Source organism: Simochromis diagramma, unplaced genomic scaffold (genome assembly GCF_900408965.1).
Source record: "Simochromis diagramma unplaced genomic scaffold, fSimDia1.1 OVJJ01000816.1, whole genome shotgun sequence".
NCBI lineage: Eukaryota > Metazoa > Chordata > Actinopteri > Cichliformes > Cichlidae > Simochromis > Simochromis diagramma.
Window position 1 is genome coordinate 18,412,732 of NW_024386908.1, and position 71,254 is coordinate 18,483,985.

Sequence of the window (71,254 nt, forward strand, 5' to 3'; positions counted from 1 at the left end):
CTAATCTCATAAAAAAAGTCAGTTATGAAACGAAATTTTGATTTCATGTAAAGTATGTCAAATTAGTAGACCTGCAGCTTGCAGTGTGTCGTAAAGAGCTTTGAAATAAGATCCAACCACAGGGCGTTTTTTTTTTTCAGCCCTAATGTCAGTTTTGGGGAATTTTTCAGGATTGTTCTCGTTACTCGTCACTGGTTGTTTTGGATTTTTTTCTGTGGTTTAATTTTTTTTGTGGCATTTTTATTCTCTGCAGTTTTTAGCACTGTGCATTGTTTTTTGTGTAGTTCTTTGGCACTATTACCTGTTGTGTAGCAGTTTAGCACTGTTTATTTGTTTTTTGGGGTAAGATTTATGTCATTTCTATTGGTTGTAGAGTAAAGGTCGTTGGTTTTCAGCGCTTTCTTATTCTTTCACTTCATCTTTTTTGTTTGTTTGTTTGTTTGTTCTTTTACATTTTGGGTGTATAATTAGCTCTGTGTATTAGTTTTGTCCCTCTTTTTTGGTCATTTAGGTGGTTTGTTTTTTGTGTGTTTCAGCATTGTTGTTTATTCATCGTCCACAGCTCTTTAGCTCTTTGTTTGGTGTTTAGCAGTAAATACTTACATTGTTACTGCTGGGCTTTGTTTATCAGTTGGTTGCTGTTTTTCTGGAATTGTTCTTTGGTAGTTTTGTGATGTAGGCTTTTTTTTTTCTGGTCATGTGTTTGTTTGTTTTTAGGATTTTATTAAGAAATCGTCAATTTTCACCCATTTTAAGGCCCAAATCTTTTTGCCAGAAGGCCTGAGTCTGCTCAGGTGTTGCTGCTTTACCAGTGGTGGAGAAAGTACATGAATATCTAAATGTATTTCACCAGACAACCCACCAGTCTTTGATTTAATGTCAACATTTTGATGTTAAAGGGCTTTGTACATTGACACAGCGTATGAGTCAAGTCACAAACACCCACTCTTATTGTTCGCTTAGGTCGCGGTGTTGCATGTTGGCAGCGCTTCGATGCACCAGAACACGTCAGAATTCTCCACTGTCCTATTTTCCAAGCACCAATGCTACAACAAGCTTTAACCACTGCTCACCCTGCCTATGACTGTTACCCGTAACCTCTCAACACTTAAGAGGCCAAATACGTGCCAAGAGAGTTGCGTAATTCTGTTCAAAATGGCGTTGATTCAGTCTGGGTCAGATTTGATTGGCTGTCGCAAAGATTCAGATCAGTGTGACGCATTTTAATATGCCTATACCATGAAAGCTAATAGACACACAGAGATGATGTAGGTTTTAACATTTTATTAGCTTTTATTTTGTTTAATTTCATTTTCATTTCAGTGACTGTCAACATCTGAGGTGACCCATAAACTCAATAAACCAATGTGTTGTGTGTTGTTTTAGCATTTGTTGGTTCTGCATATTTTTAAAATAAATGGGTGTGGCACTGCGTGACAGCGATGTTGTCCACGCTACGGACAACATTGGAAAGTCCCTCGCGGCGCCTCCGTGATGTGCTGGATCTTCAAAAGAGTGCGACAAGCAGCAGACTCATTCCAACACTGGACATTTTTCCTACCTGCAGCTCTCAAACTTTAGACCTGCTCTCCGTGACACCTGGACAGTTTGTATCACTGCTGTTAACCTTTGGAATATTTACCTGAAGCTTGAATAGAGCACCTAACAAAACAATTAAGTATTCTGATTCTGACTGTCGGTTTCTCAACTTTGCTTTCCTGTTATTTTCCATTTACATTTGGTACTCTCATTGGCATATTTTTGGGCAGGTTGGAAGCTTACAAGGAGACCAGGTTTTTTTTTCTTATTTTCTGTCAAATATGTTTTTGGTTTTTCCCCAAAGCGTGTAAAACTCATGTAAAAGTGAACAGAAATCATGTAGCCATTGCATTATATGATTAAAAAATGAAATAAGGGGATAAAATCTTAAAAATGTTTATTTCAAAATCTTATACAGTTCATTACAGCCAACAGCAACAACATCAGCATTTAAATACTGTAACAATCAGCCATAACATGGCAACGTGAGAGTCCAACGCCAGAGTCCTTTCACAGCCGGCATTAAAAAATTGTCAATAAATGTTATGATCATCAATAAATAAATCAACTCAGACCATTGACTAATCATACTTCAATCAATATAAATACTTTAACTGTATATTTATAAAATGTTAAATATGTCCTCAAATTAAATAAATGAATAAATAGAAGTATAAAAGCTGCTGGTATAAAACTTGGTGATAAATATGGCGGTGTTAGGCATCAGTGCTGTTCCTCGGCTCCACGCAGTAGTCCTGCAGGTAGCTGAACAGGATGTCAAGCTCGCTGATCGCTTTGGTGATGCCTTTCATTTTCTCCATCTGAAACAAACAGAAGCAAACACAGGGTGAGTTATAGGACATCCAAAAATGCAACAGAGCACCAAATCTGTATCAGTCCGCTGTTACAAATAGTCCCAAAAAGAAGCCAAAGGGAAGCCCTGCAGTTTTCAGGTATTTAGATCTGCATGTGGGCTCTTTGTCAGATTCATCAGGTTGAAGCTGACAGTTAAATTCCTGTTCTATGATCATGCGGATTATCTTCTATCTTTAATCCACTTGCCATCTGGTGAATACCAAGTTGTACAAATCATCACATTACTCACTGTGTCCAACTAACAGTTTGGAATTAACTTGTGAAAATGTAAATCCTCAAAGCTGATCATAAAATATTGTCCCTTAAAACATGAATTCTGACAAATTTCTGTCATTTACGGATTAAAAAACACTGAAAACAACCTGAGAGATTGATAAAGTGTCAAAATCGTTGTCAGTTTAGTCTCTTTTGTAGTTCTGCATGATTTATTGGATTCAAATAACCCTGATTTATTTTACAGCGGCCCTTTGTTTCTGAAACAAGCTGTTTTATCTCCCTCCCCACATCTCTTTTACCCAGCTTTCTTCTGATTGGCTGCCCCTCTTGCGTCTGAGATGACCATGATAGTGTTTGGAGCAGTTTGAAACCACCCAGGGACTTCTTGAGCTCGTTACAGAAAGCAGGTCAAAGCATGACGAGTCCACTCTAATTACTGAGCCCTCCTCCGAAGTTAATCGCCTCCTGATTTCATGATTTTTTTTTTTATTCCTTCTGTGCTTCTTCTTTATAAAAACAAACCTTCAGAATAAAGTTGCATTTTAAAAGAAAGTTCAATCTTACCTTCTCAAGCTTGGTGCGAAAATCCACTGCATTTTTGTGGTCGTGGTACTGAGTGACATTCTGCAGAGGTACATCGAGAAAGTTAGCAACTGTTATCAGTCCCATCTCTTCTATTTATGTGTGCACGAAACCACAGAAAGTCGTTATCGATTTTAGGATCAACCACAGCGCTGCCACACATGGCTGCAAAAAGTTTGTAGTAGCTCCATCCTCCAAATGAAGGAGGAGAACTTTAAAAGCATGCAGTGATGTGGGATTTTGTCCTTTTTACAGTGGAGTTTGTGCACGTCTCGTTTAACATTTCCAATAAATACCACCCCGGTTAAAACACCTACTTATAACTTGCTAATTTGTTACACATAGAAGGCGTTTGCTTCCTGCACTGTCTGCTAAAGTAATCCATCAAGTGAAACACTTACGCAGCCGTGGGCTTGCAGGTCGGTGCTGATGCGGTGGAGGTTGGTCTTTAGCCGGTGCATGTGGGCGTGGTCGTTGTTGGTGTGGTGCAGGATGTTGGTCAGGTAATAGTCCAGGATGTTGGCGTGCAGGCAGCAGATCTCCAAGTGGTGCTAAAGACAATTAAGGGAGATGAGAGGTCAGGCTGTTTCATCGTCTTGAGTGGACATATTCAGAGTACTCTGTTACAAGTACTGCTTTCAAGTCAAAGTACTGATACAAAGAAGCTGCTTAAAGTTTAGATTACTCACATCCTTAGTATTAACTCTGGGTATCACTCTCATACTGGTGTCGTCCTCGTCGTCTTTTGGCTGGATCCTCTGATACTGCAGAGACACAGAGACGTTTATTTGGATTTTCTTCATTTCATGCATTCAAGCTGAGTCAAAACAGGATCCTAAACGCTGATGGTGATGGATAATCAGGCCAGTTTGTTTTTCTCAAATATTGAACTGAATCAACTTGATTTTTAATTGTGGTTCACTCAAATTTTTTTCCTCTGGTTTATAAAATCCCTTTTAAAATGTGAATCAATGCTTAAAACCCTACGGAGCAAGATTAGTGCCAAATTAGTAAAACATTTATATGTATCAGAGATGTATGAAATAGGCTTCCATTTATATATTTTGTTTTAAAAGTGGTTAAGTTTGTGCAGCATGTGGGTTAAAGTGAACACATTTACAGATTTTAGCTCCTGATTGCAAACTGTGGAGTACAAATAGTGCCAAAACTATAACCCTTTTTTTATTTTATATTTTTTAAATTATTATTATTACTTTAAAGTTCAGTGTGAGACTTAAAGCCAAAATTTCTGGATTAAAGTTGATGCGTCCCTTTATATTTTTTACCGCGGTCATTCATAAGGCAGCAGTAAATTTGAAGAATATCACCACAATTTTTTTTTTAAATGCAGAATTTCTCTAATGTAAAACTACATTCAAATGTAATTCAGAATTATGTTTCTGTAACATGTCTCTAATTTACAATCAAATTGACTACTCACATGTTCTGACACTTGTTGGACGTCCTGATAGGTCTGCGGATGTCTGAGCACCGGGCTGAATGGACGGTCCACAGGGTGTGCCCGAGCCTGCTCGTCCCAGCCGAAGAAAAGCAGGAGGAGAACTGCAGCTGCAGCGGGACGGAAGAAGGAGGCGACAGTGGCAGTGTTGCGCTTCATAGTACAGGTGGATAGGTGTATCTCAGTCGTTTTAGATTGCAGAGAGAGTCTGAGAGTTTCAACCTGCAACAGAGAAACATATGAAATTAGAACAAAGTCCTGAAGAAGCTTCACCTTAAAGCAATAATTTTGCTTCTCAGAGAGAGCCCTGACCTGTTAGCAGGTGCTGCTGTGGAGAGAAGGCAACTCCGAGACGTCTTTTATACGCCTCAAACCTCCGCCCCCTCGTCAGAATGTAGGCCATCAAAAAAACCTCATCAAACACACACGCGCACACACGCAGGTCAGTGTGTTTACTGTCACACAGAAAGGAAATTAACTCTCACTCAAGGTGTGCTTGCGCAGGATCAGCAAAGAGACATTAATTATAGTTATCCAGTGACATCATTTCCTTCTTTCAGTATTGGTGTGTGTGTGTGTTGTCGTCGTCCCTGGTGGATTAAGAACTGGAATTTACACAATTGCTTGGAAGAAAAAGAAGAAGAAAAAAAACACGTCTAACCGGTCTGTGACACCTGTTTAGATGTTGCTTTATTATCTTAGTATTATGCAACACTTACCAAAAAGCACTGACATGCAGGCTGGGTAGTAAAATGTTTTAATAAAGCAATTTAAATAAAGCTGTGGAGAGGCTTTGTTTTCTAATGTATGCATTAAGATGCAACAGGCATAAGAACTCCAGGACAGAGCAAACGCAGCATCTCACACTCTGTGACAGCATCATCCTAGCTTTTCATTAGCAACATGGACATTTTTCTAAGTTTATGCTTTAAACTTGCAGCATCTTCTTCAGCCGGATGGGCCGCCATAAACAAAAACTCGTTTATAGAATTCGTCATTCACCATTCACTTCAAATAGACCAGCTTCTACAGATATTACACACATTTAAAGCATGACTTTTCATCATAAATGGTAACATGGTTTCAGTCCTTGATAAAAAGAAAAAAAATATTTGCACCTAAAATTACATTTAAGGAAAATGTGTATTGTATAGAAAATCTTCGACTTCAGCTCACATAACTCTTAATATTGTAGGAGTATCAGTATATGTTTAAGACATGGTTAAACACTCCCAGGCTGCACTGTCAGATATTAGACCTGTGATACATGGTGAAAAATTGTGTATATTTTAATTAACAAATTAAGAAAAAAATACAAATTAATGCATCTTTCCATCCACTAGAATAGAATAGCCTTTTATTGCAACAAAATTGTGAGCGCTCAAACTGCTGGAATAAAATATATTACACTAATAAATTCAAATGAGTTTATTAATATATATAACACAAACTGCATATAAAAATAGCCATTTTGTAAGGAAGAAGACTCCCTACTACTATTTACATTATAATCTGTATAGCACTTTAGGAGCACCTTTAACATGATTAAAAAGCACCTTATCTAGCACTTTGTTTAGCATCGCACTTTAAGCATGGATTTGCACAAGAGAACATTTCCACACAAGAAGTTTAACTATTTATTGAATATTTTTTGGGTATTTTAAAATCAGTTGGTAGCCTTTGTTTCAAGTCCTGTACAGCTGCTCCTCATTAAGGACTGTGGTGGTGGTCTGTGAAAAGGTTGTGATTTAGAGAAAATAAGGTTTACCAGTAAGGAGAACTAATGGAGATGTGTGTGTGGAGGTCTAGAATTAAAGGGGGCGCAAAGAAGTGATTGTCAGATGTGATTACTCACCTGTGTTTCCTGTGTTCTCTCCAAGGTGTTTGGGCAAATGTTTCCCTGGGGGTCCAGACACCATTTAAAGGTTCTGGGAGAGACCGTGGGTTAAGTGAGTGTGGGGAATCTTTTGAGCTCATCCTCTGGAACATATGAGATACATTTTAGTCTGGATTAAAACAGACTGATAACAGCTAGCCAAATAGCAAAGCAGCGGCTAAAACTTGATAAACTAGCTGAAATATATTAATCTTTTGAAGAATATTAGCATATTTTAGTCATAGCTGACAAAGCCAAAGCTAAAATATGCTCCTTTTTACACAAAACAAAAATGGATTTCGAGTTTTGAGCAAAAATCTAACTTTTGTTATCTATTGCTATGAATATTTGCTTTTTTTTTAAAATAATAGCTGTTTATCAATGCCCTATAATCTAAATGTAACTATTTATTTGTTTGTTTTTAACAAAATCTGCATTTGTAGCTATTTTTTTAGTATTAGCTAATTTATTTTTTAACAAGATTTTGTAGCTGTTTTAGCTTTTATATATGTTTTAGCAGCAGCAAACCTTTTTCTTCTGCCTGTTTTGCACAAATTGAAAATTTATATAAAAGGTCAGAATGGAGACAATTTAAAAAAATAAAGAAACTCTGGGGAAAAAAACACTAGTTTAAAAACTTGACTTTATTTGTCCTGCAATAGTATTTAGCCTTCTTCTAATTAATATACTTTGGCAACTGTCTAAAAGTATCCGACTGGAAATTGCACCACCAGCTTAAGTAGGCAATAAACATTTTTTTTATTTTAAACATTTCCTTTGAAAAGTAGGTCACGTTTTGTGCTACATTTGGTGGAAATTTGATGACAGCATGCTTTAGACCATTATTATGCAACAGATTAACAACATCCTTTCTCAGGGTGTGCAAGAGAATATTACCTGCACATCCATGTTTGCAAACGATATCCCCAAGGGAAGCTTATAAATAAACAAGTAAATCAGAGAGAATAAAAAGGGCCCCCGAGTCTATCCCTGGGGGACTCCATGACACACTGGACCATTAACATTGGCTGTGTCTCTGTATCAGTGAGACACTGCTCCACAATCTAGCTCCAGATCAAGGATATTGTAATCATGCCTTCTTCCAGTGGTTGAATAATGACCTTGGGTCATCTGATAGATGCCAACACCCAGTTCCCCTCAGGGCTTACTGAATTCTGGGATCTTATATTTTCCGTCTTTGACATGAGGGATCAAGTGGCCTGCTCCTTTATCTGGTTTCTTTTATTTTGTTGGCCGTGGGTGTGAGAATGCCTCCAAAACCGATGATGGTATTAAGACTTGCAGCTAACACAAAGGTGCTGAGTGTATCAGTCATCTGTTGACAATTTAAGACTTTTATAACAGTAACAAAAGTAATTTTTTTCTGTTTTTACCTTCAGCATTTTCCTCTGATAGCTGCTGAGTTTGTTGTGAAATAGAGGAGCTGTGCATCAGATGAGGCACTGCATCAGCCTTGCATAACAATTTTGACCTGTTGCAACATGTTTTTGTTTTTTGCAAAACTGCAAACACAATCGCGTTCGAAGTGAATGACATCTCAGCAGAACTGCTGGGAGTTTTGATACAAATCCAAGGATCCAAACAGGATTTTTCTATGCATTTAAAAATAACCAAGGAAGCTGCTCCAGAAGCTGCATTTATTCTAAAAATCTGCATTTGCTGTTTGTCATCATTTTAAAAAAAAGCTTTCCTAACTACTCATATCAATTCATATCGTATCAAGCAATTTATAGCACAGAAAAGATGTATTTTGTTCTTAAAGGAATGGACCTACAGGGAGTGCAGAATTATTAGGCAAGTTGTATTTTTGAGGAATAATTTTATTATTGAACAACAACCACGTTCTCAATGAACCCAAAAAACTCATTAATATCAAAGCTGAATGTTTTTGGAAGTAGTTTTTAGTTTTAGCTGTTTTAGGGGGATATCTGTGTGTGCAGGTGACTATTACTGTGCATAATTATTAGGCAACTTAACAAAAAACAAATATATACCCATTTCAATTATTTATTTTTACCAGTGAAACCAATATAACATCTCCACATTCACAAATATACATTTCTGACATTCAAAAACAAAACAAAAACAAATCAGTGACCAATATAGCCACCTTTCTTTGCAAGGACACTCAAAAGCCTGCCATCCATGGATTCTGTCAGTGTTTTGATCTGTTCACCATCAACATTGCGTGCAGCAGCAACCACAGCCTCCCAGACACTGTTCAGAGAGGTGTACTGTTTTCCCTCCTTGTAAATCTCACATTTGATGATGGACCACAGGTTCTCAATGGGGTTCAGATCAGGTGAACGAGGTGGCCATGTCATTAGTTTTTCTTCTTTTATACCCTTTCTTGCCAGCCACGCTGTGGAGTACTTGGACGCGTGTGATGGAGCATTGTCCTGCATGAAAATCATGTTTTTCTTGAAGGATGCAGACTTCTTCCTGTACCACTGCTTGAAGAAGGTGTCTTCCAGAAACTGGCAGTAGGACTGGGAGTTGAGCTTGACTCCATCCTCAACCTGAAAAGGCCCCACAAGCTCATCTTTGATGATACCATGCCCAAACCAGTACTCCACCTCCACCTTGCTGGCGTCTGAGTCGGACTGGAGCTCTCTGCCCTTTACCAATCCAGCCACGGGCCCATCCATCTGGCCCATCAAGACTCACTCTCATTTCATCAGTCCATAAAACCTTAGAAAAACCAGTCTTGAGATATTTCTTGGCCCAGTCTTGACGTTTCAGCTTGTGTGTCTTGTTCAGTGGTGGTCGTCTTTCAGCCTTTCTTACCTTGGCCATGTCTCTGAGTATTGCACACCTTGTGCTTTTGGGCACTCCAGTGATGTTGCAGCTCTGAAATATGGCCAAACTGGTGGCAAGTGGCATCTTGGCAGCTGCACGCTTGACTTTTCTCAGTTCATGGGCAGTTATTTGGCGCCTTGGTTTTTCCACACGCTTCTAGCGACCCTGTTGACTATTTTGAATGAAACGCTTGATTGTTCGATGATCACGCTTCAGAAGCTTTGCAATTTTGAGACTGCTGCATCCCTCTGCAAGATATCTCACTATTTTTGACTTTTCTGAGCCTGTCAAGTCCTTCTTTTTGACCCATTTTGCCAAAGGAAAGGACGTTGCCTAATAATTATGCACACCTGATATAGGGTGTTGATGTCATTAGACCACACCCCTTCTCATTACAGAGATGCACATCACCTAATATGCTTAATTGGTAGTAGGCTTTCGAGCCTATACAGCTTGGAGTAAGACAACATGCATGAAGAGGATGATGTGGACAAAATACTCATTTGCCTAATAATTCTGCACTCCCTGTATATACAGCAGGATGTATCCACCCTTTCATGCTGTTCATGCCACACGTCTCAGTGTCGCAGCGTAACTTTTCACACACTGATGGATGTAGACGCCATGACATCAAATCTAATTTCAAGTTCCATGTTTGGAACTTCACAAATTAGAGGTTAAGCAACCAAAAGCCATGAGAGACGGCATGCTCCTACGGTAATGATTTGTCAGTGACAAGGGAGCCCTGCAGGGTGATCTTCGCCAACGGATGTGGTCTTCTGCTGCTGCTTCTCTAATGACCTCTGACATCAGCAAGGCATTTTCTCCCAGGGAACTGCTGCTGATATTTTTCCCTTTTTCAGGCCTTACTCTGTAAGCACTACAGATGGTCATGTAGGAAAATCCCAGCAGATCACTGAGACCTGTGCGTATGACACCACCAACCAAGCCACTTTCTTCCTCATGCCAATGCTCAGTTTGAACTCATCTCTACATGCCTAAATGAGACAATTAAGCTTTTTTAGGTTCACCTAATAAAGTGGCTGGAAAATATATATTGTGTTTTTGTTTTTTTATTGGATCACTTTTTATTTAAATCTTACCCAGTGACCCAATGAGTAAAAAGGGAAAAATGCTCTAATCTGATCTAGAGGAAAAATTACCCACCATCCAGGTTATTTTTCCTCTGTGCAGGACTTTCACAAAGTATGATGACATCGCAGGAGAGCTAACACCCACACGCTCCTTCAGCTTTACATTGTTTGCTCTGTGCTGTACATTGTTATGAGGGGAATTCAGTAGCTGCTATTCGCTTGTTTGATGTTTTGGTATATCCATTGTGTTTGTACAAAGCAAGCTGCTCGGTATTGTATCCTCTCTGACTGAAGGAAGTGATTTAAATATTTGCTTTTCCTCCCAGGGTGACATCACCTCAATGCTTACAGAGGAACAGACCATTAAAGAAGAGACACTAGGTGTGGGGGAAAAAAAGGTTTTCAGGAATTTTTCTGTTCTTTCCTGGTTTAATGAAAGTGACTAATATAAAAATCAGACATTTGACCTGTAGGAAACAAAGCAACATGATTGATTCATAGGAACCTTTTTCATGCCAACCTCAAAAGAAACTTCATGTTTTTAGCTTTATTATTAGTAACAAAACATGAAACAAAAAAATAAAATTCTCTGTGTTATTGTAGGTTTTTACCTTAAAATAAAAAGCACAACTTTTGTTTGTGATTTGGCGCTATGTAAATAAAATTGAACTTAATTATATTGAATCTATGTACAGTTGTGTTCATAAGGAACTAAAATAAGCTGTCGCTGTGTGTCCCTTCAAAGTGTGTCACTGTCACGACTTTGGTGGAAACTTTTGTCCGACTGACCGGTCTGACCTCATTCCCTCAAAACCTGAGGAAGAATTCATGCCTGTTTCACACCAACACGTCTACATTTTTTCAAAGATTTTAAAGTCCTGGAGTTTTAAGGAAAGTCGAGTAAAAGGAAACAAAATTGAGTCAGTGTATTATCATTTTCATTTGTATTTCTCTCAAAGGTCAAAGGATTACAGTAAAATCAGTAAAACACACGATTATCTCTCTTATTTAAATTAATCTATAAAAACCTCATCCTGACTACATTAAAAAACACGCTGGGTCATCTCTTCCCCCAGAAGTCCTCCCGTCTCTTCTGAGCGCGCTCCAGAACGGCGGACGCCATGGAGCAGGAGGCTCCAGAGCGCCATGACAGCACAGAGACCCTGTCGTCTGGGTAACAGATGCAAAAAGAAAAAAAAAAAGTCAAATAATTGTCATTTTAATTAGAAGGAGTTTATCTTAAAAGACATTTGGTTCACCTTCGTCTGAGCCACAGCCTCCGCCCGGACACGGACGCTCCCTGAACCTCAACCCCAGCTCACCTAAGAACATGCACAACAACCAGATTCATTGATCAGTCGCTGGCAAAGACGTGCAGACATACACACACACACACACACACACACACACACACACACACACACACACACACACACACACACATATACACACACACATATACACACACACAATCACACACGCACAGATTGCCTCCTGTAGTACACTATCTTTCCCTGTGTTCAGGTCTCAATATGAAATCCGAGCTGTTGAGAAAAATGAAATCTGAAAAGAAAATGAGAAGGAAGTGAGGAGCCGAGGGGAAGGTCAGGCCATCCGTCTGTCTGCAGCAGGAGGAGCTGCTTGTATAATCAGGACTGAGGAGTAATTCATAAAAGTGCTCCAGTGTTACACCTGCAGCTGTGCAGAGGAGTATGTCTCTGCCACGCTCTCCACATTAAATGTAACACTTTTCATGTTTACTCAAAAACTGCCAAAGCATGTAGTTCCTCCAGCTCCTCTTGAGGCTCCAGCAGTCAGTCAGTCAACACAGGCTCACATGATAAAAATCTGTTTACAGCAGAAATAAACATGTTCACAGCCTGATACAAACACTGTTTTATCTCTGTAACTATTGTCTTCTTTCATAACAGATCTACAGGAGCTGAACCTTTATTTAGCTTAGCCCGGTTGAATTGAAGGCCTACAGTCTGTATTATTATATTTTTTAAATTATATTATTATTATTATTATTATTATTAGTATTATTAGTAGTAGTAGTAGTAGTAGTAGTAGTAGTATTATATTGGCCTCTTTGACTGGCATGTATTTTATTGATTGAAAGGTGCTAGCTGTCTGCTAGACTTCACCTCATCTAACTGGAGTCACTGAACTCTACCTCTAGACCATGTTTGTGCTGTTGATGTTTTTTGTATTATTTTTAATACAATTATCTGACCAATAATATGACTGCTGTATTGTAACTGTGCCAAAAGATCGTCCAAGAACTCGGAGCTCCAGTTTTGATGAGTAAGTCTATGCTAACTAGCCAGCATTAATTAATAGCTTAGCACTCCAACCTGTTGCTCAAACACAGTCACTTGCAGCTACAGAGAACAACAACGTGGTAGCCAGAATGCTACATTTAAATCTCCAAAGTGGAGACTCCATCTTTAATTTACAGTCTCTAATGATTAACCTTATGTGTAATTTCATGAAGGAAGACCTGTAATCCCTCACCTCCCTGCTCACTTGGCTATTCAGCTGCTAGTCTATTCTTCTTTTTCCCATACTGCCAAACTTAATGGTGACATCATTGGTCTAGTCTAATCATTGTCTCCCTCACATTCTGTGAGCCAATGAGCCTTCATGCTTTCAATCTCAGCACTCTTCTATCAGTCTGCCTGTCAGACTGAGACCTCCCTCCCCATCTCTTCTTCACCCTGGTCTAACCACTGGAGAGTTTATTACTAAATTCTGTTGTGCAATAAATCAAGTTGAACTCTTCCAAATGATCACTTCTCACTGAACTATGAACAGTTTATGAATCGTATGTATGAAGGTCTGAGGTCTCATCCGCTTGCTGAGGGGATAAGAACATGGCAAGAGGTCTGAAGAAGACGATGATCTCTAATCCTAACACGGTTTTGGAGGCCACTTCCAACCCTTTAACACAACTTGATCCTGATAGGCTGCAGGAATACTAATAGACTGAGTGACCAATCAAAACTTAGAGGCAGTTTATATAAAATGACACCTGCTTATTTCGAGCAATCCTGCCTGCTGATGAGCTTGTACTTTAAATCTGTTCTAACTGCTCAGTAACAGAACTGGTGGCTTTCTCCAGGTCTTTCCACACCACTGCACAGCCCAATCAAGTGCCTTAATTCCAGTTCTGATGCTCACCGTTGTGCTGAAAGTCCGGGTGTCTCAGGGTGCCCTGGAAACCATGCAGCGGGGCCGGGACAAGAGGCAGTGGCGCTGCAGCAGGTGAAAGTGTTTGCTTCATCCTGGTTGGTTTAAACGAAGGGCTGGAGGCTGATTTGTGGTCATGGGCTGGGCTATAGGAGACAGCGATATTGTCTGACCACGCTTCCTTACGTTTGGCTGGTGTTTCTGACCCTGCTGCCATGGAAACAGCCGACCCACATCTCTGAACACAGAAAGAATCACATCAGTGTCACAAGCCGATATCATTTAAGTTCAGATGATCTATACTTTCATCACTACCTGATGTTTGAGTGGAGAAGAGCCATCAGTGCTCCTCAGTTTCCCAACCAATATAGCGCCTCCTGCAGGACAATCACAGGCATTAATGTATTTATGTGCTGGCAGTAACATCTGCTCATTTATACCAATTTATTTTTGACTCTACCAGCGTGGCTTTGCATGATTCACAGATCACAATAATCCTTCTTTATCTTACACAGGGCCTTAGTGCGGACCCTCAGTTCATTCTCTGTCTGACAAATTCTGTTTTAGCTCCTCTCCCTTTAACACACTCTTCTGATTGGTAAGCCCTTCGTATATAGGCTCTTTGACATCACACAGCCCTAAAAGCAAAAAAAAAAAAACTGTGATAAACTGAGCTTCTGGCTCACACTGACTACTTGACTTCATTACCTGAAACATTGGTCATGTTTAATAATAAAATCCATCAGTAGAACAAAAGATAAATGTCAAAGTAAGTAATGGGAATATGCATAAGTCTTTGGGATAAATGAATGAGAATTACAGCTGACAGATATCCGAGTTTTTTTTACATGTTGGTCTTTCCTCGTGGATTCCGATGAACTTCAATCCATTCAGAATGTGTAATTTCAGTTTAGTTAATATTCTTCTCCCAGGTCTTGGCAATCGGGAGACAAAACATGACCACTCTGCTTTTCTACAACTGGTAGGGTTGGTGTTGGATTCCTGACGACTTGGACCTCAAACACTTAAAAAGCAAATAAAAAGCTCAGATGGGAGCCAGTGGGTTTAAGATCTGGTAAAAAACCTTTTTAACCTGCATGCAGTTGATGCCGGATTAAATGTGATTAGGTCACAGAACTCGAACTCGACTCGAACCAGCTTATTGTTACAGGTTACACTGCATCTATTTACTTATTAAATATGAAATTTATCTATCTAATGTGAAGGAAAGATGTCTGCATACCAGCAGCAGGGGTGGTCAGGTCGTGATGAGTCCTCTGAACCGGCTTCATTTTTATCTCGGGAGTTGGCAGCCTTCCTTCCTCTCTACGCACGCACACACACACACACACACACACACACACACACGCACGCACACACACACAGTTCCTGAGAATGAGCGAGGCTGCTTTGATCTGAGTGTCAAACTTTTGAGTCACTGTTTTCTTCAGCAGAAATGGAGCTGAATCGAGGCCCTTCTGTCTCCTCTCAGACGTCACGTCGGTTTCATGTGAGCTAACCAGCTAATGCTAGCAGACGACTGAACCTTTAAACCAGCTGCAGCAGACCTCATCTAACCTGTGGGTCTGTCCTGGTCTTTATGATTGATGATGTCATTCCTTGGTGCTGCATTTGATTGGCTGTAGTGTGTTCTCATCTACAGAGAGGTGACAGATTGAAGGGAAAAAAACCAGACGAGTATCCAGGATCTCTGACAGTTTGTCCTGGTTTTTCCTTTCATTTGTCACCAGCCTCATCAGGCTTATTTCCTTTATTTTTCTGGATAACTCAAACTTCAATCTGACCTTTTAAAATAATTTCTTCTTCTATTTTTTTCTCATTTTTTCTCAATAAACTCCTGAGATTATCTGTCAAATCCAGTAGAGACAGTCCCTCCATTACTCCACTATCCTTTCACAGAGAACAGTGAGAGAAAAGAGAGATTGTAAAGAGGAAACTCACTCATCTGTAGTTTCTTCTTCTTCCTGTTTTTCCTCTTCTTCTTCATCTTCTTTTTCTTCTTCCCCCCAGGCTGTACGGCGTTCAGCAGGAGGTCCCGGTACGGCTTGTTTTTTTATTCGTGTGTCCTTGCTCATTTGCTGTGTTTCTGAGCCTGCGATGGAGGATCTCTTACTGGAGTGACTGAACAGACGACAGAAATCAGCACAGAGCAGCGTTCAGTTCTTTCTTTTACTTCTAACCAGTTGCATCTCTCACCTAGCCAGGTCCAGGGGCTCCACACAGGAAGTGCTGTAGCTGTTGCGGTCAGGTGAGGAGTCGGGGGGAAAGCGAGGGGAGGCGGGGTCATTAGCTGAGACCGTGGTGTCCGTCGGCTCCCACAGAGCATTGTGTTCGGATACCAGCTGGCTCAGATGGTCTCTGGAAAAGTTGGTCCCCCAGGCGCGATGACGATACAACAACGCCTTCTGCCTCAACTCCTTCACCTGGAAACAAATAAATGGATCATCCCACCTTCTAAGGAGGAAGTCTTTATTTCCAGACATTTTTTGCTGGCTGTAATAAGCAGCTCATGGAGGTTAAGACTGTAACTGAATTACCGTAAGAACTTAGTTGGATAGCTGTTTTAAAGCATTATCTAAATGAACTTCAGATAACTGGCCACAGACGCCAGTCGGTCAGAAACTGTATGAGTATCAGAACTGTAAACACTGTGTGCGCGGTGAGTCTGACACCAGCATTATGAAGTTTGCGGATGACAATACAGTCATTGTGCAGAGATGAGGCAAGACTGGAGGCCAGGTGGAAAATAACCTTTCCCTAAGTGCAGATAAGATCAAGGCATGTACATGTGTGATCTCACCTGGTCTTGCAGCATCCAGCAGCTTCTAAAGAAATCATAGCACAGACTTAACTTTGCTGAAGAAATTTGGAATATCGGCCAAAGTCCTTAGCAACGTTTACAGATGTGCAGTCGCTACCTCAGTCACAGTGCAGCTTCAGAACAGGAAGACTTATCTCCTGCAGCTTAGTACATCTCAGGAGCAGCCTTGATGTCACTACAGGACATTTACACCTACAGGATTGTACAGAGTGTCCATAACATCGCCTACCCAAACTTCTGCCCTTCAGTATATGCTACAGTGGTCTGAAATCAAGGGCGGACTCCTGAATAAGACAATCAGTACTGCCCCTCTCCTACCCTATCACTGCTGTAACTATTATTATCTGCTATTGCACTTTCTCATTTGTACCGTGTAAACTGCTGTGTTTATTTCCTCTGTGCTTATGACAATAAAACCTCTACTTCAATCTAGAAGTTTTCAGTAGAAAAATTTACATTATCTAATACTGAAAGCAGAAGATCAGGTGAGGAGCGAGACCAGGAAAATGGTTGTGATTGTTTCACTGGGATTCATCCTCCAGGTTGAGGCTGTCGGTGTGGAACTCTTCTGTAACGTCCTGAGAGGTCAGACACTCAGAGGAAACGACCAAACTGTGGTGCACTTTTCTTCCCGTGACTTCATCCACTTTCAAAAATCAAAATAAAGATGATATAATCCAGACATGAATGGTAAATGGGCTGGTACTTACATAGTCCACCAGTGTGTGAATGTGAGAGTGAATGAATAGTGGAATTGTAAAGCGTTTTAAGGGTCTCGAAAAGCGCTATATAAATGCAATCCATTATTAATATTATTATTATAGTGCCTTTCAACTCAATGCTCCGTACTCAAAGCACTTTCTACCACAGATTATTTTTAGAGCCTAACTCCTGCGATAAACGAGGGACCACTGTATTAATATAGAGATCCTCCAGCTTTAAACTGTATTACCCTTCCAGGACCTGAAGCTCAGGAAAGCACTCCACCAACAGCCAAATCCATCTGTTCTCTGATTGGATTGTTAAGTTTGTGATTGACATGACATTGACCAATCAGCTGAAAGGAAGAAAAATTGGGTCAAAATTTGTACTTGCAAGTTGAAAGTCACACACAGCCAGGGAACTTGAGCGCAGAGTTTTACACATAGTATTTTGCTTTGTATCTGTAAGCAGACCTTAACAAAAAAAAAAAAATTGCAACTTGTGTAAATATTTTTTACAAACAAGTACAAAATATTTATGACCACAATTTGAGCCCATATTTCTATGCCACTGAAAAGTAAAAAACACCAGAGTGGAGTGGTTTCAACTTAACTTCCACACACATAGGTCACCGCCAACCTATCTAGGGTTAGGGTTCACTTCCAGCCATTTCTGCAAGGCTTTGAACACGCATATGGAAACGCTTTAAGCAGAAAATGTTAAAGTTGAAATAAATGTTAATATCTAGTTTTTAAAAATGTGCTAATTTAGCATGCAGCTAAAACAAAACTTAACTGTAACACTTGACAGGTTCCTGGTGACCTCGAGGATGTTAACTGGGTAAGAGAGGAAAACGTAATTAAGACCATGGTTTTCTCTCTCGAAAGACAGACGTAAACTTCAAATTTTAGGGATAAAACAGTCAAATAATATATAAAGTAATTTTCACAATGATAAAAATGTCAAACCTTTACTTGTAACAGCTTCTAAAGTGTCAAAGATTTTCTCTGTTTTACCATCATGAGTTGAATATTTCAGGTTACTGATCTGACTTTTTTATGGGCCAATTAAGATTAATTTGATGAACTTTTAACATTGCTGCCATTGTGCATTGTCTTCTTTACTCTGAAGTTTGCATAGGAATGCTATGAAACCCCCTTATGGTCACAGAGGGGGATTTCTTTTTTCTGGATAATTTCTCTGTTTACTTGAAGTAAAGTTTCCATTGTCTGTGACCACATAAAAAGGCTGAGATACAGCATTGTGTGTTTAGCAGAAAACTGCAGCTGTTTGTGACCACAGTGTGTAGTTACTGTCTCAGCTGTGACTGTCAGGTAGTCAGGTAGTCTTCACTGACTGTAACGGTGTTTGGTGTTAATATCCTAACTGGAACACATCAGTTAAAGTCTTAGTGGAAGCTTCTGTATCCCTGAACTCCTGTGGTGTAGTGCTGACACACCACAGCTATCAAACAAGAACCACAACTTTAAACAGCACGGACAGATACTTCCGTGACAGCATACAATCGACCACAAATGATCTTTAAGTCTGAGCAGTAACCGTAAGCAGCCAAAGCCTCGGCAGCTTTATCCTGCCTTCTAAAAAAGGTAATAAGCAAGAAATGCATCATGTTACATCATCAGTCCTTTCTATAGCATCTGCACAGTGGGATAAAGGCAGGGATAAAGCAAAAGGTTTTGAAGACGGATGCAAAAATTATGTCAAAAATATTCCCTGTTAGGAAAGAACTTTCTAATTGTCACTCTAAAGGAGCTCCAACAAAAGCAGCAGCTACAACAATATTTCTTAATACACTTTATACATTTACATTAAGACTGGCTGAAGATAGTTTCAGTCCAGCAGTTACTCACCAGACTGCCTTTAGAGCGTCAGGGTTGCCTGAGGCAGCTTCCTAATGATTTAGCACCTCCTGACTTTTCTTGTTGATGTCAAATACACTGTTATCAAGGTGTTTCTACACAGGACGAGGTTAAAGCAACAAGACTGACCAGGAACCACTGGATCCCAAACAAATTCAACAACGTATAGAAATAACCATTAGTTACTTTGGTACCTCTCAAAGAGTCTTGAACTATTATACCTAAAGCTTGACAGTGTTACATTCTGAAGAGTTTTTTTCATGTAAAGGATCCTAAGACCATCCCCCTCTGCTGTCTTTGACTACCAACAACATTAGACCCTCAAAAAATTCTACAGTTTGCAATCTGAGTACAAAGAGGAGCTCAAACTACATAGGGTCATGCCATGCCTGAGTCCCTTTCATTCACTGCTAAACTTTACAGAGGCACATGTTCAGTGTGGTGTCCTCTTTTGTTGGCTCATACTGCATCCACTGATCCTGAGACCCTCCACATCTTTTGAGCCTTTTTAGAGACATGAAATCTGATAAATCTGCACTTCAGCTTCAGCTGATTGTTTCATATGTGCTCTGAGAGGTATAATAAAAACTCAGAAAACTCTGTCAGCAGTCCAAACATTTCCAGATCTGTATGTGCTCCAATGAACCCTTCTGTCCTAAAAGTTATACAAAGATGACAAATCTAAATACTTGCACGTTGACTATATTGTGCAGCCTGACAGATTCGACAGTGAATGCTGCAGTCCAATCATGCCCAAGTTACTTGGAACGCAGCAACATGATGAGGCAACAAGAGCATAATTGGAATAGAGTGGATCAAAAGACAACACAAATTCGTAGAAAGTGTGTTGGTTGGTGCACGTGATTGGCACATTAGCAAATTAATGAGTGAGCAGGAGGAAAGTGCTGAACGACGAGTTTCCTGCAGATTTAGGGGAAATGATTTAAAGGTTTGCGCAACCAAATGTGCATTTGCTCAAAAGTTCTTCCGCCTTTCTCAGATCATGCTGGGATCAAAAGTTAACAATGAAGCTGCTAATAAAGATGCTGATCTGCTCTGATTGTGTAATGTGTCACAGTAGATTCTTGTAAAAAGTCACCCAACCCTGACCCCAGCCCAACCCTGGATAACCCTGACCCTATTCTGAAACCTCAGAATGTTTCCAGTCTGAACCTAACCGAGCAACCCAGCAGCAGTAAGCCTGACGCTGCACCTCTCTCTGACAACTGTCGCCCTGATGAATTCACAGCTTGTGACGCCAGCCGACAACTTCCCTGCACACACTGGAAGTTTTTGAAGGCCACCGCAGGCTTGGAAAGCTTAACCAGATGGTTACACCTCCCACAGATTCACTGATCTTATTTTCACTGAGCAGCTGTTTCTGTGTGAAAGAATCTGCAGCACAGGTAGCTTTAATCTTCTACTGACTTTATGAGACAAAACCCTCAAAAATATACTCCTGAATGCTACTTCACAAAGTTTCCTGTGAAGAATGGAGGTCTGGTTTTAGGAGGGCGGAAATTCACAATCAAACCACATTAAAAGACTTTTGTAAATGCTTGCTGTTTACAGCCAGTTATGCAATACATACGTTAAAGAAAGGGACAGAAATATGTGCCCGACGCTGTAAGATCAGTGTACATTTTGACCTTGAAGCACCTCTGTAGTCGTGCGTGGGTTATTTCCATTTATAAATGGAACTGGTCTGACCCACTTTAGATCAAACTAGGCTGCATGCTGCCGACGAGCAAAGATCAGTCTGATGCCCCTGGAATCAAATATAAAGTCAATTTTGGTTGTTTTGGTCTTTTTAAGTGTCAGACAAACTTCTGACTGACAACTAGTTAGCCAGCAAGTGTGCAGAAAAGATGGTGATGGTGAAAACGTTTTATCACTGGACTCCACACCCATCCTTCAAACAGTTAGGCCTTTGTGCAGCGTGTTTTTGTAGATCCTTGCCTGCAGAAAGGCCTTTCTTCCAGAAACCCACTTGCGCTGTGTAAGCTGAATGCTGATTGGTTGAGGAGTAGGAAAAGCCAAAATAGCTACCGCAAGGTTGAAGAGGAACAGGAGAAGCTCGAATGAAACGTCAAAGATTTAAAAAGATGGCATGAGACGCAGAGACAGCGGTTGCAGTGGACACGTTCAGTTTCACTTCAGATCTTTAAAGAACTTCACTCTTCTCTGTAGCTGATGGACCAACAAAACCCAAAGCTGGAGCGGCCCAAAAGCCAGCTGCACCACAGACTCTGGGCACTGCCTCCATCAGGCAGCAGATGCTCTCTGCGGGGGAAGCAGGAGCTCACTATAAGAGCAGCAAAGCAGCAGCATGGATAGAGCTGCAGGAACAGCTTCAAGAAACATTCAGTTGAAACAGGAGAGTTTAAAGTGTTTCATGTTGCTGTGACAACGCTTTCCATCCATCTGGTAGGAGCATACCTGTGTGTGTGTGTGTGTGTGTGTGTGTGTGTGTGTGTGTGTGTGTGTGTGTGTGTGTGTGTGTGTGTGTGTGTGTATGACTAAGTCTGACATGTTTCCCTGAAATGAAGCTCTGTGGTTTTACTGCTGACACTAGCACTCTGGTTTTCTATCAGCAACATACAAACACACACACACACACGCACACACACAGAAACACAAAACAGGAAAACACACACTCTGTTCAGGCAGCATTGAGGGTGATCAGTGATCAATGCTGATGACTGGGGCTTACAGTTAAACATGGTTAAATACTGTTTGAAACACTGAATGTTAAACACGTTATTTTAAATCCTCCGGTGTGTTTGTCCGCTGCTGGATGGTGGAAAATGTCAAATTCAGAGTGAGGGGAAGCTGTGTAACAGTGCAGAGCAAGCACCCAATCTGACCCTGACTCAGGAAGTCAGTTAACAGGTTGTGTGAAAGATAAGGAGACAGAGATGAATGGGAACGGTTTCAGGCATCTCCAGACACTTTCAGGCCTATCACATGAGCTCTCCTCAGTGCAGAGAACAAGGCACCGTTGGAGGCCCGACAAGCTTTGGTGTTCTCTGTGAAGGAAGGTTGAGCTGCACTGTGAGCAGAGGGCCCACTGTTAGAGGATGGGCACTGTGATTGGGTCATTTTGTAGGATTTATTTCTGTAAATTTGTGGTTTTGTCAGTTTTGGTCCTCCATATAAACCAGGTAAGAAACAAACTTTGAACCTCCCTCTTCTGTGCTCTGCTATGACCTCTGGTCAGTGTCTGATAGCGTCTCCACCTGCATAACTATACATAAATTAATATGTGTGAAACAGGCTGAGCACTGTGAACGGCTTCGCCGGATCCTGACCTGTTGGGCAGCGCTGTCCATGGCTCCGCCTCCCTCTGGGATCCTGCAGAGGGGAGAACGAAAGCTCGACTCATACTCTGTTAACATCCTGCCAGACACAAACAAACGATTTAATGAATTAGTTTATGAGCACAAAAAACACAGCAACACAAACACACACCTGTATCCTCTCCGCACTTGGCGCGGAGGGGGCATATCTCTCTGAAGAGCATCCCGCTGGAGGCGGGGCTTCTTCTGTGACTCTTCCTTCCTCCTCCTGGTGGTCTGTAGGTTGAAACAGAACAGATGTGTGTGTGCAGCTCATCAGCAGCTGTGGCTGTTTGCTTAAAGAGGTGTTACACTTAAACCTACACCATCACTGATTAATGGCTTTAAAGATGAGTAATGGTATGAATGCCTCTGGGAACAAAAGCTTTAAAAAATATGAAAATAGAGTACACAGTCAAAATGCTCTGCTTGGTCCCTTCCTTGACTCAACCTCTGCTTTCTGCTTATTTACAGTGACTTTCTTAGTCTGACATACATCCATTACAAAGTGCCATTATACTCAAATCTTAAAAAAAAAATCACATTTACAGGTCTTTGTGCTTGAGTCACACGCAGAAATCATGAAATTTCACAGAGCCGACCTCACTGAATGCATTCAGGGTTGTTTTAACTGACCTGGAGTCTGCTCTGCATGACCATTCCTGCTCATTTATGGCCCGAGACTTCCTGGAAACTGACACTCACAGGTCTCATTTCTCCCGCTTCTGTTCTGAAAGCAGAGCTTTTAACTGTGACACACTGGTAATGGAATCTTATCTGCCTATCTGACACTCTTCTTCACCTCGCCAGCAACTCTGTCTGTCATACTCCTCACTTCCTCCTCATCTCTTCTCTCTCTCCTAGTCTCCTGCACAAAACCAATAAAATCTAACCCAGTCAGCCCTGGAGGCTGATGCTTGGCGGGACACAAAGAAGAATCGTCTCGCCTGCAGAACAGCAAATGAATGTGGGGCAAAGTCTTCCTACTGCAGAATTACATATAAACTCAAAGATATAAGACAGAAAAAAAAGACATGAACTGGTTTGGTTTCCAAAAACACTCGAGGATCCAAACACACCATTAACCAAAGTATAAAGTGCAGAAATCAGCATCAGGATGCCTCGAGCTGAGCCTCTGTGACCTTCAAAAATGCTATGTGACTTTTCAGGGCAGAGGTCACTACACTAAGTAGGTCTTCACATCTGCACACATCTGTACCTTGTATGTTTGGAAGAGCGGGACTCTCTGACCCTCCAGGTGTTTCCGAAGCCGGGGGCCAGCAGGTGGCGCCAGACCCTGGAAGCTGCACTGATACTCTGTTTTCATGGAGACAGGGTTTATCTTGAAGGGCGGGACAGACCGGCTGCTGGAGTGCAGCACCTGGAGAGCAGAAGTGATAATCGATCAATGAAAAGATCAACTGGATCCACAGCATCCACAGGTGTGATCATCTAGTTTCCACCTTTCATTCTGCGCCCCTGTATCTGTGTTTAAAGCTCGGTGCTGACCCCTGCTGTGCACAGCAGTACACAGCGTGCTATCAAACCACCCAGAAACTCTGAGTAAGCAGTGGCATATTCATCAAAGGGTAAAATCTGTGACAACCACATATGATTACCACAGTAAAAAACTATACAAAACAGTTGATTTACACAGTGTCAGCACTTTGTGGCATTCATCAAATCAAATCAAATCACTTTTATTGTCACATCACATGTGCAGGCACACTGGCACAGCACATGCGAGTGAAATTCTTGTGTGCGAGCCCCACAAGCAACAGAGATGTGCAAACACAACAACACAAACGAGCAAAATACAAGAATGGCCAAACCTGAAACTAATAAATATATGTACAATATATAATAGTGTATGCATTTCTGGATGTGTATACTAAATATTTTCGTGTGTGTGTGTGTGTGTATACACATTTTTACAAATTAAATAGTAAAAAAACAAAACAAAACAATAATAATAATAATAATAATAATAATAATAATAATAAAATATATAAATTATACAGAGTTGAATATGTGCAAAACAAGTGGCATTTATATACAGTGTGGAGTGCATAATGTTGAAGTTCCAGTAGTGAAGCTGAGGTGTCTATGACGTGTTCAGCAGTCTGATGGCCTGATGGAAGAAGCTGTCTCTCAGTCTGCTGGTACGGGACCGGATGCTGCAGAACCTCCTTCCTGATGGAAGCAGTCTGAACAGTTTATGGCTGGGGTGACTGGAGTCCTTGATGATCCTCCCCGCTTTCCTCAGGCAGCGCTTCCTGTAGATGTCTTGGAGGGAGGGAAGCTCACCTCCAATTATCCGTTCAGAGCACCGCACTACTCGCTGGAGAGCTTTGCAGTTGTAGGCGGTGCTGTTGCCATACCAGGTGGTGATGCATCCAGTGAGGATGCTCTCAATGGCACAGTGATAGAAGGTCCTGAGGATGCGGGGGCTCATGCCGAATCTTTTCAGTCTCCTGAGAAAGAAGAGGCGCTGCTGCGCCTTCTTCACTGTTTTGTTTGTGTGTACTGACCACGTAAGATCATGTGCGACTGATCTGAAAATGTTACAGAAATGAATGTTTCCGACTTAATTTCATTTCAGTTCCGGTTGTGAAATAAAAAACTTTACGAATACAAATTCATTTCATTTCTTTGATGTGAATATTTTACTTTTATGAATGCTTCCATTTATTTACAGTCCCATTCATCCATTTATTTAGAAACTGTTTCAAATGACTCACTAAAACTGTACGTTTATCATTAAATGCACCACAATGAAACAAGCATAATTCCTAATATTATCTATTAACTTTTTTACTCTTTTTCTTTAATTTTTCTATTTATTTTATTTCTGTGTTTTATTTACACTTGTACACAGATGATAAACTTTTGCAACTTTTAAAAATAAGATGCTTTCATAAATTTAACGACTAATAAAAACAAGACAAAAAATGCAGCATGTTAGAAACTCTACAAAATGACTCTGATTGGCTGAGACTTTTATGAAACTCACTGTCTTTGAAATTATGATCTCGAGCTAATTTACTGGAAATATATTTACAGTTTTTATTTTTCTTGCACTCGGCAGTTTTTATTGATCGGAGTGTGCTGGACACAAGGCTCCTCAGGGTAACGTCCAGGTCACACCTGAGGAGCACCGCATGTTTGGTTTATGAGCCGTCGGTGGGCCTGCTCTGCAGCAGCACACCTGGATCTGTGGGAGCTCAAACATAGGTGTGCATCTGGTCTCACCTGCTCTGCAGTCAGTATGGGCGAAGCAGCAGTGGCTGTTGGCTTCTTCCATCCAAATTGTCTGTGATACTCTGAGTGCTTCCCTCCTGGCCTTTGACCTCCTGATCTCAGCCCCGCCTTTTGTCTCAGCGCATAATCGATCTACAGGACAAGTACATGACATGCTGTTGGATAGTCTTCAAAGAAACAATCGGGATTTGTCAGTTTTTGCGGACTTCACCTCAGCCCCTGATGGCGCTGGCTGCCCGTTAGCTGCTGCTGTCACAGACTGGCTGGGCTGTGGTTGGCTGTCAGGCTGCAGGGGACGGAGCTTCACTGAGGAGAAAAAGAACATGAAACTGCGTGTTGAACACTCAGAACATTAAAGGTCTGTCGGTCATCTGGAGCTGGTTTAGTTTCTCTTTGCTTTATGATATTTGAATCAGTCATCACGTAGCTGCTGCTTCATGTATTTACTCACCAGGTTTTCCATCAGCTGCCGGTTCCTCAGCAGGTCGTGGTCCGGCTGGAGTTTCCGGCTCTGAAGGGGATCCGGGATTTGCTGTTGGCGGATTGGGCTCTGGGGAGGGCATCCTCCTGTGGGCTGAGTGGCTCCTAAAACCTGTCAGTTTGAGAATCATCAAAATTTCCGGCTCGTTCTTTCACTGATAAGACAAACACGATCAAATGAAACATCCTGGAGAGTCTGACCTTTTAGTTAAAGCTGTTTTAGCAAAATGAACTAAACTTCAGGCTTAATCTGTAGTCAGAGAACAGTGTGAACGACTTCTGCTTTCCTCCTGCTGTTCAATTTGGCCTCTTTGTGGAGGCTGTTAGAAAGAGCAATGAAGGTAAACAGGACTTTGTGACTGAATGCAGTCATCCTTGAACTCCAGTGTGACGCTCACATTAAAGACACTTGTGCCACAGCTGGATGTCAAAGCTGGATCTGCAGCCTCTTCTACTTCATATACACCTTCATTATGCAGCAGCAGCATGGGGTTCCTACCAGCAGAGGGGCGCTGCTCTGTGAGCCAGAGAGTGCTGCTGCTCATCACCTGGAGGATGGAGCAGAGAGGTGGAGGACTGAGCTGGGCCCAGAGGCCTCCTCAGGCGCTGAAGACCCGGCTCCCTGCTGACACCTGACAGACGAACATCTCATGTGTTCAACCACTTCATGTCAGAGCTCAGGTGCAGCTTGTGTTTGTTTTATTGTGGTGGTTTCGTGTTTCTTACCCATCTCATCTGAGCGAAGACCGGCCAACGGCATGCAGCGCTGAGGAGACGCATTTCTGGAGCGGGAAACACCAAAGCTCTTCTGATACTCAGTCTGACTCTACAACAAAGACACAGAGGTGCAAAAGCTCACAGGATGGAAACAGGTACGAAGTATGATTGAAAAAACTGCTGATCAATTAATCATCAATAGATTAATTATTTTTTAATATAAATATTGGAACTTGTTTCTGTGCAGGTAGATTTAAGGACATTACATCCACCGGTTAGTTTCAAAATAAAACTCTGCAATTTATAAAAGTTCAGCGCCAGTTCTTCACGTCTTTATCTGAAAAATCATCTTTCAAAATAAAAGCAGTAATATGGTGCACTCTTAAGCGAAACAGCTTCAGGTCGACGTGTTTTCGGTGTTGCAGTGAGGTGTATGTTGTGTTGAATGATTTGGATGATCTGACTTCATCGGATTAAATCCAGATTAATCCCTCCTCTGCTATCACGTGCAGACTGAGGGTCAGGATAACTCATTGTGCAGCATCTGCTGCTAATGCTAACACCTGTTGCGTTGTTTACCTTGAATCGGACGGTCATGGCGCGCTTGCTGCTCTCCAGACACCGCGAGAAGTCACCCCTCTGTCATCACGCGACAGGTTAACTCGTTAACTAGTCGGTTAATGTGCTATAACTAGCTAACTAGCCTGACCAACATGCTGCTAACGACCGGCTCCGCTTCTCTCTTCGGACTAAATCACGGAAACAAGCTACCCCGGTTGCCATGGCAGCTCAGTGTCGTGCGCAGGCGCGTCCACAGCGGGGCGGCGTAGGACGGTGCGTCACTGGACCGACATATTGCTCCGGGGTAGCTTATGAAGGCAGAGGTCCAAACAGGGTAAAACCACCATTAAAGCACTTGGATGTGTTACAAATGCTACAGCGCTGTCTACGAAACCGGAAGTTTACTTAAATAAAAAATGTTTTAATTTATTATATAATTATGTATAATAATATATTGCCTAATATTAATACAATCCTGCAGCTTGTAAACATCAAATTAAAATAACGTAATTATTTCAACACGTGTACTGACCTGTTGTCAGGTTGTGAGAGCTGCAGATCAATCACGTGGCTCAAAGTCGTCAAAACGGCTAAACAGAAAATTGGACAGCTGCAGCCCAGATGTGAAGGTATAATAAATGGGTAACAGATTCAACAGACAAATATAATGGGGCGACCGTGGCTCAGGGGGTTGGGAAGCGCATCTGTAACCAGAAGGTCGCCGGTTCGATCCCCGGGCTCTCTGTCCTGGTCGTTGTGTCCTTGGGCAAGACACTTTACCCTCCCGCCTACTGGTGTTGGCCCAAGGACACTGTGTGAATGTGAGTGTGATTCAATAGTGGCATTGTAAAGCGCTTTGGGTGCCTTGAAAAGTGCTATATAAATCCAATCCATTATTATTATTATTATAATTCTCATGAATTTCCTGGTTACATTATTTTAATTATTCCGTTTACGTAAACCAAGATTTAAGTCAGTTTAGTCGGATTAAAATGACTATTATTTATTGTGATATTTTAACATATTCATAACAGTGAAATGTCCCACAGGAGGTACTCACCTGTGAAAAATCATACCATGGTGTTTAGTTTTCTCCTACTGGAAAAGTCGAAATGCAGCATAGACATCTGGTATTTTATATAGAAACAGAAACCGACACGTTAAATCCAGCTGAAGCAAGTGATGAAGAGACAAAACCGGCAGTTCCTCCAACGTCCACCAGAGGCTCCCATTTAAAACCATCCACTTTACAGCCTGGTTAAAAAAAACATGCTACCTCTATTAACGTTTTTCCTTTTAACAACAGCTTTGCAGAGAATTATGTTTTACAATGATTTATGTTCACTTCAGGCTCCAAAAGTGAACAAGATGGTAATGTTTAGGTTTCATAATGCAGGAACAGTTGACAGCATTGACATCACTAATGATTCGGGTCATAATCTATTAAAGCATATATTATTTCATTCATTAATCTTCAAACAGAGATTCTGATCTCAGTACCACCAGATCTGATGGTTCCCCACGCTGAAGATGTTACGGATCAGTCGGTCTTCTGTGGGTGATGGTAATGTGGGGTTTACACAAACCACTTGTTCACCACTTTGGTGGTGATGTGATAGAAGTATTAGATCTTATGAATTCTATGACACTAAGCTTCTAGTTCCCACAGCTGCCACCTTCCAATACCCATGTTTCACACTGATGCACACTCCCCAACTTCAGGCCATGACATATATGCTCTTGATGCAGATCCCCCAACATCTGCCTCCACATCCGCACACAATGCGGCTCGGGTGGTAGACCAGTTGGAAGATTGGCGGATGGTTCCTGATGCTGAACTCAAGAGTTTCCCCTGGTGCATCCATCAGAGTGTGAGTGTGTGTGACTGGTTGAATATGTCCAGTAGTAGGAAGTGCTCTCTGAGTATTTAATGTCCATCTTAGTGGCTTCTTGGTTGTCATACCTGGCAGCTTCATCTCATCCTGTTTGTGCAAAGCGAGGTGTAGGCCAAAGTCCAGGTCGCTGAGGCCTTTCTAAACAGCTACAGGGCGACAGGGAAGAGGAGCAGAGATAGGACACAGCCTTGTCTGTGATGCTGAAGAAGTCCCAGTGACCATTTCTTGGTTTTGCAGCTCAATCGTCGACACAGATCTTTGAAGATGGTAACTAGAGCTCGAGTGATTTGCGCCGTTTGATTTCTACGAGTGGCTGAAATTCAGAATGACTCCACATCACAGGTTGCTGTTACAAAATTGCACCACTTTTATTCATTTAAGGCTTTTTAGTTTTTAACTTTACATTTGGCTTCACTGCCCCCCCCCCCCCCCCTGCCTCCCGCTGCCACTGTGGGTTTCCGTACTGGGAAGAAACCAGTTCAGACCATTTCAGCACCAGTGTTTAATCTCCCAGCAGCTTACTGGGTGGTTTTTTTTTTTCCTTTATTTTTTCAAAGCTGATACATCACTGGTTGAACTGGTTTCTTTTACATTTCACTGGTCATCATGCCATACAGAGAAAAAGAAGCAGAATTATATCAGTACTGAGAAAAAAAAAATAAAAATAATTTCTTCGTATTGTGAACTGCTCATTCCAGTTTGCATTCGGCTGTGGCTGCCATGGTCACTTCGACCTCACATCAGATTGAGGACTGGAAAGCAGAGTGAAGTATGTAAATGTGCCTCACATGGTCTGTGACACACTGTAATGCAGCTGTAAGAGTGAACTTTAATGCTTAAACACATGAAATGTAGTCAGATTTTGCTTTTAGTCACATTTACATGTTCATATCTGCTTACAGCTGCCGTACAGCATTACCACTTCTATTAAATGTTTACATGCTGCTCTTAAATGTCAAATACGGGCACTTAAAGTGAAGTGTTACCATCTGCACCTATTTACTGTAGCTGTCAAGACCTCAGTGCGCTTTAAATGAAGTGTGTAAAGACTTTAACACACGTCTGTTTCTGTCCAAACACTCAGTCCTGGCTTCGCATCTTCAAAGCAACAATTGCAGCTACTTTTCAGTCTGCAGCATCGTTTCAGATGTGTGAAAATAAGGCCTAGCTCCCTTTCTCGTGTTTTCACACAGCTGCTTCTGTTGATTCGCACACGATTAAGAGATCTAAAGAACTTTTTTCCAAAACATCAGACTTGTTTCTTCTTCTTCTTAAACCACACTGACGCCTTCAGAAGTCACAGGAAATGACGAATGGCACCACAGCCTCTTGGCGAAGGCCCGAAAGGTCAGAGTGCAGCCACGGCTGGCCAGCGAAATGACTAAAAGTTGTTTCTGAGGATGAAACTCCCGCTTTAAAGCCAGAACCCTTAACAAACTCACTTTGAAGCAGTTCTAAACAGATTAAAGGACATTTCAAGCATTTATCACCTCATTTCCCCTCTTAATGAATTACTCATAACCATAATCAGCTATAATCACATAAATGAATACATAATATGAAGCGTCTCTATTGATACATGAAGAAATACTTTCCAACACTGAGAATACACTGCAATGCTCAATGTATATGTGAATAAACAGTTAAAATAAACATAATCACACCATTATATGTAACTAAATATGCTTGCTAATCATCATTAATCATCAGTCATTAACTGCTAATACACCAGTTATGGATACTGTGTAGGAGAAGTGATAAAATATACTTAAAAATGGCCTCATATTGTTTTAAACTGTCATGAAAGTGGCTTATAAACATTATCAAGAGTACGATGGGGTGTATTTTTTATAATCCGTGTTTGTTTTTGGCTATAAAAGGTGCTCTGCGCTGCCCCTTGTGGCGTACACAGAAACACCTATTATACCTGCAGCTTTCAGAAATAACAGCAGTAGGTGTTTTCTGCTTTAAGACCAACAGAGGCAGTAATGAGCCCCTCCTCTGTTGATATTACAAGAATAAAGCTGGAATCATCATAACGTGCTTGCAAGAAACAGTTGGCGATCAGCCTGCCGCAGCCACAAACGGCCCTCTGGCCCGGAAGCTTCTGCTCGTGTCATGCAAACTGTTGCAGCAGCACCTCCTGGAGGTCAGACCCGGTACTGGCAGAAACATCAACATGCTACATGACTGAAGACACTGGAGGAGACCCAGAATACTGACAGCAGTACCCCGCTGATAGTACAACACTGTGCACAGCAGCACTCACAGAGGTCACGGGTCCAGCAAGCGTTTCCCGTGAGCTGACCACGCCCACAAACACATATTCAAAGGATTTCTGTGGGTTTAACCCCCTCCGGCTGGACTGCAGCCATGCTACTATTAAACTGAAACACTGAGACTTTAAGTTTGTTCTTCAACTGATAAGAAAACACCTCCATCTATCGATGCTAACAATTTAACATTTAAGTATTACTCAGCACGGTGCATGCTAAAGTGTTAGCACGACGTACCAAGAATACAAGAAACTCCGCCTTCTTCTGATTGTATTTGGGAATCCATCCATCAGAAGCTTAAAGGGGACCGATTATGCTGTGTTAGTTTTTTGTTTATTCTTGAAATCTTGACTCTCATAAGCTTTACTTTGTTTCTCATAATTTTGACCTTATTTCCAAAATCTTGACTTTTTTTTTAATTAAAATCTTATTTCAGTTTTATTCTCAAACTCTTGACTTTATTGTTGAAATACCTGCATCATTCTGCAACTTTATTCTGACAATACAAACACATTTTTTTCCTAATATGTTCCTGGTACTCCTTTCTAAACGTTAATGCCAGATATTTATTTTAAACATGGCCATAGTTTTAAATAATGGGATGAAACCGTGTGAAAGTTGTACCTGTACACACAAAGCTCAGGCTTCAGTTTGTTTTTGGTGCTGCCCCTCTGTAGGCTCCCATCAGTGGACCGATAAGAAGAAGGCGGGCTTTCAGGGATGGGGATGCCCTTAAAGCGACGGGTTAAAATGGCTCATTTTATGCAGATTAGCCCAGAAGCTCCAAAAAGGGCCGGGAAAGGACAGTAAGGGCATTAATTTACTTTTAAATCAGGTAAAACTGCTCTAGTGGAAATAATATAGAGCTGAAAAAGAGCATGACAGGCCCCCTTTAATATCTTATCAGTTAAAGTGACTAAAGGACCAATAATTCAGTGTTTCAACCCCGCAGGTCAAAAAACGATCATTACAGAAAGTGGCCTGCTTCACTGTTGTTACGTAGCTCACATACACTCACAAACACACAAACACAAACACACACACAGAGTTAAGGTACTGGACCAGTGTGAGTCTGCTGTCAAAAAGGCAACATGTCCGCCCTGAGCAGCAGATCAGGAGTCAGCTCGCCATGCTACTATGGCAACAAGCCACCTAACATCTTCCCGTTATATCTATATTCTTCCTGACTCCGCCCAGTTTGTTAACTTTAGGCTAATTTTAATTACGGCACTGCTATCAGCACAGTAAGCTAACCTCTTGACCTGCTGCTACACCCCCCAACCCTGCCTCACCCCCACCCCCACCCCTCCCGCCCCAAAAATCAAAAACATAAAATGACTTAATTGTTTTCACAAAGAATCATAATAATAATCACTGTAATAATAACCGCTGTATGAATCCACAGGTTTCACCAAAGCCACACACACACACGGTCAGCCGTGTCGGCGTCATCGTCATCACCGCGGCGATGCCGACACAGCTGACGGTCACACTGCGTGTGATTGGCTCAGGGCTGCCGGAAAACAATAAGGCGAAAGAAACGAAAAAAAAAAGTTTAAATTTTTTTAAAAAGAAAAGAAAAAAAAGCAAGAAGCCACTCCCCACTGCAAAGACAGCCTAGCAGAGAGCATGATGGGAACCGTAGTTTAAATCAAGCCCCTGCATTCCCGCAACAGCAGAATCATCATCATCATCGCCACCACCGTAGCAGTCCTTTGATGTTCTGTTTTAATGTTTCCAAGGCAACAGTCTCCTTTACATAGTGTGATGAAGGATGGGAGAAGAGATCGTCATAGTAACAGAGTGGCTGATGCTGATGATGACATGGTTGTGTTAAAGGGGCGTGGCCAGCTGGAAGATGTCCTGTGATTGGTTGGTTGGTTATCAGGTGAGCAGGAATCTGGACACAGAGAACCAGAGTGTGTGTGAACAACAACGTGTGTGATAAACTCAATGTGTGTGTGATAAACTCAGTGTGTGTGTGTGTGTGTGTGTGTGTGTGTGTGTGCGCGCGCGCGCGCATGGGACAATAGAAGCTACCTGCCATTAGAGAAGCTGACAAGTGGGCTTTTTGCGGGTTTTCCCTGGAACGGGACTCTTCCTGTTGATCTGTCGGACAAGGTCGTAGAAGATCTGCAAACGAACACGAAGAAATGAAACCTACACTGCCAAACATTCCCCAAACTACTAATAAAATGCCAAAAACTACTTAAAAATGTGTCTGTGAAGGTTCTCAGTCATCCAGGTCATCGTAATCTAAGGAGCTTGGAAAGAAAAGTGTCTGGACTTCTTTAAGTGGCTTGAAGACGTTTCACTGCTGAGAAGCTTCTCATCCGAGAAGCTTCTTCAGTTCTAGGGTCAAATGGTGGAGACTCCCAGATTTAAGCTCTGTGGGAGTAACCCACCAAGAGGGACAATGGACCCCCTAATGATCCTCTACCTAATCACACGAGCCAAGGTGTGAAAATGGGTGTAGGTCACAATCAGCCAAGGCTTCGGGTGAGCTCATTGTGAAACCTAGCCCCACCCTATCATGTGATTTCCTGAGGTCAGATGGCCCAGGATGTGAGTGGGCGTTAAGGCGTCTGGGAAGGGATCTCTTAACTGGATTATAAATGGGAGACAGTTGGTGTTGTAAACCACTGCCTCTGTTCAAAGATGGTCGCTCACAGTGGACATAAATGGCCTCTTTTACTCCTCTTTCAAATGTACACATTTTGGACAGAGAGGACAGATGGTTTGAAAGAGTAAATGCATATTTAGACTATAATAGTCCTAAAATGCTCATATCCCCAAAACCAACAGAGCAGCAGCTGAAACACAAATGCTAAGGCTTCAAAATGTCTGAAACTAACGATGAAATCCATTTTTTCTTTGTCTATGACAAAACTCTGGAGGAATAGTCTGATGTTTGTATTATTACAGCTTCCAGCGTTTTTGAGCCAGGACCGCACACATCACAGTGATTCTCTCGTGTTGCACGCTGTGAGCTTTATTTCAGTTTTTTACAAACTCCAGATGATGTGTACATCATTTTGCCTGAATCAATGGTGCTCAAAACTCAGAAGCCCAAAGATATTTAGGTTTAAATACAGCTCTGAGTAACTGTGTAAACTTTGCTGTGGGTGTGTTTTGTCACCTCGTTGACGTTAATCTTGCTCTTGGCCGAGGTCTCAAGGAAGGCGCAGGAGTTCCACTGGCGAGCGAGACCGATGCCTGACTCTTTGGCCACCACACGCTCCACCTCCAGATCGCATTTATTTCCAACCAGGATCATGGGAACCTATGATGCCGAACACTCACATTCAGACAGCTGTTTGCAGCACATTCAAAGATGATCACTGGATTATTTTAACGGGAGAAAAATCATGTGAAAACCAGAAAAGAGGACATCAGTGTTTCATCTGGTTTTAAAAATCTGTAACGTTTGACGTGAAGTCAGAATGTATGTTTCCTTAATTTTTTTTATTTATATTTATCCATTTTGTAAATCATCTGTTTCATAATAAAAACATGTTTGAAATTTTATTCAGTCATTTTATTGACTAAATCAATGCAGAATCTTAAATTCATGTTAATATAAATACATTTCTAGCTTGAAACATATTAAACATATTGGGTTTTTAAAAAATGTTGTACAAAACAATGTTTTCTTTTTATTAATACTTTCTTTTTTAATTCATTTTTTTTGTTTTATTCTCATTTTAAATGTAGATATTATAAATTAATTTGCTTGTTTTATTTTATTTGTTTAAAAGCTTGTTTAGAAGCATTTTCTATTTTTTTAATTACAAATTTGCTTTTTTATTCTTTTACATTTAAATTGCAAATTTGCAGTTTTTTTATTTTCTTCTTTCCCCACTAGATGCTGATTAAAAATAAAACTTTTTGGAACCTATGTAATGTAACTCATGTCTGGCAGGGGGAGCAATGCTAAAGGCCTCCACACAGGCTGGCTGATGGTGGCGTGTTAAAACAAGTGACCTCTGTTTCATGAGAATAAATTACACATACACCCATCAGCAGTCAGTTAGCTAGCTTAGCATAAGCCTGACAGCAGGATTATGTGGAGGTGATAGAGTCCACTTCCTCTTAAACTCAGATTTAACTGCTTTATCTCAAATTACATTTTTATATCATTGTAAACTATTTTTGGCTGCCACCAGAAACTTCTCCCTTTCTCCACTGGTTTCTAGGCAACTTCCTCTGAGCCAAGAAACAAGAGTTTTAAATACAAATATCAGCAACTGACTAACTACAACCGGACAAATTACTCAGGAGCTCCTTAACTATGCTACAGACTCCTTCATCTGACAAAGAAGGCTCCAGAAAACGTTAAGAGGAGCTTCAGGTGCTTAACTTAACTGAAACCATGACTTAAAACTGCATGTTAGGGTGAGTTTAGGCAAAGTATAGGGTGCTGTGGTTTCTTACATCTTCCGTGTCCTTCACTCTGAGGATCTGCTCTCGGAGGTCTTGAAGGTCGTTGAAGGTGGACTGAGCCGTGATGGAGTAAACCAGAGCAAAGCCCTGGCCATTCTTCATGTACAGGTCTCTCATTGCTGTGAACTGCTCCTAAAGACAGACAGACAGACAGACAGGTGGTCAGGACTCAGTCAGGCACATCTCATGGTCAAAAGTATGTAGACAGAGCCAGGTCTTACTGTTCCTGCTGTGTCCAGGATCTCCAGCATACACTGCTGTCCATCGACCTCGACTTGCTGCAGAAACAAAAGGAGTGAATCATAACTGTGGATTATAACTAAAACGAATTAAACTATAGATGCTTCTAAAAACGTGTGAGGATGAAGAGGTCCTACCTTCCTGTAGGAGTCCTCTATCGTGGGGTCGTATTTCTCCACAAAGATTCCCTGAACAAACTGGACAGTCTGGAGATGGACAGACGGACGGACACGAGTAGCGGGACAAAGAGAAGTAGGACAGCAGTGTTAATGGAGCTCTGTTCAGCTCCCCATTGGGAGTCATTAGAGCGGAATTAATGTGACACTGTGACACGTCTCCATTATATCATGGGGAGTAAAGCACTTCATTGTAGTGTGACTGACACCGCCGTGTTAGTGTGTCAGTGATGGCCGGCACAAAAACGAAGCACAGTGACATCACTGTGCAGCCATTTACACAGGAATCTGCACTGGAGCACTCCAGCCATGCAAGTCCCAAAGCTGCAAACACAGTTTTACCTCAATGTACAAACGTGAATGCACAAAAATCAGTATATGAATAATACAAACACTAGTGCAAGAACAGGAAACGCAATTTCCCGCAACGTTACATCACCTCTTATTAATTTTTGACTCTTCTTATAAAGTTTTGTAAAACATAATGACTGAAAACTGTTTTTCTAGTCTTTCGTACACACATTTTGAATGTAATTATCTTTATATAAGCTTTATTATATCTTTATATAATTAAGTATATTATTTATTTGTCTATTTATATTGTATTTTTTATCTTATTCAGTATTCATAAATATATTTTCTATCTTCCTATTCATTCTTTATCAATTTTTATTTATTTTAAATATTTAAAAAATAATAATTTATTTATTTTTCTTCTATTTTTCTTCTTTTCTTTTATATATTTTATATAAATATTTGTCACTATTTCAGTGGGGGGTTTTATTTACATATTACAAGTATTTATTTTCAGTTTTTCTATTTCTTTATTAGTTTTTGGTGGGGACTATTTTCAGCAGCGGATTAATCGACATTGAATATTTGAGTTAAAATAAAGTACAAGGTGTTGCCATATGGCTCTGAGCTCATCAGCAGGATAATTTCAGTGTTGATTACATTTTTTTTGGCACTCACTGACATTAAATAGAATAACATCAGACTCTCACTTTAATGCAAACAGCTGATTAACGTGGATTTTTTTTTTTACTTACCAGAGCTGACTTGCCGACGCCTCCTGATCCTAAAACAACCAGTTTGTATTCACGCATCCTGACTGTCTGTCTGCTGGGTGAGAGACACAAACACAGAGGAGGAGACCGTTAACAGGTCGCTATTGGACATCCAGTCACAGCTACCAATCACACAGCAGGATTACAGTAAGCCCCACCTCCTCCTATGATGCACCTGGAGATGTAACACCATCAATTACAAACACACAAATGAAGACTTCCTGCCCCTCACTGGGAGATAATGATTACCCAGCATGCATGTGGTAAGTTACTGAAAACTGCGGAGTCACATGATCTCACAGCTGGTGGTGATGTCACTGCTATGGAATCCTTCCTGGTTACTGTTGCTATGCGTTCATGTCTCAGTGTGTGGATGCATACCAATCATTCCTCGCCATGTGTGTGCAAACCTTCACTGTCACGGCAACAAGAAGCAACACGATGCACACACACACACACACCCAAATACACACACGTTTAAGATTGTTCATGAGGACCCCCACTGACACGATGTGTTTACAGACCCTAAAACCATTTCAAATTTTACCATCACAGCCTGTAAACAACACAAATACAGCTACTAACTGACAGCCAGAAAAGACTCTATAAATGAGTAACACCAGGTGTAATCTAATATTTAAAGTCGACCCTTATACCCTGCCACATATCTCCTGCTCCGATGGTGGATGTTCATATTAAGCATGGCCAAGTTTCTAATAAGGTCAGCATATGTACAAATAAGCCCCATGAGCCAAAAGCTTGCACTCTAAACACTCTGATTCAGACAGTTTCCACTATTATTGGATCTCTGTGATGTCATAGAGTGCAGATATCCCTAATCTGATCATCTCAGGCTCCAGAGCTCAACCTGCCTGGTGTTAAAACCAGAAATGTATTGACCACCAGGGGGCGGCTCCTCGCCACAAACAGGCTTCTGTTTTTTCATTACCGAGTTTGAGGTTTCATTACGAGACTTCACTGATCAGCTGGTGATGTAACGCTGGCTACACCCATCTCATATCCTGTCTGTGGTTCATACATTCTGTTTACGAGGGGCAGCCAATCAGAACAAAGGTGACTTAAAAGAAGGATAAAAGTCTTGCAACCTGGAAACCATGTTAGATCAGGTCTCCAGAAGCTGTTACTTTAATTTTAGAGGCTGCAGGGATATAAAAGAAGAATCGCATGCATGAAAGTTTGGTTTCTGTAACTGTGCAGTGTACAACAAAAACGTAAATACTGTGTCACAAATACTCTTAACTGACCCAAGACAAGACTAACTCAAGACAAAATGCTTCTTAAATTTAAAGCTTTTATTTTGGTAACCAATCTGAGAATAAACACTTATAATAAACAAGTTACCATCAAACATTCAGCTTAAGTTAAAGTTGCTTAATATTTTGGAGGCAACAAGTGTTTACAATTTTTAGGTAAATCCGTTATCTCAAATAATGGGACTATTAATGTCTTCATGTAGTTATATATTTAAGTCACTGCAAGACTCCTGTTGTGACTAATCACACTCAGTGAGTACTCTTGCTTGAAACTTTTGCCCAAATCCTATTTTCAGAGTTTATCTATTCTATTTTGGGGACAAGAAACAAGAAGAGAACGACTCCCAGTGGATTTTATTGTTCAGGGCTTTTGTTCATATTTTAAATAAAAACTAGTGTGGTGTATGGGTCACAGAAAACCCCCTAAAAAACCCTAAAAATGTTAAATGTCTCCATCTCCAGTCACGACAGCTGTATAAATGCGCTAAATGCACACAAGTGATCAGGTGGAGACTGGGAGGAGTTCAAATCTCAGGTTTTATCTACCCTATTGTCAGTGAAGGCATCAGCAGTAATGGATTTCATCGCCTGAGGGTCTGAACAGGCTTGCCTCACTACAACGCTCTGCAGCAAGTCCAGACGGGTTCAACGCTTCGCGAGAAGTCACTCACTGGAGCAGCAGAGGTGAGGCCATCAAGGGGAAAGCTGGATGAGCCAAAACATCTAAAACCCTTCGATCACACCTGAAGCCCAATCTCTGGACATTTACAAGTCCCCCTGTCACAAACCTGCCTCTGCGGGAGAGCACCTGCATCGGGACTTTCCCCCTCATGCTTCACGATGCTGTGCTATGACGAAATATAATGAGACGTTACAGAAACATGCACAGACACACAGCAACAGCAGGAAGAAAAAGATCATCATGTCTTCCAATAAATCAGAACTAAGGTTCAGAAAGTACTTTAATTTCAAAAGCTCTCATAATCCATCCATATACTTCCACTTATCCACTTCTGGGTCAGAGCAAAGTGAGCAAATTAAAATAGACACACTCTTCTCTTAAACTTCTTAAAGAATATCAGCTGATTTGCTCTTACCAACACTGCTGCTCATGAAATATTTGTCTTTACAGCTCAGGCTGCCTAAACCTGGTTTGGCACACCCACAGGCATCAAACCCAGAGGAAGTGCCAAACAGGAACCTCGGGACGTGGAAAATTAACCTGAAGTACCAAAAAAGCTGCAGTTTCCCTAATATCGAACAGACACTGTTTTCGCTATAGAAAGATGGAGAGGCAGGTGGCTTCAGCTAATTGGAGTCTGTGAACTGGACTCCAATAATATCTCCAAAACGACCACAAAACACAAACGATGGTGCCTTCACCATCTTTTATACACAGTCTGTGGAGAAAGCAACACACAGTCATGTCCCAACAATGCACAGAAGTAGAAAGCTTCCATATCTCCTTATAGTCCAAATTTGTAACAATTTAAAAAAGAAATACTGCCCTTTCTGCACACTATGAGTGTATTTCCTTATAAATGAACCCTCACTGTGAGTCTGTTTAAGTTTAACTCCAGTTCAGACTTAATGCATGAACAACAACAATCAAACTACACAGCAAATTATTATATAACTGTAAAATGAGGCGTCACTGAGGCTTTTATGTTGTATTGTGATTGTACCACATAAACGCTGACTGAAAGGAAGACTTTAACCTGAAACTTCATACTTCACGTCAGTGCTTCCTGCTTGTTTTGTTTACATGTGAACAAAAAGAGGATCTGCTGCTATCAACATAGACTGCTGGCCTTAATTTATAGGCTATAAATACATTAATCTTTAGTTACCAGAGCGTCACTGCACAGATACACACAGTTCAACCCAACCTGAAACCTGCATTTTATTCTTATATTTCAGTATTTTGCTCACTCAGTGGGCACTTCTGCTTTTTCCAGCAATCACTGAATAATGTTAATCTACTAAAGTGAAGTTGTCAGAGCAGAAAGATGGACTCACAATACGCACAGATCCCTGAGTCAAGCAGAACTAGGTGGGGCCTGTCAATACTCAGTGTGTGTGTGTGTGTTGCTGACAGGCAGTACAACAGGAGAGGAATAAAACCAAGCAGTGTCTGTGCAACCAAACTGGCTTTGATTGCAGGTTCCCTCAAGCTCCCAAACTCTGCATCCTCTCATCAATCACTTCCACTCTTTTTTTTTTGCCTCCGGGAGAGCAGCGGGGCTTCCGCAGCTCTGTGGCCGCCTCACAATGCTCCCTACCCGGGAAGCTCTGCAAGCAGGCCCCGCTGCCTCAGAAGAGCGGAGACAAAACGCGAGCAGAAGCGGACTTCGGGCTCTACAGACCGGAAACAGACTCACAGACGGACAGACAGCCGCCGTGACGCCGTGAAGCAGCCAGCCCGTGTCTGATATAAACTGTATTCTCATCAGGACAGCCTCCGTCCGTCTGTCTGCCTTTACGTCCATCCGTCTGTCTGTCCGCCGGTCGCTTGCTTCCGCAAACCCAGCCCAGCGCGGCTCCCGACCGGCCTGTCGCCCGTCCCTGCTAGCCGGGACATTTCCCGGTTCGACCCAGGCTAGCTCATATCTACATGAAAGAGGGAGGAAAAAGGAGGGGGAAGCGAAGAAAAAGAGGTAAAAGCGCGAAACGGGAGAAAAGAAGCAGTACTCACAGTCATCCACCCGTCCGCTCCACTGCGCTCTCCGCCGCTCACTCTCTCTCCTGTTCGCAGTGAACGTCGCTCGACCAGAGCCGCTCCCTCCTGCTCCCGACGCGCTGAAGTTAAGCTCGACGCGGCGAACGCAAGAGCCTCCTGTCCGACTTTTCAAAATAAAAGGCGTTAAAAAACTGGTTCAAATATGAAATAAATTGTAGTTTTAAACATATAATTCTGCTTCATCTTGAGGGGTTTTTTTTTACACATTATTATATCATAAGGTCATAAAATAAATATAAATAACATTATTCTTACTTTAATTTCTAATAATTTGGATTTCATTATACATTATTAAGATATCTCTGTTGTTATATTTTATTTTAGACAAGATAACATAAGATATATTTTATTTATAAAAACGATTTGGAAAAAATAGCATTAAATAACTAGAAATGTATATACCTTAATAAATAAAGAAATATAATGTTGGAATTCTATTTGAATCAAACCTCTAATGACAAATAGTGACAGCTTATTTACAAGGTGTTGCTACCGCAGGTAGCTCTGTATACTTGAATTGGGCCACGATAGTGAGCTATGGCTGAAAGCTACAATTTTTTTTTAAAAAGTGAGCCTTGAATTAAATGAACTAAAAACATGATTCAAGCATAAATAGCATGGAAATTATTTTCAGCATGAAACAAAAAACAGGCATTTCATGTCAGTATTTTCAGTATAAAGCTTTCCTCTGAGCATTGAGTACAAAATGCTGAGAAAAAGTTGTATAAATTTACTGGTGTGAAAATAATTGAAAAAAACAAAACAAAATGACAATAAGCAGCCAGAATGAAATAAATATAATACAACACAGAACTGATGTTCTTCTTCAGAATTTCAAAGTAAAGACACCTTCATAAGCAAAAAAAAAAAAAAAAAAAAATACAAAACACAAATAACTAATACCCAGTAACTAACTAGTAATAAATAGTTAAAAATATAGAACTAGTGAAGAAACCAGCTAAGAAGTCAAGAAGTCTTTATTGCTAATAAGCTAAGAAATAAAAACAAATTAATGTCTATAAATGCACTAGCACAAGAAGATAATTTAAATTCTGTTATGAACAGCTAGATTAACAACTAAACACAAACAAAAATGCTATTTTTACATTAACTAACTGTAACCATGAACCTGAAGATTAGTATGATTTGATGAGACTTTGTATTTTTGTATTTTACTCACTAGAAGCCATTCAAAACACGTTTATTTAATATCAAACCAAATTACTTTCTCCACTCTTGTCCTCGGCTTATATGTTTATTTTGAAGGTAGACTGCATTTACTTCCGGTTTCTCCTAGGCTTCGTCACAGCTTTGGTTCAAGACCCCTCTTCTTTTTTTCTTGTGACGTTTCAGCCTCGCTCTCAGCTGCTTCCTGTTTCCTGTAAAACAGAACCTCTGTTTCTCTGTGGTTTCTGCTTTTATTTCAATAAAGTCACATTAAACACTTTCAGTTTTCTATTGTTGTTGTTGTCAATGTTGTCAGCATGTCATCATCAGTCCAATCAGGATCCATATACAGGTCAGGTTTTTAGATAAAATAAGATAAAATTGTGAAAACATTTCAGTGGGAATATATCCATCAATTGTTTCATTTAGAATAATCTTTGTATTTTTTTTTATATGTAAAAGGTCAGAAATGTTTACAAACATTTTTAACCAATTGAAGTCTACAAAAAACTTTTTTTCCTTTCATCTGATTGTTTGGCATCCATAATGGGTTTTGTTTAAGTATATTAAAAACAACATTCTAAAAGTGACAGAAAAGAATGAAACTGCCAAATATTCACTAGCTAAAAATGAACTGCCACATGTCTCTGTTCTTGGGCCTTTACTGTTCAAATTCTATATAAATGTCACCAAATACAGCAACTGTAGAGCCCTAATATCCACTAATAACAACAAATAAAAAAGTCTACACTAATTATGAAAATTTTCATAATCACCGTTCGTCTATAACATAATTTACTTCCTGTTTAATGTACAAATTGCACAGGAATAATAAAAAGGGGACAAATACAGACTTCTATATTTTTTTCTAACCACTGGGTAAGATTTTGTATTTACAATCATGGAAAATGATGAAACTACCAAAAGTTTCCATGTGACCATGTGGTATCAGAGGCATTTGACCTGAGTACCCCAGGGCTGTGTTCTTGGTCCTTTGCTGGGGGTGCTCAAGCACCCTTAAATTTGATTACAGCATCCCTAAAAATAACTGTAGCAATAGTATGTTGTCTTCTAATGTTATATATGCCAACTCATCTACTGCAGACAGTAGATGAGTTGGCATCTGCAAAATGTGCCGATGTGCAAAACTATCCAGTGTTGCACATCGGCGTAACTTTGTGCTGAACTTTTGGGGGGGCAAGATCTCTGTTCAAATAAATAAATAAATCTGGGTAAATTCCCATATGATTAAACATCATATGGGTAATACCTGAAATGAGTAAAGAAAGAAAATCAACAGCCCATTTATTGGGGGGGTCATAAACCCCCCCCCTAACCGCCCCCTGGAAATTACACCCCCGGTATTGCGTAATATTGATAACAACTGAGTTTAACATTTAACTTTTGGATGACGGCACAAAGTCTTAGAGAGGAGGATAGAGAGGGAGAGAAAAGGAGAGAGCAGAAATAAGCATAACAGTGGACACGTAGGCAACATGTAACAGCAAAATATTCTAGAGTTTCAGCTTCTGTTTTTCCCACATTTATTGTTGATGACTCACGTAACTAAATATTGTATTATACTGATATCAAAGTAGTTGTATACAATGTTTGTGTATGGAATGGAGGAGTGAGGAAGATGGAGAAAAAGAGGAAGAACCAGGTGAGTAAATCTTAAGGACCTTGTAGTACCATATCAGCCTATTAGAGCACTTCACTCTTGCTCTGCAGGCCTACTTGTTGTTCCTAGAGTATTTAACAGTAGAATGGGAGGGAGAGCCTTTAGTTTTCAGGCCCCTCTTCTGTGGAACCAGCTTCCAGTTTGGATTCGGGAGACAGACACTATCTCCACTTTTAAGATTAGGCTTAAAACTTTCCTTTTTGCTAAAGCATATAGTTAGGGCTGGACCAGGTGACCCTGAATCCTCCCTTAGTTGTGCTGCAATAGACGTAGGCTGCTGGGGGATTCCCATGATGCATTGAGTTTTTCCTTTCCAGTCACCTTTCTCACTCACTATGTGTTAACAGACCTCTCTGCATTGAATCATGCATGTTATTAATGTCTGTCTCTCTTCCACAGCATGTCTTTATCCTGTCTTCCTTCTCTCACCCCAACCGGTCGCAGCAGATGGCCGCCCCTCCCTAAGCCTGGTTCTGCCGGAGGTTTCTTCCTGTTAAAAGGGAGTTTTTCCTTCCCATTGTCGCCACAGTGCTTGCTCATAGGGGGTCATATGATTGTTGGGTTTTTCTCTGTATCTACTGCACAATATAAAGTGCCTTGAGGTGACTGCTGTTGTGATTTGGCGCTATATAAATAAAATTGAATTGAAATTAAATTAAATGATTATTGTTTTTTTTACCAAATATGTTGACATGCGTTTTATGGATGCTTTGTGTGCTTTCCAGCAGCACACTGAAAATGGTGCATGTTCGAAAGAACATATTTATTGACGTGAGTAGTAGAATTTGACAGGATCTATATCACTCTAAACATGGCATAAAACGATAGTTGAAACTACACTGATGTCACAGACTACAAATCTGTTCTCCACTCTTGAATTGGGGCTACATGCTGATGCTCTGTGCTGATTCTGCATAACAAAAGGAGGGTTTGTATGAATTTACAATCTTTAATGTAAAAGCAGCTCTCTTATCAGTTTACTTCATGTTGAGGTGTATGGAGTGGTAGTGTGATTTTCCACTTTCTTTGTTGATTTGTGCTGCTGTAAGTGCTTAATGATCTGGTCAGCTGCTTCTATGCGGTTAAGAGACTGAAAATACACTATGCATGTTTCTTCTTTCTCCTCACAAGTTGTTCTTTACTTTGGAAAATTCTGATCTATTGAGCCTTTGATTGAAGACTGATAACTAAAATTAAGTTGCTTTTAAATTTACTGCTTTTATTTATTGAAATAAGGTTTGCAAATGTGAAAAGAGCTGACTACATTTGAAAGTGGTATATTCCATTAATATTAACTGTAAGGTGCTATACGCATGACATTATGACTGGGGGCTGAGCCCCTCTAAAACTCTGAACCTACATTCACCACTGTCCTTTACAATTCAAACGATATGGAAATAGCATCAAATCTGGAAACTAATATTAATAATACCCACCATAAATAACAATAGTAAAGTTTGTAGTTGGTATATTAAAAAGTTATTATTATTATTATGCCTCTATTAAACAATCTTCTTCCTGTTTAATTTATAAATGAATGATGAAAAAGGGACATTTAGATACCCTTAAGTCAAAATGGAGACTTTTATATGTCATCTTTTTCTAACCACGAATAACATTTTGTGTTTTTCTTTTTTTGATGAGTATGTCTCTATAGAACAACCTGCTGATATTCCTGAGCACACTGCTGATATTTCAAACAGTTTTTGGCTGTAATATGACAACATTTATCAAAATTTCCATCAATTTAAAACTAAAGAAATTCATTTGGACTTCCCTTTGCTTTGACACAACAATCACCCCAATACCAGCACATTGCTCCTCCCCCCGTGCTGCATCATCGTTGATGACTGAGCCGGATTCTTCACTGTGTGAAGAACTCTACATATTGCACCAGAGCTTTCAGGCTACTAAACACACACACACACACACACACACACACACACACACATTGAGGAAGTGTGTGTCAGTGAAAGGGAAGCTGTTTGGGTGGAGGGCAACTCTATTCTTGGTGACTCCTTCCTGTTTGGGTGTGGCTTCACAGTACTGTATCTATGATTGTAGTAAACACAGTGTGTGTGTGTGTGTGTGTGTGTGTGTGTGTGTGCGTGCGTGCGCGTGCCTGCGTGTGTTACTCATGTTGTGTGGCAATACAGCAAATCTGACTATGCATCATAAAAAGTCGCCTTAAGGTGAATCATTCAGGTGATGTTTTGGTCTAAGTCCTGGAATGAAATGATGGAAACATGAGTGTGTGTGTGTGTGTGTGTTGAGGCGTACTTCCAACACGCTCTGACACGTTTTGCTGTTCATGCCAGTAACACACACACACCCTAATACACCGTTTTCTCTGTAATTTCTGTTTGTTCTTTCACTGGTGACCTTTGACCTTTGATTTATTATTATTATTTTTATATAGGATTACTGTCACACCTGCTCCACTCAACACTACTGAGCCAGCAGAGCATTTTCTCCCTCAGACTGATTTAACCTCACTGCCGTTCCAAATGAAACTGTATGATAAAACATTGATATGTAATCCAATTAAGCCTGATACATAAATTTGTATTCGTCTAACTCTAAATTATGGAGAGCGTTTGTTGTGAGTTCTTGTAGTTGAGCTTTGTGTGCAAATGTCAGGAGGAAATATTCACCCAGATTTGTGAAGCTGACAACAAGAGCCTTTAGGCTCATTTTTAATGACATTATCTGACTGATAATATGGCTGCTGTGTAGTTAATTGTACCACCAGGGTAACTCATCATGCAGACCATAGCTGCTTCAAAGCAGGTGATGTTCAAGACAAGAGATCAACAGGTGTAAACACACCACCAACTGACCAATCAGATCTTTGGGAAACAGGCTCCTCATTCTTGGAAGATTCCTTGGACCTCAGTGAAAGGCTCGGGAATAGAAACTAACTCCTGATGAGCACCAATAATAATATTAATGTATGTACGAATAATTATCCTGCTTTGTTGGTCAGTCATCAAACACACAAACGTGCTGCAGAACAACTTAATGCTAGCTAATATTCTTTTTGTCTCCAAATAAGCAAAGTTAAAGAAGCAAACTGAGGTTAAATTTTTATGTTTTTATGAAATATGCTGTTTTTTAATTTTGTCGTTTTGATTTGTGAGTCTGCTGTGCTGCTTTTGTATGTATTTCCTGTCTCCTCTGTTCCTATTAATAGGTTTCTTTTAGGAAGTTTTTTCTGACTAGGAGCTGTTTTACTTCTCGGCTCGTTGGTGCTGAGGCGGGGGTCTGTCTGAGCAGAATAAATTACTAAACTTCAAAGGGTAAAAATCATCAGCATGTCAATGATCAGCCAGGCTAAAACACACACACACACAAATACAAACTCATCAATTCAGCTGCTGCTAGGAGACCAGCTGAACCAGCGTCATCCTGTTTGTTTGCCTGCTAATGAATTTCTGCCTCATTTCAGTAGCCAATCAGAGTGCGGCCCTCTGATTCTCACCTTTGGATCTGTGATGACATCAGCACGCCGGGTAAACAGGTGAGACCCAACAGCCCTGCTGCTGACAATGAAGCTAAACTGACCCCAGCATGGACTCCTGTTTGTAATGGTTCATTCACTCGGGTCTTGGGGATTTTTTTTGCCTTTCCTGTCTGGGAGTGTACCAATCAGAGTTGTTGTCTGAAGGCCAAAAAAATGCCCAGCAGATTTATTTTCCCAAGTGGACCATTGCAGCTTTTGCTATGATAGTCCACTTCATTCATTCATATTTTATTAGATTTTTATTGGGATGAGTTGGGAAGAAACGTTGCAGAGTAAGTTCAAAGAAGGAGAGGGAGAGAAAAAGTGAGAAGAATAGGGATATATAGAGAGAAAAAACACTGAAAATCTGCTTAAACACCTGCTGAAAATCCTCCCAAAAACAACACAGGAGGGAAAACACAGCAACAACCAACATAAGTAGTAACAGTAAATAATAAATATTAAATGGAGCATACAGGACTAATAATACATGATATGTTTAGAGGCAGCAGCAGACAAGATAGTGTGCGTCTATGCTTACCCATTTATACACCTGTGTGTGCAAGCACCTTATTCATAAGGTTTCTCCATTTAAGTATCTAACAGTGTTTATGGGGAGGTACAGCCCTGCCCCATGGGGCCATGGCGACAAGCCTCCTGCACCTAAGCAGCGGGCCGAGGGACCCAAGACCCATGAGCCCCCAACTGAGGCAAAGTACCCCTTTCATGTTGCAAGTTCCCCCACTGACCCCTATAGGCACCCCCATTCCTTGAAATTCACCAAGGTCAGGGGGCCCAGACCGGGGCCCACAACAGCACCATCACCAAGTCCCACAGAGCGCCGACCCCACCCCAGGGGAAAAACTACACCCACCCCAACATTGAGTCAACTCTCAGACTACATAAGACAATAGACACCAAGGTTGAGTTCATCCTCCACCTCTGCTGGATCCCCCAATCTGCAGAGTGGACTCCACAAGAGCAGAGACCACATGGAAAAGATAATAACAACCTCGCCACCAGCTGAATAGGCCTCCAGTTCCACCAGTGCACCGAAGGCCCCCATGCCAGGGCCCCGTGCATGCACCAACCCACAACCCCAGTGACACACCAAACCAGGAACCAAGCCCCCCAAGCCTACCAAGAACGCCAGCCCAGAGGTGGTGCACCCCCAGGACGCCAAGTCCCCAAGCCCAGCCCCACCCAGGAGCAGCGTGGCCTTTAACCTACGTCCGCTAGCACAGACGCTCCTCCGGCCCTGCCACACGCAGTCGCCAGAGAATCACTACCCAAGAGCCACCAGAGCCTCATCCAGGTCAGAAACACAGCTCTCATGTCCAGCCCCCAAAGAAACCCACCCCTAGGGAACCCCCAGATGCAGTTCATGAGGATAGTCTTCTTAGCAAAGCATTAGGCAGTGAGAGCCATCTGGACTGTATTCATCTAAATTGCCCAATAAGCAAACTGAAGGGGAGGCTGGAATGTTACATTTCAGACACTTTGAGAAGTCTCACATATCCAGCACCAAAACCTCTGAACTGGGGGACAGAACATGGGTGTAACTGTCAGGTGTATTCCCTTGACAATGTGAGCAGTTGTTACAAGATGTAAAACCCATCCCAAACATCCGTTGACCTGTATAGTGCACTCTGTGTAGTATTTTGTATTGTATTAATTGTAGACTGGGATTTCTAATCAATGTAAAGGTTTTTAAACATATGTGAGACCAGATATTTTGGTCTAAGCTGACTGATAGATCCCTCTCCCATTTTGCAGTAGGAAGGGAGATTGATCCATCTACTTGGAGGGTGCCCCGCATATTTTAGTAATTTTGGGGTTTTCAGATTAAGGAATTGTACCACACTTGGTGGTGTTTGTAATTTGACTTGCGTAGGCTTAACTTTCTTTTTTACTATAGATTAAATTTGTTGATATTCTAACTATCTATTCTTAAGCCCATATCGTATAACTAATCTGTTAAACATAATAAAGTATGTTCCTTCAAATATATGTTTCAAGTATTTAATTCCTTTACAACTCCAATCTGGGAAGTTAATCATATTATTGTTCTGTAGTATGTCAGGATCTACGTTTCCACGGGAAGACTCAGTCATTTTTAGAAACTCCAACCATGCTGTCAGAGAATAGCTGATGTTGATGCTTTTGAAGCATACATGTTGTTTCATGTTTGTGCTAATGAATGGCAGGTCCAAAGTCTCTATATTATTGCATAGTGCCTGTTCTACGTCTAGCCAGGGCTCGTCTAAGTCAGTATTTTTTTTTTTAGGCAGATCTAGGCTGACCATAAAACTAAACTAAACAGAGCATAGACTCCTGTTTGTAACTGTTCATTCACTCAGGTCTTGGGTTTATATTGTGACCTGAACTCTGGCTCCCTCTGCTGCTACAAACTACACTAACTAAACTGAAAACACTCATGGCGGTCTTCTCATAGTTTCAGTTATGTACAGATATTTTGATAAATCCCTACAAACAGTCCAAATCCAGGTCCGCATTTCTGAACATTTTACGATTCAAGCAGTTACAGTCAACCGCCACAGGTTTGAAAAAAACAAACAAACAAAAAAACTCAGAGTGAACTGGAAGTTTTAAAGAGGTCATCATGTTTGTAGGGGGGTATACATCGAATACACACTGATTTTAACGTTATCTTGTGTTGTGTGTCAATTGTTAATTTGACATTTTAATTTAAACTGCTGCAAATACACACTTTGGTTATATTTTTGACTTTAGTCAGTTTTCAGTCTTTTTTGTGGAGAGTGAAATATTCAAGGATTTGATGGCAGTGACAGAGATCACAGCATTGTAGCTTCCAAGATGGAAAAATTATGTCAATGTAGAAGTGCTGTAAACTGAAGACCACCAGATAGCGACAGCTGCAAAAAGTCTGTGGGAAAATGACTTTCTGGCTGGACCTCTTTGAACACTCAGTTTATGAGATGCTTGCTTTGGGTAAATTCTTGTCACGTAGTACTCTACACCAGCCTTTTCTTATCACATCCAATTTCCTAGAACCAAGATGGTGATGGCAGAAATGCTTCAGAAGTTCAGAGATGAGCAGGTGATGTCACGATAGCGACAACCCCAGTGTACCGTGCTCAGGACTGAAGCTGAGGGGGTATCTGTAACGAATGATTTCACAATAAAACTGTACCAAAGGTAGATTGTAATAGAGTGTCTGGGTAGATCAGCTTAAAGAGCCAGAAATAATTCACCTTATGCAAAGTCTGTTTGGAGACCCACACATGGATCCTAAGAAGCCGCTGATAATCTAATAGAACTCTTATCAAACCAGATCAGCTAGTGTTAATTTTCAGCATTTTAGACATGCGTATTGTTTTGGGTTTACAGACTAGCTGAAAGAAGGTGGAGTAAGACTTAACTTCACCGTTGTTGAGGGTTTGTGTCATTTGGCACAGCTTGTAAGTTAATTGAATTTCTGGATGCAGTCTGGCTGTGGAGGTGTGGCCAGTCAATGTCTTTGCTGAGCTGTTTGTGGCCTGGAAACTAGAACTTTGTTATTGTTCTCTATTCATTTCATGAGCTGTGTGTTTAATAAGCATCTAATCAAACAAAATTTATTATAAAATACTGATTATTGCTTTTCAGAAATATTCAAACCATCAGGAAAATCAGCATCTCTAAATTGTAGCAACGCATAACACAGAAAAAAAAACCCCAGTCAGAACGTGAAGGCAGGCAGAAATGGACCTTTTTATTTTTCCTCGGGCGATTAACAACAGTGGATTGTCCTGACCAGACCAGAATGAACCGGAATGAACTAGACTGGACCCAGTTTAACTGGATTAAACCAATGAAACCAGTAAGACAGTAAAAATCAAACCCATGCTGACTGGACTAAACCAGCAGAAATGAGTTTGAGGCAGCCAGACTGTGGACAACCAGCAGAACACTGTTACTTTGTTTTTTACACTGCAATACCACGGCAACAGCCACTATGGTCCAATCAGGTCTGGTCAGATGAGGCCTGATCCAATAATCCCTCCTCTTTCCACTCTCACTTCCTTCCTAAGAGGGGTCAATGGTGGATCTACTGAATCAGGAGGAAACAAAGATGCTGATTGGTCCACACACAGTAAAATCCCGCCCGCTGCTCATCTCCCCGTAGCCTCCTATTGGTTGCCTACATCAATCAAAAAAGGAAGAAAGAAAAAAAAAAAAAACAACCCAGAGCGAGCCCTTCTCCCATTGGTCACCACAGCTTAGGCGGAAAAGGCTGTTTCCCCCCCCCCCCGCCCTTCCATTGGTCAGTTTAGATAACATGCCTACTGTCAGTCACTCAGCAGCGGCGAATCAGGTTGCAGTACAGTACCTGTGGAACTTTCAGGAATTACAAAAAAGAAAAGAAAAAAAAAAACAAGAGAAGAATGAGGATGAACAAGGAGATCAACCAGTTAGATGACCTCGCTAGAAAAACAAAGAGGAAGTGGGAGGAGCTTCCAAGCCTTGTATGTAATTTTTTGTTTTTGTCCTATTTCTCCGTGTGTGAGCCGTCCATCCGTCCGTCCACTTCCTTTCTCTTCCAACAGCTGATTCAGTGCAATGCATCATGGAACGATCGATCGCTAGGAGAGGGTGTGTCACTACAATTTTGTGTGTGTGTGTGTGTGTGTGTGTGTGTGTGTGTGTGTGTGTGTGTGTTTGCGTCCTGTTGTCATGGAAACATGCTGCAGGGTTAGCGCTCCAGCAGCGGGTGGTGCCGTGTTGCATCGTGGGAACTTCTTTTTGTCCATGGGTTTTTTTTAACTGGTATCCATGGACTCCATGTTGGCAGAGCTGGAGTCTCTCTGGATGGAGTCGAAGATAGCCGCCAGCTCCTGGTTAGATGAGATCTGAGACTGAAACTCTGACATCAGCGGTGACTTCTCGGCCTCGGGGATGGTGAGCAGTGCGACAACGGCTCGCATCGCAGACCGCTTCAGCTCGTCCTGCTTCTCGAACTCCTGCTTCACTGAGTTCGCCTTCACCTACAGAGACAGTGGAGACCGTTAAAAAAAAAAACAAAAAAAAACCACACTAGGCAATCGTAACTCCAGGGACATCAGTTAGTAAAATGCAACAGCACTCTGATGCCTCCTTTAAATGAGTCGTCAAAACACAAAAGTCAGTCATGGTGTTCCTCAGGGTTCTGTGCTGGAGCTAATACTTTTTCCATTATACAGTCATGGTCAGAGGTTTATACACACTCATCATGGGCATAAATCTCAGGGTAATTTTGGGCTTTTTGTTATTTTAACTGTTCTTTTTGGGTGGAAGTATTGTATATCTTTGCATACACTTTTAATAAGTTTAAAAACAAGAATTGGGAGCACAAGTTTGGATACATTTTGGATTTTTTTTTTTTTTCTTCATCCACACAGGGCCAAAACTAAATATACAAATACACCTCACTAACGTTTGGTTAAATATACTTTAGCCAGATGCTTTTGGTAGACATCAACAAAGCATCTGGCATACTTCTGGATGGATATTTGACCACTCTTCTTGGTAGAATCAGTAGAGGTCATTTAAACTGGTTTTGACGACACAGACTAGACAAATTTTCAAAAGGTTTGAGAGATCAAGGTTTCGGTAAGGCCATTCCATAACCAGTTTCGAAGTGTTTGGGATCATTGCTGTGCTGAAACACCCAAGTATATCCAAGGTTCAACCATCTAGCTGTTGATCTGAGATAAATTTGAAAAATTTGTAAGCAGTTCTCCTCCATCATTACTCCATCCACTTTGTACAAAACAACAGCCAACTGCATGATGCTACAAGTGTTCTATGTTTACTACAAACATACCTTGTTACTGAGGCCAAACAGCTCAATCTTTGTCTTCTCTAACCATAAAGCTTTTCTGCAGATGTCATTCTGTTCATACCAAGTTGACTGAATGTGTTGATTCTAGAGCAGGGAATTCTTTCTCAGTGTTCTAAAAGTGACCTCACTGTGGACAGCGATGGAGGTATTCTGGCAGTTTTTCCAATTCATGGCAGGCATGCCAGGCTCAAGCTTTGGTGGCTCGTGTCGTTCTTTGAACATCCAAACCAATTTCTTCTCATCTGAGGGTGATAGTGTGGGTCATCTTCCAGATGTTGGCAAAGTGGCAACAAATCTGAATAACTTGTAGTTACATACAGTTTTGTTAGAACTGATGAACTTAGAAATTGATGATGTTTAGAAATGGCCTCAGACCTTTCTGACTTTTCTAAATCTATAACTCTGCTTCATGGATCACAGAGTTACTTGGACTTTCCCACTGATCTGAGTATCATCAATCCAGTGCCGTCAAACAAATCATTTTTATGCTGGCAGTTATAGTCAATCATCATCATGCATGAGACGTGAAAACATCATAGAACCTTCAACACCATTTACAAAAAGATTTCAGTGAGATATATATATATTTTTTTAGAGATGGACCGATCCGATATTACGTATCTGTCCGATACTGACATAAATTACTGGATCAGATATCGGAGAGAAATAATAAAAAAAAATGTAATCTGATCCATTAAATATCAAAAAAGCACCTCACAAAACTTGCGAAATGGCTAACTCGGCTCATAACCGTAGCACTTTGGAGCAGTGTGCTCACGTGATAGAGTGGCTGTGTGTATTTGTAGCCTTGCTACCAAACCAGCATTTCATCTCCGAGGAAGTGATCCCAGAGAGAAGTAAAGCAAGTGTGTAAGTTCATCTCTGAATGTTTGTAAAGCATTCCCACGTTAAGCTTAACAACCGATATATGGAGCGACTGCCTCTTCTTGCTGCTGCTTTAATCATGAAACTGCTTAATGATCAGCTGATCGGCTTTTCTGTCGGGAGTCCGTCTCTCTTCTTTGTTTTTGGCCCACTTTGCGCCAGAAAGAGGAAACCAGCGGCTGAACAACAGCAGCACGTTTAACCTCGATAAGCTGTTGTTAGAATTTATTTAATATTACTTTCTACACCAGGATCTTTTTCTATGTAGCTGACGGCTGGTAAATGTGCAGGGACGGATCTAGCAAAGTTTAGCCAGGGGGGCAGGTAGGGCATTAATAGGGAAAAGGGGGGCACAAAAACATACTTTTCTTTCTTATTCTCATTTTAAATATCTAGCTTTTAATAAATAATTATCTGAATCTTACACCCAAAGTTTTAATCTTATGTAAAATATATAGAAGTCCATTACTGTATATAGTAACTATTAAGTCTAATATACCCTAGTAAGCTATAGTACTTTTTCCTTTGGGAAGATACCATCTGTGCAGTCTGCAATTCTGTTGAAGAAAGATGTTGAATCTATTTAATTATTCTTGAAAATTGGTGAAAATTTAAATAAATTTATTTCTGTGCATTTTTTTCACACTGCATCAAATTAAAGTTGATTACGTCGATTAAGCATCATGAGGTGGAGGGTGGGGGGGGTTCCTTTTTTTTTTTTTTTGCTGGAAGTTTGCAACCCTATTAGTTAGGTTGCTTAATATTTCTGCTAAGTACTCTTTAAAATACCAGAATAGGGAGGATGGAGTAGGTTTAAGTTTATTAGATTGATCAGTTTTGCTGAACTATGAAATATTTTGGGTGCGGTGTATTTTTTGCATACAGGTATAACAGAATAGCTTTAGTGTTGTTGTTTATTTAAACTTGAGTATGAAGTTATACAAAATGCAGCAAGATATTAAAAAACGTTTTATTGATTAAAAAACACTATATCAGATTCATATCGGTATCAGCAGATATCCAAATTTATGATATCGTTATCAGACAGGTTCAATTTGCCATGTTGCAACGAGAGCTTAACTTCTGTCTCGCTAGCTTGCCCTGCGCTCAGCGAATCTGCGTTCGACTAGTCCGCCTAGGCTGCACAGTCGAGCGCAGATCCACTGAGCGCTCAACACAGACAGCATCGTCAGAAGGAAAGTTGATCTATCTCTCTCTCTCTATATATATATATATATATATATATATATATATATATATATATATATATATATATTAGGGGTGCAACGATATTCGTATCGATATTGAACCGTTGGATACAGTGCTTTCGGTTCGGTACGCATATGTATCGAACAATACAAAATTTGTAATTTATTTTATCAACTTTCCTTCTGACGATGCTGTCTGTGTTGAGCGCTCAGTGAATCTGTGTTCGACTACTCCGCCTAGGCTCGACAGTGCAGCCTAGGCGGAGTAGTCGAACGCAGATTCACTGAGCGCTCAACACAGACAGCATCGTCAGAAGGAAGAGCGCAGGGCAAGCTAGCAAGACAGAAGTTAAGCTCTCCTTGCAACATGGACCTCCCCCACCCTCATTCAGATCTGGCGTTTGGAATTATTTTGGTTTTCATGTGACGTATGACCCTGAAGGTAAGCGAGTCATGGACTAAAGTAAAACAGTATGTTGGATGTGCCACGCAATGCTCAATTACATGGGTGGGAACTAGTGTGTTAGCGCAGTTAGCTCGTTAACGTGTTGGCCGTCTAGCCCCATGCACGGGGCGATCGGCGGTAGCTCATTAACAGAGATTTGCCGTGTTGTGGCGTTAAGGTCATTTCAACGAGATTAACGCTGACAGCACTAGTGGGAACACAACGAATATGACTGCACATTTACGCCGACATCATCCTAGTGCAAAGACAAGTGGAAGCAGAAAAAAAACAAGCAAGCATGCTACTAACTTTAGCCGAGTCATTTAGACAGCTGTTAGCACATGATTCTCCTTATGCTGCTGAGAATATAGCCCAGAAGAAGCGGATAGTATAGCTTTTATTTTGGAAAGAGACATTTCTCTGTAATAAACTCTCTTTTCCAAAGATGAGTGATTCCTCAATCAGATACAGGGCTTGCAATATTGCTAGCCCGACGTCCCGGGGCTAGCGATTTTTTTCCAGTCGGTTTACCAAAATCTATCTCTGCCCTGCCCGTCGGGCTATTGTAGGAAGGAAAAATATATGTCAATGCTTTTGCATTCTTTCAGAAATGTAGCTGGGTAATTATGTCATTGGCATCGGTGAGCCACTGTCAATATGTGACATATTGAAGTCGCGTTTGAATTTGCGCTTGTTTTTTTGCTTTCACTTTGCAATCGCGCGAACTGTGTATAGAGAGCAACAGCACTGATCTGTGAGCGATGATAATTTGTGCACCAATTCCTCTGACATCGTCTTATTAATTGTTAGCTTACTATGCAAACATGACAAGTGAAATCTCCCGCAGCAAGCTTAAACATGTGAGAGGTTGATCGCGCAGAGAATCGCTGAGCTTATGTGAGTGCGTGTATAAAAGCAGCAGGATATATATTTTAGTTCTGCTGAGCCAAATAAGACAGGTCAGGGTGAAGAAGTGACAGCCAAAGAAAAGCTTACCACAAAATGGAAAAGTTAGGACAAATCAGACTATAAGGCAAAAAGAAAGTGCAGCTTTATGGTTTCATGGACAAAAGAATTTCTGTGGCTGCAATATGACGAGCTAAATAACCAGGGCTGCACATAAGTGGTCCGCAGGTGCGCATTCGCTGTCAAAATAAAAAACACGCACAAGGGTTAGGGTTAAATTTAAAAACTGTACTTTTGAGTTAAAATATATATTTATAATTTTAATAAATGACAAATTAAAAAGGCATGAACATTTTTTTTGTATCGAAAAAATATCGAACCGTGACACCAAAGTATCGAACCGAACCGTGAATTTTGTGTATCGTTGCACCCCTAATATATATATCTATATATATATATATCTATATATATATATATATATATATATATATATATATATATATATATATATATATATATATATATATATATATATATATATCTATCTATATATCTATATATCTATATCTATATATCTATCTATATATCTATATATATCTATATATATATCTATATATCTATATATATCTATATATCTATATATCTATATATATATATATGAATGACCCTGTCAGAAATCATTAAAATCCCCAGATCATCATGACATTCATACCCATGAGTAGATAAAAACTTCTGACTACAGCTGTACTTTCTTCCTTTTAACCTTGGCCTCCAGGAACACCATGAGGAATCTTGGGAGTTATTTTTAACCAGGAAAAATCCTTAAAAGTCCACAATAAACAAATATGTTGGACACATTGGATCGAAACTGGTTTAAAAATACCTTTGTGGTACAGGTGGCCCTCAGTGGCTCCACTAGTCTGTCCAGTCTTTGAAGAACAGCACTGGGACACAGAGATGACAGTCTAGCCAGCATCAGGAAGGTCAGCATCTGCAAACACAGCAGCAGCTTCAGTATCTATGATTCAAATACCTTATGGTGTTTAAACATCATGATCTCAGATATACACAAATGACTCCTGGTTTTTCACTGGACCATAAATGAAGCCAGCCACTCATATTTGAGTTTTAATGGAAGGATTAAACCTGAATTTAATGAAAATGCTAAAGGTTAAAATACACTTATGATTTGTAACTCCGTCCTCAGGATCCAGGCCCTGGGGCTCAGACACACCTTGATGTCGTAGTGGTCCTTCAGACCGTCCTCCACGTGGTTGAGGAAGGTGAAGATGTCGAGTCGGTCCAGGCAGCTGTCCAGCAGAGTGTACATACACTCGAACGCAGCCTTCCTAAGGTCCAGCCCATCATCCACCGTGTGTTTGAAGGGTCCCATCTCCACCTGCAGAGTAGTAGGACAGTAGTCAGACGCATGAACTTGCCCACTCCCAGCAATCGATTCCCCGCTGCAGGTGTCCTCACCTCTCGGATCAGCTCCTTCCGGACTTTGGTCTCGTTGTACAGCTGCGGTAGAACCGAGTCTAGCAGCTCGCGGATCAGACTGGGTTTATTGTGGGCGGCGGAGTTGAACGTTACCAAGGCAACACGCCGCACATTCAAGTCTGGATCCTCCAGGGTCTTCAGGAAATCACCTGAGGACAAAAACAGCCAATCAGAGGACAGACAGAGTGTGACAAACTCTGACTTTAATGATAAAAACATCAACTTCAGACATTTTATAGTGTTTAATTAAGAAAATAAGGTCTTCTTGTCACGTTTAGAGTTTACATAAAGAAGGAGAAAAAGCCCTGCATCTATAGCCTTTCACAGCTGATCCAATTTTTCTATCATAACTTGTGTTTATTACAACTGTGAATGGGCGTTTTTACCACAATATTACTAAATATGTGTTAATCAGCAAATTAAAACAAGAACCAAAAGCTGCCACCCCGAGCATAAAACAAAGACGAGAAGTCTGATAGATCATTTTCTAGTTTCACACACTGCTGAAATTGCATCTCCTGATTCTGCTCGCATCATCAGAGCACCACCTTCACCTCGTGCAGCTGTGAGTATAGTGACTGTGATGCTCCTGCTCACCCATTAAAGATGGGTGGGGCGATCCCTCTGGGTTTCCACCCAGAGCGTCAAACTGAAGTATCTCGTGTTCACAAGTGATGGAAAGCCAGCAGTAATGCTAGCATTTGTGGTTTTTCGAGTTTTCATTTAATCACAGACCTTCACCTGTCACCGAAACAATGAAAACATGGATACGAGAAGCAGAAAAAAAATTCATCCCCTGTTCTTGCCAACCAATGTTTTGACGACACAGACTAGACAAAAATATCTGCAACTGCCACGGCTACCCCTCAGCCTCCTAGTAAACAGACCTCTGGCATCAATTTCAAAATCACATTGTTCTGAAGTTATCGAATTCACAAGACTTTCAGAAAACGTGAGCCGTGACTTTGACCTTTAGGTCGAGGTCACCGGGATTCAAACTCGTCTGAGATTTTTAGCTGCTCCTGCTCACATTCACAAACTTCTATGTCCACACCGCCCAAACGAAACAACAACAACAACATGAAGCTTGTGGGTCCCGAGTTAAACGTTCCTGAATTTCAAGCAGACCAGAGACAGCAAATGACACCGCTGACTGTCATACGACAAGACAGTTGGTCAGGCAACACTAACCCATCACAGAGAAAAACAAGAAGAGGAGCTCTGGGACAACAGTGTAAACAAAAACAAAAACCAAAAGAACCCAAAAGGGACAAAAGAAAGATAAATCATTTGGATTTGTGTGTGGGTTACCTATGCAGTTCTTCAGCAGTGGGTCAATGGGCTGCGGCTGGTCAGAGATGGTAAACTTCACAGCCGTTACCACAGAACTCCTGGCGTACGACGAACCTGGAAACGTGCAGAAATCAATAAATCAGCATTGATATCGATCAGCCTCATCGCCAGCAACGACCCATCTGATTGGCTAACCGTATGGGTCACCTGAGAGCAGGTATCCTTTGAGGCGGGGCAGCAACGTCTCAGGGTCGATCAGCGTCAGTTTGCCCAAACACTCGGCTACCACGTTCCTGGTTCCCTCCTCCTGACACTCGCAGTGTTTGAGCAGCAGCGACCAAACAGACTCCACGTAGGGCTTCAGCCCGGAGACGGATGCCGAGCCTGCAAACAAACAAACAATGTTAAAACCAAACACACACACACACACACACACACACACACACACGCAGGAAATGTGATGTGTTTTTCCTCACTGATGATCTCTTTGAGCGAGTGAAGCAGCAGGTACTGCCTCTTGGAGGAGGAGATCTCCTGCAGGACGAAGGGCAGGTACTCTGGCAGGTTCCCCACTGCTATGCTGCCCAACGCGTACGAGGCCGCCGATTTCACCTGCGACACAGAGAGCAGGTGGCTTAATCTCCACCGAAACAACAGCACAGGTGAACAACCGCAGGAAAGCTCATTGCTTCCTTTGAACACGTCACGTCAAAGATTAGCATCTTTTCCATCATCTTTTTTATTTAGTCAGTAAAATCCTTCTTAAAAAATTTTTACAGAACTTTTTCATTTTATTCAGATAGAACAGTGCAGGAAGGGCAGCAGAGCTGGGGGATGTCACATCTGGATTCAGAGTGTAGACAGGTGTACTTACCTCTTCACTGGAGGAGGAGAAAGCATCCAGGATGACAGTCTTGAGCTCTGGTTGGCCGCTGAGGTCCACGTGGTGTCCAACCTCACCTAATGAGAGCAAAGCGAGGAGCCTGATGGAGTCTGTGGAACGGCTGTTCTTCACATCCTGTGAGGAACACAAGGTCTCTGAATCTCGTGGCTCTTACTGTTCGCTGTTCATCGGAAGGCAGTGAAAACCTTAAAAAACAGCTCAATTAACCTGCAGAGAGGTGAACGCTGCTCACTCTGACTCACCTGGATGAACTGTCCCACCACGGCGGGCCCCTCAGTGGGACAGGCTCTGGTTAGAGCAGCGACGCACTTGGCAATGGAGCAGTACGCTTGTTTGTGCGGCAGGGCGGCACTCTGGGAGTAAACGGGTCCAGTGAGCATCCTCAGCAGGTCCATGTAGCCCAGGCCGGGAGTGTCGGTGGCCACGAGCGCCTAAGCGGGAAGTCACATGGTTAATATGCATATTCACGCCCACCATACATGCCGAAGGGTAAGCGGAGCTGGAAGTACCTGGTAGAAGTCGAGCATAGCAGAAAGCGCGCCTCCTTGCAGCAGCGGGGATCGAACCAGCGCAATAAGCTGCTGGAGGATGTTCCCTCCGCTCAGCTGACCCAGTGAGGATGGGTGAGTCACTGCCAACGTGGACAGGAAGCTCAGCGCCATCTGAGACACGTGCATGTCGCTCTCAGAGATCAGAGGAGGCAGCTCGGCCAGGACAGCATCTACCATGACCGGAGTCACCGCAGAGCTGAAGCACAGGATGAGAGGGTGAGGGTGGTGGACAGGGTGGAGCTGAGGTTTGGTGGGCGGGGCTTACTGGTGTGTGTGTGTTACCTGTAGTTTCTGAGCAGGATGTCCAGAGCGGCCAGCGTGCAGAGCTTCAGGGCACGCTGGTTCTTCCGGAGGAAGGAGGCGAGGATAGGAACGGCGTCGGGAAGAACGGGCCTCAGGTCGATTTTCAGTGGTGAGCCGGCAATCAGCGTCAGAGCTGTGCGCGCACGCACACACACACACACACACATCAAACACTAACAGCTCCAGCCCGGTGAACAATATCCAACACTTCATTTTGGTATGGAAGCAGAAAAGAGACAAGCTTCCTTTGAGACACAACTGGTGTGTGGGCGGGGCTTACCTTTCACCGTTGTCAGCCTTGTGATCTCATTCTTGAGGCGTTCTAAGAAGATCAGCAGCGTTCCCGGAAGCTCAGTAGGCAGATGGTCACCTGTACCAGAAAAAAGGAAGACATTAAAGCGAGGAAAGCTCTGTGACATCACATCATGTGACTGGGAAGTGTGTGCATTACCTAGGTTACAGATGATCTGCCCCATACAGGAAATGGCTCGCTCTTTCACCTCCTGGTCAATGTCGGCGGCCTTCAGGCGCTTGATGGTGCAGGTGAACAGGTCGTTAATGTAAGGGGAGGGATCGAAGCTGTCGCTGGCTTCTGATTGGCTGTCCAGTGGTCGGATAACCTGGTGGAGACACAGAACAGGATGGAGGATAAAAATCAGCTATGACATTAGAAACAGAAAGGAGGAGGTTGTGAGTTTGACTCCCACCTTTACAAGCTGTTGAGTAACGAGCAGAGCCTCAGAGGTGATCTTGTAAAAGGGGTCTCCCACGCATGACACCACGGGCGGGACAAGGGCAGGGACATGGGCATGGAAGGCGTGAGCGGGGTGTGTGACCATGATGACGTGGAGGCAGGCTAGAGCGTCGATCTTCAGGTTTGAGCTGCTCGACTTGTCGTTCAGAGAGAAAATGATACCTGCAGCGCGCGCGCACACACACACACACACACACACACACACACACACACACACACACACACACACACACACACACACACACACACAATTACCTCACTGCTATCAAGACTCACACAGCTCCAAAGCGCTCCAAAGAGTAATCCCAGCAAAAACAGAAACATCAAACATTCCAAGAGCCTATACAAAACGTTTTGGAGCCGTAACCTAACCCCAGCAGAAAAGCCGGCCATTCTGACATCTGACTAAGATGCTGTTTTGTGGGTGTGTTCCTGTGTCCTCCCTGAAATCTGTTTTTTTTTTTGGGGGGGGGGGGGGGCTTACAGTTTTATGGCACCAACTCTGCACGACTGGGCCACAGAATTATGTAAAGAACTACAAAAATACTGGTGAAAAATATTTGTATCTGTGTGTAGTGACTGTATTCTATCATATCTAGATTATTCTTGACCTGCGGCAGCGTCACCTGGTATGAGGACCGGGATGTGTTGAGTCAGGGCGCCCGGGAGGACATTCACCAGCTCGGTCAGCATGTTGAAGCAGCACTGACGGGTTTTCACGCTTTTCTCCTTTAGCTGTTTGTGCAGAGCTTTCACAATCATGGGGACCTGTGGAGGGCAAAAGATGTTACCAGAGAATCACAGGAGACCACCGCAGGTACTTCCTGCTGCTTGCGGTCAGCCTTGCAGGATGCTGAGGGTTTCCTGTCGCCGTGAGAACCAAAGATATGCTCCTAAAAGCTGTGCAGCACTGACATCTACTGTAGGAAAGCTGAACTACAGCCAGAGACCAGTGAGAAACTGTGCTGAGAGAAAACTTTACACCCATTTCTCATATAGAGTGAGCACTGATTGGTTGCAAGGAGGTGATAACTTTTATCTCCTGTATCTAAATAACCTACTCCTAAGCTCATCTAATATCTCATACTTTATACATCTCTAATATCTCTTTATTTCATTAATTTAAAAAAAAAAAATTGCTTCTGCGTGGCGAGCATAAAGAGAAAAGAGCTCCGTCCACAGCAGGAGCATACCTGGCTCTGCAGCATCGTCAGCGGCGTGTCTCCTTGCTCCATGGCGTCTGGATCAGCCAACCAGCTCTGAGCTGGTCTGGTCTGTTTGAGCAGCGACAAGTAGGCGTGGAAAACATCCGCCTTTACATTCTCCTCCCTCTCCTGCACGCGCATACACACAGAGGCAGGTCAGACATAAAGGTCATCGTTACACATCTCAGAGATAGAAGCCGATCGAACGACGCTACCTTGAAGCGACAGACGAGCGCAGGAGACACGGTGCGGTAGAATTCCGGGAGCATCTCATGACGAGTTGAGACGACAGCATCTAAACACTTCGCCGCCGCCCTTCGAACCTTCCAACTCATGTCGTCATCATCACTGTACTCATCATCGCTGCCTGGAAAGGATATGAAGAGATGGCGTCACCGATGAATGTTCAAACGCTTAATTTGGATGTAAATGAGTGGGCAGTGTCATGTGATTTCTAAGCACGAATCAGCTGAGCCTTTAACAGTTTAACATAAACTGGAGGTGTCTTACTTCAGCAGCGATAGCCAGAGCCAGGTTTCATTACCTTGATAGTCTTCGTCGTTCTGCTCAGCATCCATGGCGTTGTCATCCTCATCTTCATCATCAAAGTTGTAGTTGGGGTCGTAGGTCAGGTAGCGCAGGCAGATGGAGATGACGGTGGGGACGTGTGGGTAAACTTCTTTGGGACACCTGGAAAGAATAAAAGCAGTGAGCACACGAGGCACCGCCGCCACAGATTCTTCGGTCTGAGACGGTTTTACCTCCTGACGAAGGACTCGAAGGCCTGGATGCAGTACTCTCTGAGCTCGTCATCGTCCACGTTACAGAACTTCACCACCAGAGGGATGATCTTCTCCAGGTACTCACCTGTTACAGAGAGACGAGAGGTCAGAGGTCAGGGAGGATTCATCTCTAAATCAGAGACATGACAGTGTGGAGGCCGGGCGTCTCACCGATCCTGTGTCCAGCCTGTCTGCTGATAGCGGCCGTGCACTGGATGTATGTCCTGGTGGTCGACATGTTGTCATTCCTCCCCAGCTCGGCGAGGAGGTGCTCGATCAGGTCGATGAATACCAGATTTCCGCAGGACATAACCAGGTGGCCCAGAGCCATGATGGTCCTCTGAAACGCCCAAATAACAACAGGTAAGGACACAAACAGCTTCCTGAAAGCTCAAAAACACAAAAGTCAAAGCGGTTGGACAGACCTTTCTGACGGCCAGCCGGGGGGAGGTGAGCTGAGGCAGAAGGCAGCTGAGGATGGAGGGGTGGAAATTCACCAGCAGACCCCCCTGTCTGCAAACAGAGACACGGAGAAGAACTCAAAACTTCACCCATCCCCACCAGCGCCATCCATCGGCGACCGCCTAACTACGTACCTGCAAAGCATGTCGGCCATGATGTCAAGTGCCTCCAGCTGCACGGACACGTCTTCCTGTTTGGCGATAGCGCTCGTCAAACGACCCGTTATCTTCTTACAGACGCTGGCCGCTAAAGCCGAGCCTGAGACGGAGGCAGGAGGAGAAAAGATGAATCTTCACATTTTCACAGCAAAACCATTAACGATCTGACGATTCATGAAATCACTGGATGCTGAAAATTTTCACATTTTACAGATCAAAACTCGCTCGCTCAGAAGTGATACTGAATGAAATATGTGCTGTTATGAGATCAGTACTAGTCATATATTTTACCACTGGAGGCCGGCGGTAGCTCTCCAATGACTGTTTTGAGTCCAATGGAGGAAATGTCTCTGAGCTGCTCTTTGTCTGAAAGCATGTTGGTGCACAGAGTGTCCACGATCGTCTCCACCTGGTACTCCTTCACCTTACTGACCAGAGGGCCCAGGCTGAAACAAACACACCCACAGTCACACACGGACACGATCAAACAGGAAATAGGAAATTAAAACTTAAAATCAAATAAATTACCATTTGACAGCCAAGTTCTGAACTTCTCCATTCTTGTCTTCCAACAGTTTGAGAATCATCCTCACCACCTGTTCATCAGTGTCAACCAAAAGTTCAATAAATTATCAATAAATTATAATCATTCATTAGACAGACACCAGGTGAAGCAGTGCGAGGTCATACACACGGACCTTCCTCTCGCTGTCGTCGTCCAGCTTGATCGAGTCTTTCTGAAGCTCCGTCATCAGGTCGTTAGTTGCCATAAATCTGGAAAACAGCAAACAAACAAATGAATAAAGCGAGTCGAAGTGTGCGGTGATTAAACGCACAGATGGGCGAGTCATTAGTACAACATCTGCTTCAGACAGAGCTGAAGTCTTAGCCTTCCTCCTGAAAATCTCAGAAAAAAGAATTGATTTTAATTTGAGTTTTTAAAGCTTGGAGTAAAACATCCAACAGGAGGCGCTGAAGAGACCAGGAAATGGAAAGCACTAAAAGGGAAAAGGACATGACAAAACGGGCAACAAAGGAGGACTTATTTGTTCTGCTAGAAGGTCAGATCATGAACTCTGAAAAAAATGCATATTTAAGACTCATCAGTCCATGTTCTTCCCAAAGTGTTTTCACGTCAGTTTATTCTCCAGCTGTCCTAATGAAACTGTTCAAAACCCCGTTAGGTCGAGCTCATTACAGCAGGATTTCAAACAAGCAAGTAGACGATATAATAAAAAAAAAAAAAAAACCTCACTCCTCTCACACTGAGAGGATCAGTAGAGGATTCAGCAGCTGGTGTCTTTTTTTTCGTTTGCGTGTCAGAGCAGTGAAACGACCCCCTGCACGTTTCTCACCAAACTCTCGGACTTCCCGTCTGTGACGTCATCCAACACGACCGGTTTGGCAGTGGGTCACTGATGTCACACTGACCTCCACAACCTGAAGTCTGACTGCTGTTGGGTGCCAGGATGAAGCCCTCGGACCTGACGCTGGTGCAGGACAGTTGAGAGATCAACCTTCAGAGTATTTAAGTTTTAGTCTTTTAGCTCCTCAAATGTGCATCAGCCAAAGTCCTGAGTGCTTCATTCAGACATGCTGACCTCTGCTAAAAGAGCTTTTATAAAAAACAACGAAGCAAACTGGAAATAAATGAAATTATGTAAGACCCTCTCTTTTGTCTGAGCTGCGTCTCTCTAAAGCGAGCTTGGTAAAAATAATCTGGAGGATGACAAACGAGCCGTTTTAGGACACTTTTATTAACTTCTTTAAATGGATCCGTTTTTGCTGCAGATCCAAATCCTTTAATGCAGAATCAAAGGTGCTGTCAGTGCACCGAGGTTCACATATATAGAGCCCAATACAGAGGATTGAAGCTGCCAACATCAGAGAGAAAGAAATGTATAAACTGCATTTTTTTTGTACTAATGCACATATTTAATACATGTTTTATTTTACCTAATAAGCCAAGTACTAAATTCTCAGAGAAAGTCAGATAATATGCAAAAATAAAGGCATAAAATGTAATGAATTAAAAGCATATATATAAAATTAAAGAAACCCTGAGATGTACAGGGCAAAATGTGAAATAATATTTACAATATGTACCATCAGTAAATAAATTTTAGTAAAACAGGCAATAAACCCATTATAAATATACACAGTGATGTCAAAAAATATATTATTGACAAAATAATGAATTCAAATTTCACAAATTACGCTGAATTTATTACTGGCATTAATAAAGAAAAATGTGACAAAGTATAATGAATAAAATCCACATTTAATTTACTCTCGGATTTCTTTACTTTGTCATTAATTAAAAAAATAGAATTGCTTATTTAACTAACAATGAATAACTTAAGGAATTTTAAAAAATTGAGTAAATAAAGATCAATAAAAGTATGAAATAGAATCTACCAACTGTGGGCATTCATTCATTTATAAACTGAAATCGTCGCCATTTCATTCATAACCAGTTACTTATATATCTAATCATTGTCTGCTTTTTTGTGCATTTAATTCTGCATTCTTTCCCACCTTAAAAATGTTTCATTATATCTTTTTAATACATTTACTTTCTTTTTAATTATGAAAATAAGGAGTGGGTCATTCATAGAGTATCAGTGTGCAAACTTTAGCATTAAAACAGAAAAGTAAGTCTAACAATTATTATATTAATGAATAAATCTGAGAAATAAACAATAAACACATTTTAAAATGTAATGAAAAATTAAATACCATTAAATGTTATATTTACATGAATGTATTTTATAGATTATGCCTATGTTTATCTTTCATATAACAGTACTGGGGCACTGAATATTAGTATATTCTTTTTGGCATTCTGTGAATTTTATTTCATTTTTAGGCAATTTCAGACATCTGCACCAAGCACCTCATGCTCCATACGTTTATAAAATAACTAATATGTAGTTCCTGTCTCACAGAAGCCGTGTGGAAACGCTCAGATCAAGCCTAAAAGTGGGTCAATTTTTACCCAACAGGAGGCAAAACTGACAGCTTTTCATGATATCGAGGATTCCTTGTTCTGAGAGGGCGGCCGAAGCGATGAAGCTGATTATCTGTGCTGCCAGCTTGTGATCGTCCCCGAGCAGCTGACACAAAGAGGGCCAGGCTGCTCTGAATTTCAAGCTAAATATGAGCTTCTTTTTACTGGTCAAAGAGTCTGATCCAAGCCACTCTGTACCTCTTTATGCAACACTCCTCACAAACACATCAACATGGCTCAAAGTACGACCACCACAATCAAGCAAAAACATACCGAGGGAAATAAAGACCGCACAGATAAAACTACAGTAGTATTTATGTTTAAAATGATCTTAGTATTCTAATTTTGCCAAGATCTTTTTTTTTCTAATTTGATTTTCTGCCACGTACTTCTTTCTCCAGTGGCAAAGTTTTACGTTAACAGGCATCAGACTGCTCTTGGAAGCGAAGCCCCACCCAACTGATGCTTATGAATGTCGTTCAATGGTGGCTTAAAGGGCGAGGAGCTAAAACAGCTCGTTTTAGACCAAGGATGAAGGGAAACACAGAGGATGAACATGAGTTAAATGTGGCTTATTTTGAACTGTGAATCATGCAAAGCTGCGCTTGCACAGTCTAAGAACAAAAACGTGGAGACCTGGGATCGACAACTCTTTTCTTTCCTGTTCCTGAACAGCTGATCAGTTACTTCAATGAGCTCTCAATATGTTTACCCTGAGTTAATGAAAGAAAGCCATCATCAATGGAGCTCCAACACTATAATTCACCATGGTAACAGGTAAATAAAGAGCAGATGAGCAGGGCTATGAAGACGTTTTAGTGCTGACCGTGATATTCAAACAGGAGGGAAGAAGAGAGTGATTTTAATCAGCTCTGTCCACTCTGTCATCATCACTGACTGAATGAAACTTGATAACCGCACTTTAACTTATAGATGACGCAGTAATCCTAATTTGATTAGATTTTTAAATCTAATTATTCATTTAAAATGTTGTTTGGCATCATTTCATCACTGAATCGCAATCAATGAACACACGTAATGAGTTTACAATCAGACTGTGTGCAGCTGCTTCCAAAAACTCACTTTTAAATTTTAAATAAATTTAGTTCAGTTTCATCTTTACATCTCCAAAATTCCAGTCGTGGCAGATGTTTTTCCATCAGTGTGATCAGTTACAACACAGATTAGTTTGATTTAACCACTGTTTCCCAGTAACGTACAGTAAACGTTAGTACTGACAGTCTGACGGCTGTGTTACTGCCCACAGTCTCGGAGGCAGAAAGATGAGACTACAGTTTATTCTGAGCTGATTATAAATCAGTGATGTAATCGCAGAATCTGCCCTCATATATTGACGAGTGACTGACCTTAAAAGCGCTCGTGTAAAGTAAAAACACACTTAACACCTAAACTGGGATTTCAGTGTGTGTAAAATTGTCTGTAGATGGATTCATTCCAATCTTCGGCGGCAACTTCATGGATGAGGAAATGAAACTGAGTGTCAGTCAGCTGGTTCAGGTGCAGTAAGAAGGGAGGAGCCAGAGAACAGTTTTAGTTTACAGAGTCTGTTACCATGGTAACTGGCACAGAGTTTAAGTTTACTGTGAACCAGAAAACCCAGTTTCCCCCTGAGCTCAGGATTAACAAACTCCTGGCGCAGGGCCTGATGACGTTCTTCTTCCTGTCAAATCAGTTTATAAGCTCAGTTTTGAACGCTCCAACATAAATAAATAATAAATATTATAATAAATCATTGCATATTTGTGTTCGTCTGGCGCTAACGGACCTCCTGTCAGACGCTTCATCTGCCTTCACTATTTGCTAGACGATATCAGCTGCAGATGATCAATACAAACTGTGTGACTTCAGTCTGCCTGTTAATAAACTCATTAATCTGAAGCTTCAGTTCAGGCTGCGACTGCAGCATTTCAATTTCACCTGCTGATTATACTGAAGATGAATCGATTAAACATTATGAAAAACAGCAACAGAAAACAGCAAGAAGGCCTTTTGTGAACTCCCCTTTGTTTTTCAGATACTGTCATTTATATATGTAGGTTTTATCCCCGAGTTTCTGTGGTTAAAACCCCTATGGTGGGGGTGGGGGATGCAGTTGGTAATCAGTTAAAAAGCAGCAACTGCTTTTTATGTCATCCTGAAAATGACAAAGAGGAAGAACAGGTTGACCAAGAGTTTCCCTCGTTGGCTTCACACTTATTTTCTACAAAGAGCATGCTCTGTCACCATCATCTCAGCTTACACCAAGGCTCGCAAAATTTCAAAGTCCCTGGTAGCCCTTCGGGCAGGGACTCTTCAGTTTTTGGTAGCCCAAATAAATTTAAGTAGCCCGAAGAAAAAAAAGAGCAATTTTTTGATTGATGTTTTGTTTCCATTACAATATTATACATTAAAGTATAATATTGTAACGGAAACAAAACATTAATCAAAAAATTGTTGAAACACAAATTACAACATTGTCTAAAAATTACAATCATCAACTCAAATACTTGGTTCTAATTGAACAGAAATTTCTATGAACTTGTAAGAACTGTGTAGGACATGAATCAGTCTGTGTCAGATCCTGAATTTGAAATTTCCACTGAAGTCACGGGTAAGAGGCAAGTGGAACCAAGATCTAGGCCATTTGCTTTTTGAAGTTTGCAAAGACTGCTAACTTTTGCCAGTGGTAGTTCACTCTTTGCAACATAGTACGCTGTTCTAAACAGATTTTTCAGGTTTATTTTTAGTATGTTATTTGCAATTGGTGTTTGTTCCGGGAAAGATATTGCAGACTGAGCAATAATGCATTTCTTGCATTTCTCATGGGTTCTAATGGGGGCCTTTCTTAAAATGACTGGTCCCAGTAACAAAGGCGCTTGTCGACTCAGAAATCGAGGGAAAACCAACAACACACCCGGCAGAACATTATGTTATTTACACGGGTGCACATAAGTGGTGCGCATGTGCGCATTCGCTGTCAAAATAAAAGACGCGCACCAGATAAGAAGTTGCAACGCGCGTTTGCGTCCATATAAAAAGCACTGTTTTTGTCCGCTAGAGTGGGATTTTCACGGCACATTCCGCACCACATCTCTGTGCGTTCATCATTTGTTTGAAGCCAGCTCACCTCCTGCAACCACTTTACCG

The 71,254-nt window shown here is 41.5% G+C and overlaps 3 protein-coding genes across 7 annotated transcripts in view; all 3 read right to left on the minus strand.

Annotated features, from left to right (window-relative positions):
• Positions 1-11,389: 11,389 nt before the first annotated feature.
• Positions 11,390-27,911, minus strand: mdm1 (Mdm1 nuclear protein). Of its 3 annotated transcripts, none has more exons than XM_040035875.1 (16): positions 27,454-27,911; positions 26,884-26,983; positions 26,657-26,789; positions 26,129-26,269; positions 25,889-25,983; positions 25,669-25,809; positions 23,636-23,797; positions 22,550-22,653; positions 22,390-22,477; positions 15,872-16,098; positions 15,617-15,796; positions 14,898-14,980; positions 13,970-14,031; positions 13,646-13,892; positions 11,722-11,784; positions 11,390-11,632 (listed from the first exon to the last, which is right to left on the minus strand). In XM_040035875.1, exons 3-16 carry the CDS (start codon positions 26,700-26,702, stop codon positions 11,523-11,525), a joined length of 1,749 nt encoding a protein of 582 aa, XP_039891809.1. In that variant the 5' UTR covers positions 26,703-26,789; positions 26,884-26,983; positions 27,454-27,911; the 3' UTR covers positions 11,390-11,522. The 3 variants fall into 3 exon arrangements, with proteins under 3 accessions (XP_039891809.1, XP_039891810.1, XP_039891811.1); XM_040035876.1 differs by having other exon boundaries at positions 22,390-22,432; positions 27,454-27,908; XM_040035877.1 differs by lacking the exons at positions 26,884-26,983; positions 27,454-27,911 and having other exon boundaries at positions 26,556-26,775.
• A 5,054-nt stretch (positions 27,912-32,965) lies between these two features.
• LOC120735985 (ras-related protein Rap-1b) lies at positions 32,966-41,610 on the minus strand. Of its 3 annotated transcripts, none has more exons than XM_040035881.1 (8): positions 41,502-41,610; positions 37,515-37,584; positions 36,427-36,495; positions 36,271-36,327; positions 36,041-36,181; positions 34,746-34,889; positions 33,651-33,739; positions 32,966-33,506 (listed from the first exon to the last, which is right to left on the minus strand). In XM_040035881.1, exons 2-7 carry the CDS (start codon positions 37,569-37,571, stop codon positions 33,653-33,655), a joined length of 555 nt encoding a protein of 184 aa, XP_039891815.1. In that variant the 5' UTR covers positions 37,572-37,584; positions 41,502-41,610; the 3' UTR covers positions 32,966-33,506; positions 33,651-33,652. The 3 variants fall into 3 exon arrangements, with proteins under 3 accessions (XP_039891815.1, XP_039891813.1, XP_039891814.1); XM_040035879.1 differs by having other exon boundaries at positions 33,647-33,739; XM_040035880.1 differs by having other exon boundaries at positions 33,647-33,739; positions 37,515-37,587; positions 41,502-41,598.
• Positions 41,611-51,602: 9,992 nt separating this feature from the next.
• The window catches only part of cand1 (cullin-associated and neddylation-dissociated 1), a 37,548-nt gene continuing 17,896 nt past the window's right edge, over positions 51,603-71,254 (minus strand). The window contains exons 4-28 of the mRNA XM_040035886.1: positions 65,796-65,871; positions 65,626-65,693; positions 65,389-65,543; positions 65,074-65,197; positions 64,903-64,990; positions 64,649-64,817; positions 64,457-64,562; positions 64,240-64,385; positions 63,911-64,062; positions 63,684-63,824; positions 63,117-63,258; positions 62,444-62,652; positions 62,188-62,356; positions 62,017-62,106; positions 61,716-61,869; positions 61,392-61,629; positions 61,125-61,313; positions 60,853-60,996; positions 60,455-60,590; positions 60,186-60,362; positions 59,997-60,092; positions 58,665-58,834; positions 58,420-58,584; positions 58,069-58,176; positions 51,603-52,905 (exon numbers count right to left, since the gene is read on the minus strand). Of these exons, the coding sequence (XP_039891820.1) occupies positions 52,681-52,905; positions 58,069-58,176; positions 58,420-58,584; positions 58,665-58,834; positions 59,997-60,092; positions 60,186-60,362; positions 60,455-60,590; positions 60,853-60,996; positions 61,125-61,313; positions 61,392-61,629; positions 61,716-61,869; positions 62,017-62,106; positions 62,188-62,356; positions 62,444-62,652; positions 63,117-63,258; positions 63,684-63,824; positions 63,911-64,062; positions 64,240-64,385; positions 64,457-64,562; positions 64,649-64,817; positions 64,903-64,990; positions 65,074-65,197; positions 65,389-65,543; positions 65,626-65,693; positions 65,796-65,871 (3,637 nt within the window). The 3' untranslated portion in view covers positions 51,603-52,680. The remainder of the gene's footprint in view (positions 52,906-58,068; positions 58,177-58,419; positions 58,585-58,664; positions 58,835-59,996; positions 60,093-60,185; positions 60,363-60,454; positions 60,591-60,852; positions 60,997-61,124; positions 61,314-61,391; positions 61,630-61,715; positions 61,870-62,016; positions 62,107-62,187; positions 62,357-62,443; positions 62,653-63,116; positions 63,259-63,683; positions 63,825-63,910; positions 64,063-64,239; positions 64,386-64,456; positions 64,563-64,648; positions 64,818-64,902; positions 64,991-65,073; positions 65,198-65,388; positions 65,544-65,625; positions 65,694-65,795; positions 65,872-71,254) is intronic.

Excerpts from the sequence above, each read along its gene's own strand:
- mdm1 (XM_040035875.1), bottom strand. The coding sequence starts at position 26,702 with ATGAGCAGCAGCACTCTCTGGCTCACAGAGCAGCGCCCCTCTGCTG. Across the intron at positions 22,654-23,635 it reads CGCTCTTCCAAACATACAAG|ACCACCAGGAGGAGGAAGGA; the intron begins GTACAGATGTGT and ends TTCAACCTACAG. Across the intron at positions 16,099-22,389 it reads TGGACAGCGCTGCCCAACAG|GTGAAGGAGTTGAGGCAGAA; the intron begins GTCAGGATCCGG and ends ATTTGTTTCCAG.
- LOC120735985 (XM_040035881.1), bottom strand. The coding sequence starts at position 37,571 with ATGCGTGAATACAAACTGGTTGTTTTAGGATCAGGAGGCGTCGGCAAG. Across the intron at positions 36,182-36,270 it reads TCCTGGACACAGCAGGAACA|GAGCAGTTCACAGCAATGAG; the intron begins GTAAGACCTGGC and ends GTCTGTCTTTAG. Across the intron at positions 33,740-34,745 it reads GCAAGATTAACGTCAACGAG|ATCTTCTACGACCTTGTCCG; the intron begins GTGACAAAACAC and ends GTTCGTTTGCAG.